The 72,089-nt window shown below is 39.7% G+C and overlaps 1 protein-coding gene across 1 annotated transcript; it reads right to left on the bottom strand.

Annotated features, from left to right (window-relative positions):
* Positions 1-26,670: 26,670 nt before the first annotated feature.
* ICOS (inducible T cell costimulator) lies at positions 26,671-51,507 on the bottom strand. Its single transcript, XM_020890974.2, has 5 exons — positions 51,373-51,507; positions 31,097-31,435; positions 30,409-30,515; positions 29,087-29,171; positions 26,671-28,660 (listed from the first exon to the last, which is right to left on the bottom strand). The coding sequence occupies exons 1-5, from the start codon at positions 51,428-51,430 to the stop codon at positions 28,620-28,622; spliced, it is 630 nt and encodes a 209-aa protein (XP_020746633.1). The 5' UTR covers positions 51,431-51,507; the 3' UTR covers positions 26,671-28,619.
* Between the last annotated feature and the right edge of the window lie 20,582 nt (positions 51,508-72,089).

The raw sequence follows: 72,089 nt of genomic DNA, 5'->3' as shown, positions 1-72,089 counted from the left end.
AAGACATGTCCATGGGAAGATGCTTTCTTCATGGATGGTCTCTTGTCTTGCCACCTTTATGATCAAAGAGGCACAATAGCTGGTCAGATTTGATATTGAAATGGAATACAGTATAATAACAAAACACATGAACTGAGCACCTACCGTGTGGCAGGTCCTGTGACGCACCCTGAGGGTCTAAAGGACTGAGAGTCACAGCCCTGACCACCAGGGGCTCTGTCACTGCGGGGGGAAGACCCCCAAGCCAAAATGTGTGACATGAGTGTGTTAATCGACCACTTTGCACTCTGCTTACTCTGAGCCAGGCATTGGGCTGGACACCAGGAATCACAGGCCTACAGCAACCGATTCATTTCTTCAAGTCCTGATATATGTGGTACGTGGGGGAGGAAGCTGATCAAAATCATTACAGAAGCAATTCTAGGACTGCCTCTGTTACGGGGCAATGAAAGTGAGGCCTGGAAGCTCTAAGAACCTGCCAGGGCACATTTGATTGAGTCAGAAGTCAGGGAAGGCTCTCCCCAGCTGAGCTCTAAAAGAATACTAGGGATTGACTAGGCAAAGAGGTGAAAAGAGCCTTCTAAGAAGAAAAAACAGCCCCATCTAGGTCAGGGAGCCATGGGAGGCAGTGGGGTGCAAGATTGGTGAGGGGGATGGGACCTATACAAGAACTTGAAAGCCATACAGAGAAGTTTTATCCTTATTCTAAGCTAAATGGGAAATCATAAATCCTTTGCTGGTGGCGGTTTAGTCAAGTTGTGTCCGACTCTTGCAACCCCATGGACTGTAGTCTGGGAGTTTCCTCTGTCCTCTGTTCATGGGATTTCCCAGGCAAGACTACTGGAGTGGGTTGCCATTTCCTTCTCCGGGGATATTCTTGACCCAGAGATTAAACCTGGGTCTCTTGCATTGCAGGCAAATTCTTTGCCAACTGAGTCACCAGAAAACCTGAAAGCCATACAGAGGAGTTTTGTCCTTATCCTAAGTGTAAATGAGGAGTCATATGAATCCTTTATGAAAGTTCTATGTAAGAAGCACTGTGACTACAGAGAGGATGGAATTAATTCTTCCTGAGAGGTGGGGAGGTCTGGAAAAGCTACCAAGAAGATGTGACATTTGGGTTGGAACTTGTCAGATGAGCAGGTATTTTTCTAGGTGATATAACTGGATAAAGCCATCCCAGACAATGCCACTGAGAGAAGGAAAAGGGGAATAGGGAACTGGCGACATTTGAGAAACACGGGGCAAGACACATGATATTCTGGTTTGTTGGTGGTGGGGGCTGGGCTTGAAAGTTACTGAAGGGGGAGTTAGGAAGCAATAAACTGAACTTAGTTCAGGCATTTATCAGAAGTGGAAGCATTTGTCAGAAATATGGAGAAGACAGCGAAGAACAGGCCTGAAGCGATAAGCCAAGCCAGCTGGCTCAAAGAAATACTGAATTGGTCTTTTCTTATTCCTGCCAAGAATTATCTTCTCTCCCCTTTCTAGGTAGCCAGGTAGACAAAATTGCCTCCACCATCAGATTTGGTGCATGTGTTCTGAGAATCTGGCTCTGGGTGGGGTTGTCCTCAGAAGGTCAAGTTCCCAGCAAGCTATGTTCTCATTTGTGCACCCCATAGTTGGTCTCTCAGACTCTTCACCTTGATCCCAGTGTCTGACTGCCCAGGTCTTTAATCTAGGGTTCTCTTGATCTTATATCATATGGATTCTACCTTCTTACTTTCAAGCTTCTTGTTCCTGGTTTTTGATCCTTCCCCTTGACTTCTCACATTCCTGGCCTGTCGTTTTCTCACGGCCACATCTGACCTCTTTAGACTCTTGAGAGCAGTCAGGCCCCCATGGAACTTTTCAACGCCCTCTCCCCTACTTCCCCTGTCAATTGCCCAATTCAGTTCTTCCTAGTCAATTTCCCCTTTTGCCACCAAGGAACCAGCCACATGGTGTGATGCTTGAACCCAACTAAAATAAGAGCTATCATGAATTCTTACTACTTCCCAGGGATCCTACTGCTACACCATCCTGTCCTGTTTTAACCCATTCACTTCCACTCTTTGAACAGTCCAAGGGCATTTAGCACTTGAAACATTTCAAATGTGAATTGCCACCATGCACCAGTGTCCCCAGCATTCATTTAATGACTAAATCGAAGAAACAGAAAGCTAATGCTGACATACTTGGCTCTGCATCAGCTTCCTGATTCTGAGAAACTGAATTAAGTTGAACACTCTTTTTAAAACAAAATGGGGCTCTGTTTAGGTCTCATGAAACAACGTAAGTAATATGCTCATTTCACTAGCTATCACACAGGACACATTCATTTAAGGATTGCTACTATTAAATATTTTGGCAGTGAAAATATATATCACATTATTTTATTTCATATTTTCCCATGATTAGATTGTAAGGCCACTGGCTTATAAGTCAAACAAGAAGTAAATGACTTAGATCAGAAGTCAGCAAACTTCCTATACAGAGCCAGAAAGTATTTTAGGTTTTGTGGGCAATGTGCTCTCTGTCACAACTACTTCTTGCTGCCTCTGTAGAGTAAAATCAGCCTGTGTGCGTGCGAAGTTGATTCAGTCATGTCTGCCTCTTTGTGACCTCATGGACTGTAGCCCACAAGACTCTTCTCTCCGTGGGATTTTCCAGGCAAGAATACTGGCGAGGGCTGTCATGGACTCCTCCAGGGGATTTTCCCAACGTATGGATCCAACCCACGTCTCTTATGTCCTTCCGAATTGGCAGATGGATTCTTTACCACTAGCACCACCCAAATAGTAAATAAATGGGTGTGTGTTCCAGTAGGTGTATTCTGATAAAACATCATTTACAAAAAACAGATTACAGGACAGTAGCAAGAGTTTGCTGATCTCTGAAGTACGTGGTGGCCAGTATTACAATATTGACTAATGAATTCATGAATTTATTTATTTAATGATAGTTATTGAGGACCTACTATGTTGGGTGCTGGGCACACGATGGTAAGACAAACATATTTCCTGCTCCATAGAGATAACAACTAAGTGGAGGAGACGGATGTTAATCAAATAAGCACACACATAAATATAAAGGGGGCTTAACTGCTTACAATAGCTAGGACATGGAAGCAACATAGATGTCCATTGGCAGATGAATGGGTAAGGAAGTTGTGGTACATATACACAATGGGATATTACTCAGCTATATAAAATGCATTCGAGTCTAAAAAAATTCAGTTCTAATGAGGTGGATGAAACTGCCTGTCATACAAAGTGAAGTAAGCCAGAAAGAGAAACACAGATACAGTATATTAACACATATATATGGAATTTAGAAAGATGGGAACGATGACCCTATATGCAAGATAGCAAAAGAGACACAGATGTAAAGAACAGACTTTTGGACTCTGTGGGAGAAGGCGAGGGTGGGACGATATGAGAGAATAGCATTGAAACCTGTATATTACCATATGTAAAATAGATGACCGGGGCAAGTTTGATGCATGAAGCAGGGCATTCAAAGCTGGTGCTCTGGGGCAACCCAGAGGGATGCGGTGGGGAGGTGGGAGTTGGGATTCAGGATGGTGCGACACATGTACACCCACGGCTGATTTATGTCCATGTATCACAAAAACCACCACAATATCGTAAAGTAATTAGCCTCCAATTAAAATAAATAAATTAATTAATAAACAATAAAAAAAATAAAGTGGGCTTAATCTGCCTGCCAATAAAGAAGATGCAGGTGACCTGGGTTCGATCCCTGGGTCAGGAAGATCCCCTAGAGAAGGAAATGGCAACACACTCAAGAATTCTTGCCTGGGAAATCCCATGGACAGAGGAGCCTGGAGGGCTATTGTCCATAGGGTTGCAAAGAGTCAGATGCGACTAAACAACTGAGCACACATAAAGCGACAAATGTAATTCAAGGTATAAAGAGAAGATATATGAAGCTGTTAGACTATCAAAGAGACATTTATTTACTTGTGTGTTTGGTGGGGGTTGGTTAAAGAAATTACTCTAAGGAAGTGTTGCTTGAGCTGCTCTCTGAAGGGTGAGAATAAGTTAGCTGGATTGAAGATGTTGTGGAAGGGTTTCCCAGGCAAAGGGCCAAATGTGTGCAAAGCCCTGTGCTGGGGGGAACCATGGAATATCTAAAGAATTGGGACAAGAGTGGTATGGCCAAAGCACACATAACATAGAGATACGAGGGTTAAGACATGACTGGGGAGCCTTGCTGAAGACTGTGATCTTTAATCCAAAAGCAATGGCAAGCGAATAACCAGCTTTAATGCACAATTGGATCAGCATATTAGAAAAAAATATTCCTTCAGTTGAGACACTAAAAAATGGAGTGGAGGGGGACATATAACACTGCAATGAGAGAAATTTCCAGTTATGGCCAAATATTCTCTTTAAAGAGGGAGGATGGGTGGTTTGATAATTTGCAAGTAAAATTGCTTCTCTGCATCATGGAAAAATCTTTTAAACTCTTTCTGGTCTGTGGAAAATGAAGAAAAAAATGAAAAATTTTATTTCATCAGTGCCAACCTTTTTATCTTCTCAGTGTTTCTCTTTCAGCAGCAAAGAACCAATGAATTTGCATAAAAGTTTACTCACACACAGCTCTGGGGACCTACTGACTCAACTTGTTTTTCAACTTGACTTATTTTCCACACGTGAAACATTTTGGCTCAGACAGCAGACAGGTTGCAATAAAGTGCTCCTCTTGATTGAACTAAAATATCATTAGCCAAAACAATTGAGAAGTAAATCAAGTATTTTCAAAGATTAAAAACTAATGCTCATAAAATGAGGTTAAAAACAAAAGAAATCATGTTTTTAGGCTTCTTAAATTATTCATATTCCTTCTAATGGCATCAAAAACCTACAAGGTCTAGTAGAGTAGTTCTCAGCTGGTGGTGGTTCTTTCCCCCTGGGGCATATTTGACTATGTTTGGAGGTATTTTTGGATGTCACAGCTTGGAAGGGAGGGAGGCTGCTACTAACTTACAGTGTGGAGAGTCCAGAGATGCTGTTAAACATCCTACAACACACAGGGCAGATCTCCCCACTGCAAAGAGTTATTAGAACCAAAGTGTTAACAGTGAGAATAGGGTGGAGAAACCCTAGTTTAGAAGAATATGAATCCACCAACTTCCTTCAATTCTGTTTGTTCCAGGTAATGCTATGAAACTTTCTTTCTGTTTTAGTCTTTTTTCTTCCTTTTCTCCTTTTGTTTTCTTTTTCTTTCCTTCCTCCCCCTTCCTTTTCTTCCTCTCCTTCTCTCCCTCTCCTCTTTCCCCTCATCTCCCACCTTTTCTCTCTCCCCCTCCTCCTCCTCCTCCTCCTTCTTCTCTTTCTTCATCATCATTGTCACCATCTTTGCTAACTCACCTGGTGTCTATAATCTGAAGTGAGAATCCTCAGCTTTTGCAGAAGTCATAAACAACCTTATGGATGCATATCACCTCCACCCCAGGGGGTAGCTTGAAATCCACACATGATTGACCCAGTTTGACCCAGTTTCTTTTCATACTGATTTTTGTCTTCAATTTGTCAATCCTTATCTCGCTAGGACTCATTCATCCCCTTGCATCCATTCCTAGCCCCTCTCCTCCACCATACAGCCTTTTGAACATGCAATTTAATATTGCCAATCTCCTATTTATTGAAAAAAAAGAAAAACTTCACTGACTTCCCAAGGGGAAGATCAAAAGCTTAATTGGCCTCTGAGACCCTGAATAATCTCTCTCTGCCCCACCATGTCCCACATTTTCAGATTCATCTCCTACCACTCACTCCAGTGTGTTTGACTCTCTTGGCTTTGTATATGCTATGCTCAGGTCTACCTCACAGGCTTTTCCCTGTATGGAATGCTGTTCCCTTTATTTAGTTAAATAACCCCTCCTTAATCTTCAAGTTCCAATTTAATCATAATTTTTCAAGGAAACCTCTGATTCCCAGACTAGGTACATAGCACCAGAACACTCGAGGATATTTATTTATGTGTTATCTTTTGTTAGTGTTGATCTTCTCCATCAGACTGTAAAGAAAACCATGAGTGGGTGTTCAAAAAGAATATTGCATTTTTTACTGTTTCAAAGACTTCTGATCTTTTATCTGTAACCACATGTCATGGACCTAATGTTTCCTCTAAGAAAATAGTGGACTTGAGTAAAATAATCCTGTTGTCTCACTGTAGCACAGAAAGTCAAAATTATCCATCTTAACACAGAGCCATTTACTGGATATCTTTTATGCCCCATCTTATGTTCTTCTGGGCCACCCTTAACTTTAGGCATTATGACAGCCAACCAGTTGGCGTAACTTCGCCTTAGTTGCTCACATATCTCTAACTTTCAGCCCTGGGACTGATGCATCACAGGACTGATGCATCATTGGGGAACTTGCCTGGACTCATGCATGTGCAGCTTTGAAGTACAAGGGATTTAGCACCCTGTGGGGAAACTCTTGGTCATTAGTTGACAGAACTTGTGTTCTCCCATCAGTCCTACTGCCTGGGGCAGACCATTCTGGAATATATTCTAAATCTTCTTCGGAAGATCTTGGCTGGATAATGTCCTAGCAGCCTACAGAAGTGGTCAAGCCAATAATGCATCCTTATATTGGATTTCCCATCTTCATTCTTTCCTCAATCCATCACTCATGCTCTTTGGGACCACTTCCTAAACAAACTATCTACAAACACATCTCTTGGACTCTCATTTTTGTGGGGAATCCAGTACAAGACAATGACATTGGATGTTGTGGGAGTCATGTAGTAACAGCTATTTAATTGCACAGTGAGTGAATTCCACTTAGCTCCAGAAATCTAGGATCCATCTGTGGTAAAGTAAATAATGGTATCCCAAATCTATCCATGTCCTAATCTCCAGAACCCATGAGTGTTTTACCTTGACATGATAAAAAGGTCTTTGCAGATATGATTGAGTTTAAGATCTTGAAGTAGGGAGTTTATCTGGGATTATTCAGGTGGTGCCTAAAGGTAATCATGAATCTTTCTAAGAGAGAGTCTGGGGGGTCAGAGTCAAAGAGAAGACCATGTGGTATGGGAAGCAGAGAGTGGAATGATGACTTTGAAATGGAGGAAGTTGCCACAAACCAAGAAATGCTGGCAGCCACCAGAAGGTGGAAAAGGCAAGAAGACGAACTTTCCCCTGAGACCTAAAGAAGGAAATTTTATTTTAACCCAGTAAAACTGGCTTTGGGCTTCTAATCTCCATACTCTAGGAAAATAAACTTGTTTTAAGCAACTATGTTTGTGGTAATTTGTTATTGTAGTCATAGAAAACTAACAGTCTACCTTTCTTGAAAGTAATACAATTCAAAGGCACTTTTAATAAAAATAACAGTAGCTGCTAATATTTATTAAGTCAACTACATATTCTGAGTCAGATTCTGTGTCAACAACTTATTCTCTATTCTTCCCTAAAACAGTCTTGTAAGGTTGTTGCCTCTACTATCCATCATGATGAATATCATCCTATGATGCTCCAGATGCCCCTCCTTGTCTCTCCATCCTGGAAGGTGGTCCATAGAGACTGACTCAACTGGCTCCCTTGATCTCTGGCTTCTACTTGGGTTTGTCCGGTCAGAGGCAACAGCAGGAAATGTGGAGGGTGGGTTGACAATAAGGTCTCCAACCTTCTCTCATTCCCAGGTTATTACAGGTTGACTGCATCCCTTTCCTAAGGTCACAGGTCATGACAAGCAACTTCTACAGAGAAGTTTATTTTTCGGGTCTTTGCTCCTGCTACTGTGGGAATTATCCCATCACTTCTTGCTTTTCCTGAATCTTATTCACATTTCTGTAAATATCTTTTCATTAAACACTCCTTAAATTACCCAGATTGTATGTGCCATCTGATTTCTGCCAGGACCTTGTCTGATAGTTTCCTTAGCTGTAAAATGAAGATTAATGCTCAGAATTGTTAAATAGCTCACATATTTCATCCAAGTATAAAATAACCAAAGACTGAGAGGGCTCATCTACTTTTGCTGCATTAGGGAGCACTGCTGATGTTCTCCCAAATTTGAAGAAAAGAAATAAATACATTGTTGTTAATTTTGGGTCTATTGATCATAAGCATATTTAATCTGCCTGCATTATTATCATGCTATCTCCTTTAAATGTGGTGTTCTCATTTTCTACATTTACTATTGGCTATTTTTTAATAATGTATGCAAATTTTGTGAAAATATATCATTTTCTATCTTGTTTTGATCATCTTGACACCACATTTTCCTGTTACACAAACATTTTAGAGTGTGGTTTGTCCTCAAAGACCATGCCAATCTAAAGGAAATGTTTCTGTGAGTTGTCTGAGTTCTCTGTGGCCATTTTTGATGAAGTCTGCAATTCTAGCAGCTGTGTCCTAAATTAAAATGAAGATGGGCATTTCTCCAGAGATGGACCAATTCATCAAGAACCCATCTTGCTCATAATATAAAACTTTAATAATTCAGCTCTACTAGGGGGCTGGCCAGGCTGAAACATGTTGTTTAAAGAAATGTGGTTCAGTGGCTTTGAATACAAACAAGAACTTGAACTAGGTAAATAGAATGTAGCCAAGCATAGTTCTTAGGAAATCTGCTTGAATGAATAGCTAAGAAAGATTTATAATTGGTGCATCAATTATTTCTATGGGACTGGATGTTTTTATGATGCTTGAGGGTACTTGAAAAGTTTGTTCTCATAAGTAATTTAAACATTCCTCTTGAAATACTGTTTGCACTATTAATTTATTTAGCAAATTAATCACAGAATCATAACATTTTAGAGCTGAAAGAGGCCTCAGAGAAAATCCAGTGCACTTCTCCTTCTGCAAACAGTGGCTTGCATCATTCTTAGTCTTGTGCTCACAGTACAGGGCCAGCCCTCTGCATACCCCTCAGTCCAGCTGGGACTCCCAAGGCACTTGCTCTCAGAGGGGGATCCAGCATAACTGAGTGCTTGACCACAAATGGAGTTCAGGACATGTCATAAGTGAGGATGTACAATGCTCCTCTCACTGAACCCCAGAAGAAATTTCTGATCTTCCAGACAGAAACCTTGCTCTGCTCTACTCTTCCCTAGCTTTTTTGCCAGGAACTCAGAGTCCCCAAGTCACATACCTCCCCAGCCACTTTCCACTATGGAAGGCTCAGAGGAGGGCCAACCGCTCAGTGTCTTGCCTTGCTAGTCTTCCTCCAATCTGCACACTCTCTCCAGCCCTCTGAAACCCCCTGCTCCAAAATGGCTTTTGCCAAGGCCATTCGTAACAAAATTCAAGACTTACAGAACTTGACCATTTCTTGGTCAAGTTGGAATGATTGGCATTTTTTTTCCTTGAAGCTCTTTCCTCCCTTGGCTTTAATGCAGTGGGTCTCCCCTGGTTCACCCCTCCGCTCTGATCATCCCTTCCCAGTACCTGCTGTTGAAGTTCCAGGTTGCTGTCATCTTCTCATCTCATACAACAGTTCTGAGAAATCAAAGTCAAGCCACCACTTTGTCAACTACTCACAGGCTATTAACACTCATGCTTAAGTCCTTGGTGGAGATCTTTCTCCTGAGCTCCTAATTACCTGTCAAACACCTTCTGAAGTTTCACAGCTCTTCAAACTCCACAGACCCCAAACAGAGCTATTCTTCCACTTAACTGACCTCCCCACTCACGTTTTTCCCTCTGTGAATAACATTATCATTGGGAGTTTCTGAATCAGTCCATCACTGCTTCCCCTCTGCTCCTGAGATTAAATCCAAGCTTCTTAGAACAACATATAAGGAAAGTCTGTGAATCACTGAGTCATTGCCTAACAATTTCATCTCTAATAACTCCCTGTTAGCCCTCACATCCACTCCAGCTAGGCTGTCCTTCTCTTAACCCTCAAACAAACACTGACTCATATTCAGAGTCAGTTCAAGAACTGTCTCCTCTATAAAGCTCTTTGTCACCAATTTCTGCCTCTCTGGAAGATTCATTCACTCCCTGTGTGCCTTATCTATGACACTTAGCTATTCACTGTCCTAAGATAAGATTCTGAACAGTGTTATTGTCATTAGAAATAGGGAGAAAGAATGGGAAGTTCAAAGTCATGAAGAAGAAACAACAGTGTGGGGAGGATTAAAGTCATCTCAGCAAGGATGAACTAAGTAACCAGCTTCAAAAACTGGAGATGTTTAGAGATTTTCCCTCCTGACTTCTTTGTGCAAGATGCTTTCCTGGAAATGAAATGGCTAAATGGGTCTGTTGGAGCAAAACAACTTAACCGTGGGTTTTCTCCCCCCTCCCCTCTTTGGCTGCTGAATTCTAGAAACTGACTTTGAGTGCTGCCAGTCACAACCCTGATAGTAAGGAGTAGGAAGGGGAAGGATGTCGATAGGGGAGAATAAAGATGCATGTTTCCTTATCTGATGTCTTCAATCTTCTAAGGCTAGACATGGGGGAGGAAGCAAGCTGAATGACACAAGATGCCAAGAAATCACGGGTGAAAAGGAGCATTTCACAGAACCAGCAGCCTACTGATAGATGTAGGCAGGTGTGGTAAGATGGGGAAAAGGGTTTGTTTCTGTTCATTTTGTCTACTTAGAGTTAGGATGCAGTTCTCCATGACCCTTGTACCCAGCTATTTAGCCAAATATCTAGAAATCAATAAAATCTCCAATCGCACAAGTCTTTGTTTTGCTTGCTTTCAAATTAACTCCAAGACCTCAAACAGCCACAGCTACTGAAATCAGAGTTCTGGCAGCAATAAAAAATAAGTGTTGATATGGCAGTCAGTCCCCATATCCTATTGTGTACAAATGTTTATTTTATATTTCATCCCTGGGTATTTAAATATGTCACATGTTTTTGTCTAACTTGTCTGAACTTCTATACAAAAACATATGAAAGCAGGTCTCTCCCATCTAAAAGTACTTAATACATGATTTCCAGGTTAGAAATACAAGAAAATTCTGAAATCTAAACTGGGAAAGTGAAAGTATTCATAATTGTGATTCTCACATGAAGTCGTTTGTAGATTTCTTCCATTAAGTGGCAAGATGAATTATCTACAGTGAAATCAACAAAAGCTGGTGGCTTTTTTGGTATTTTACTGAGGAAAGGGGAGGAGGCTTCATACATGATTAACTTTGGTTGAATTGAGAGTTTTCTGAATGATTAAGAAACTAGAACTTGACTAAGTCAGAAACCATGTGGTCCATAACAGAACGCCTTCTAAAGAAAAACAACATAAATTTCCAGATGAAGCAACAATATGACTCGTGTAACTTTATAACCAAGACAAGAACTTCACTTGTTTTCAGTTCTGGATAAAGTCCCTGAACTGAGGCCACTCCAGGACAAAGGGGTAAAATGTGTTCCTGGAGACTTCATAGAAAGAGAAAAATTCTCTCTTGAAACTGAGCCCTTTGGTTTATTTTAATAATGTCTCCATTTTCAAGTTGGGTGAATAGAAGAGAGGGAGATGAGCTTTGAATTCCTTGCTTTGCTAGTATAAATGGTTTTTACTTGTTATATTTTTCCAACGAAAAGGAAAAAAACACAATTCTCACGAGTGGGAAGGGGACTAAAATTTTTTATTGAGTCTTCCACGGGCTAGACGCTGTGAGAAAGATTCTTTCATATTCATTTCTCACTTTTAGAAACAGAAATAATAATTTCAGAATTCTGCTGGCATAGCCACCACTGACTGAGAACTTGTGTGTGTCAGTGAGTGCTAAGCCTTTTATACAGGTCACCTCATTTTCAAGGTTTCCAAGATTCATCCATCTTGTAACATCTATCAGCACTTCATTCTTTGTTGTGTTATCTTAAAATAAAACTAATTCAAACTTGCGGAAGGATAACTTCTGTGTCCATTGAATAGTCTTTCCTTGAAAATGATTTCCACACAATCGAAGCAATCCTCATGTGAAGACAACCAATATTATATGTTGTAGGAGACACATAGCATTATGTGTTCTCCATAACTTTCTTTTTGATCTCTCAGTCCAGTTGACTTGGGAATATATCACTCATTTGTAGAACAAAAGTTAAAGGACCCGAAGATGCCAGGCTTGTTCTAGCTCCTGTGGGAAGACAGGCCAGATTAGGAGAAATTAGATTGTTTAAAGTCTGTTGGCCCTTGTGTGTTTATCACCATGCTAATTATCTGCTCCAAGTTTGGGGCTTCCTATGAATTCCACTTCTGATTCTTTTGTATCATTATCTAATCTTAATGGTACACAAATTTAGGTGAGGTGACCACAATGGATTGAACACACCATTTCTACCTATTTTTCCTCATTCCTTTATTAGATAGTCTAAGAGATTCATAGCATCGGAAGCAACCTCGGCATCCTCTATTAAGAGGCCTCTCAAGGCCATACAACCAGTTAAGCAACAGATCTGATGTTAGAGCCCAGAGAGCAGGTACTTTTCTTGGTGAACAAAAGATAATATGGATGAACATCAGAATCAAAAGATCAGCTGTAAATCTCTATCCTGCCACACCTTGGCTATGGGAACTTGTGTAATTTAACCTACCCAAGCCACCTCCTCATGCCGCTATGACTGGTAAATGAGATGACAGGTACAAAGTACCGAACCCGGCACTTGTGTAGTTGAAAGTATTGATCAATGTCAATTGCCATCCTTTTCAGGTTAGAGGTTTTTGGCTTCTTTTTGATTCAGAGCTTTTTGAGAGATCTTTCCCAGGGAATTGACCAAAGCACATCATTTTCCATGGCCTCCTCCACTCCCACAGCAAGGTCACTTGGCTGCCTAGGGTTCCAACTCCCTTCCATGCGTTGTTATCACAATGCCAGACTGTGCCTTGCTGGGCTTTAGTCCTGAAGCCAGCAGTCATGTCAATCTCTGTTGTGGTTGTCCCACCCTAAGAAGCTCTGGGAGACCCCAGGAAAGTATTTTGGATGGAAAGCAAAAGTTTATTGTTCCTGCTTTATAGTTCCCAAGGGTGAGAATGAACCCAGAATGTAGTCTGAACTCCCTTTTTGGCCCTAAACACTTAACATTCTCAAATGCAAACTGCTACGTGTAATTGAGTTGTATTGTAGTCACAGTTTTCCCACTACAAAACACTGTCTTAATTTTAACTAGCATGCTTACTCCTCAAAATCTAACTGAAAACTTCCCATGATACCCAAATGTCCTAGTTAAACAAACATGTAAGCTTGCAGTAATAGTTGTTTCAAACCTCTTCCTTTTCCATAGGTTATCAACCAGGGTATTTTCACATTTTGTTACTTTCCCAGATACTGGTCTAACTGGTTTCTGAAACATGTTTTCCTCATCTTACAATCTTTTACCTGACACTGGCAGGCCTACTGTTCTATTACAAACTCCCACTAAATTTCCTCAAGGCTGTTTCAGAGCCCACTCCAAAACTCTGCCTTTTCATCACTTCTGCTTCAGCCACTTGGAGGAAAGACAGAAAACAAGGGTTGAATTAATTAATTTTTGGAGGAGCCTACTATATGTAAAAGCTGAGCAAAGTTCTGTCACTTTAGGGCTGACGTAATGTGAACTACTTAACATTTCTAAGCTTCAGTTTCCCCTTCTGATGAATAGCATCCATCATATAAGGTGGTTTTGAGTAATAAGACAGAAAATTATTATAAAGCATTTGGTGAAGTATCTAGCACACATAAGCAATCAACTAATAAAGAAAGCCATGTGCTGAAGAATTGATGCTTTTGAACTGTGGTGTTGGAGAAGACCCTTGAGAGTCCCTTGGACTGCAAGGAGATCCAACCAGTCCATCCTAAAGGAGATCAGTCCTGGGTGTTCATTGGAAGGACTGATGTTGAAGCTGAAACTCCAATACTTTGGCCACCTGATGCGAAGAGTTAACTCATTTGAAAAGACCCTGATACTGAGAAAGCTTGAGGGCAGGAGGAAAAGGGGATGACAGAGGATGAGATGGTTGGATGGCATCACCGACTCAATGGACATGGGTTTGGGTGGACTCCGGGAGTTAGTGATGGACAGGGAGGCCTGGCATGCTGTGGTTCATGGGGTCGCAAAGAGTCAGACACAACTGAACGACTGAGCTGAACTGAACTGAATATTGGCTCTTAATATTGTTGTTCAGGTCATCAAACAACAGAGAATATGATGATATATGAAACCTATCCTCTACCCTTAAAGAGCTCACAGGATACTTGAGATGACAAGACATGATCATGTGACAAGACTTGATCACATGATAAGACAACAGCATTAGCAAAATCCTAATAACGAATGTGATGCTATTATTTGTCAGGTGAGTGAGGGACAGAGCAATACTGTGAACTAGAATATAACCTGGGAAGACTTCAGGTTGATGGAGGAGTAACAAGCTAGGTCTTGATGGATGAGGTACACTTAGATAGTGAGGGGGGAGAGTATTAGAGTAGGACAAACAGTAATAAGCAACCTCCTGAGATAGGAAATGTTTAGAAGATCATGAATAACAGGTTAGTAGGTTGGAATCAGATTCAAGCAAGCATGTTAAATGTCCATTGTAGACATTTGAAGTTTTAAGCCACAAAACCATAGAAGCTTAATGTGGCGGTGGTAGGTGTGGTGGGCTTGGGAGGGAGAGATGAGAAGAGAATGAGAACAATGTTAACGTCATCTAAATTTAAGGTGAAGTGAAGAGATTCGGGTGGCTCTCTAGCACCCAGTGGAAAGGGAAGCCAGATCTGAAAGACATCCAAAGAGAAGAATTGTGTCCGAATTGGACAGGCAAGGGCAACGTGGAGTGGGAGTGTCATGCAAGGAGAAGGGAATCGCAGAATACTTGGAGGTTTTCATTCCAGGAGGCAGGCAGGAGAATGGGGCATAGTGTCATTAGTGCAGGATGAAAGATGCACATTGTCATTTTTTTCAATAATATTAATCCTGTGCTCTCTGTGTCCGACCCTGTGCCAGGTCCCTGGGATTCAGAGATGAACAGGGCAGTCGTTGCCTTCCAGGAAATAACAGTCTAGTCAGAAAGGGAAACTAACTAACTTGGGGAAGAAAGATGAATGTTTACTCATAAGGTCATAGAGCTGAGGAAATGTGTATGTCATCTAGAGTACTCATTACCTGAAGCAAAATGTAGAGAAGAAAACTGAACTCCAAACAGGGTAAAATGCACAATTCTAGATACAGTCAGAGCCACCACAGAATGTGAGCCCAGATTTCTTTTTTTTTTTTTTTTGAAGGGGAAGTGGTTGATGAACAAAAGTGGGAAAGTGGGGTTATAATCCAACAATTAACTTTCACGCTTATTTGATTCCCAAGGACAGTTGGACCTTGATTTGGTCTTGAGCTTGACTTGTGGAAATGTTAGACCTTGAATGAGGATATTTCAAAAAGATATGTTGGGAGGAAGGAGAGGAGCACGTGGGATCCTCTTTTCTAGCTCCACACTCCCAGCATCTTCAGTTAGGCTCCAGAGAAGGCAAATGTTTGCAGGTATGAGGTGATAGCTCATTGTGATTTTGATTTGCAGTTCCATGGTGATTATTGACGTTTTTGTACCTGTTGACTGTTCATATATCTTCTTTGGTAAAATGTTTATTCAGGTTCCTTGCCCATTTTTTTAGTCATGTTTCTTTGTTTTTCTATAGTGTTGTATGACTTCTTTATATATTTTGAATATCAGCCCCTTACCAGATACATGATTTGCACATATTTTCCCCCATTCTGTTTGCTGCCTGTTCATTTTGCTGACAGTTTCCTTTGCCAGACAGATGATTTTCAGCGTGATGTGGTTCCTTTTATTTGCTTTTGCTTTTATTGCCTTTGCTTTTGGTATCAAATCCAAAAAAATCATCACAAAGGTCTATGTTAAGGAGTCTGTTTTTTTCTAGGAGTTTTATAGCTGTGGGTTTTCTGTTCAGGCCTTTCAGCCATTTTGAATTAGTTTTTGTGTGTGGTATAGGATGGCGGTCCTTTCTTTTGCATGTGGCTGTCCAGTTCTCTCAGCACCATTTGCTGACGAGACTCCACTGTACATTCTTGGCTCTTCAGTCATAAATTAATTGCCCATATGTGCATGGGTTTATTTTGGGGCTCTGCCTTCTCTCCCTTTGATCTATGTGTCTGTTTTTATGTCAATGCCACATGTTTTGGTTACCATAGCTTTTTAATGTAGTTTTGAATCAGAAAGTGTGATGTTGCCCACTTTATTCTTCTCAAGACTGCTTTGACTATTCAGAGACTTTTGTAATTCATACAAATTCAGGATTGTTTGTTCTACTTCTGGAAAACTGCCTTTGGAATTTGGTCTTTGCCTGGGACAGTATAGACACTTTAACAATATTGACTCCTCTAACCCATAAGCATGGGATATCTTTCAATTTACTTTGTCATCAATTGTTTTCACCATTATCTCATAGTTATCAGTGTGCAGGTCTTTCACCTCCTTGGTTAAATTTATTCCTAGGTATTTTAATTTTTTGCTATTTTTTGATACAACTGTAAATGGGATTGTTTTCTTAATTTCTTTCTGATAGGTCAATATTCATGTGTATAAATGTAATTGATTATTGTATATTGATTTTGTATCCTGCCAGTTTACTGAACTTGTTCATTAGTTCTCATAGGTTTTTTTGATGGAGTCTCTAGGATTTTCTAAATATAGCATCATGTCACCTGAAAATAAAGACAGTTTTACTTCTCTATTTCTGATTTGGATGCTTTTTATCTCTTTTTCTTGCCTACTTGCTGTAGCTAGAATTTTCATTACTATGTTGAGTGAAAGTGGCAAATGTAGGTATCCTTGTCTTGTTCCTGGTCTTAGGGCAAAAGCTTTCAGGTTTCCAGCATTGATTATAATGTGTGCTGTGGGCTTGTCATATGTGTCTTTTAATACATTGAGTCATGTTCCTTCTATGCCCACTTTTTTGAGAGGTTTTATCATGATGGATGTTGAACTTTGTCAAATGCTTTTCCTGTCTCTATTGAGATGACCATATGATTTGTATCTTTTATTTTGCTAATGTAGTATCTCATATTGATTTTGTGAATGTTGAATCATCTTTCCATTCATGGAATAAATTCCATTTTATCATGTTGTATGACCCTTTTAATGTATTGTTGAATTCGGTTTGCTAATATTTTGTTCAAGGTTTTTACACCAATATTCATTAGGGACATGGTCCTGTAATTTTCTTTTCTTGTAATGTCCTTATTCAATTTTGGTATCAGGATAATGCTGGCCTCATACAATGAGTTTAAAAGTGTCCCCTCCTCTACTATGCTTGGCAGATTCACCAGTGAGGCCATCTGGTCCAGGGCTTTTGTTTATTGTGAAGTTTTTGATAACCAATTCAATCTCCTTACCAGTAATCAGTTGGCTCAAATTTTTACATTTTCATAATTTATTCTTGGTAGGTTATATATTTCTATGAATTTATCTATTTCTTCTAAATTAATCAAATTTGTTGGTATATGATTGTTCATAGCAGTCTCTTAAGATTCTTGGTATTTCAGTGGTATCAATTTAATGCCTCCTCTTTCATTTCCAACTTTACATTTTTGAGTCCTCTCTTTTTTGGAAAGTCTAGCTGAAAGTTTGTCTATTTTTTAATCTTTTTAAAAGAAAAACAAGTCTTGGTTTTGTTGATCTTTTCTATTATCTTTTAGCCTCTGTTTTTATTCATTTCCACTCTTATCTTTGTTACTTCCTTCCTTCTACTACCTTTGGCCTTTGTATGTTCTTCTTCTAATTCCTTGAGGTAAAAAAATTAAGTGTTTATTTTACATCTTTCTTATTTCTTAATGCACATATTTATCACTGAAGTTCCTTCTTAGAACTATTTTTGCTGTATCCCACACATTTTGTTGTATTTCCATTTTCATTTGTCTTGAGATTTTTTAAATTTTTCTTCTGATTTTTCTTTGACCCATTAATCTTTCATTGGTAGCATGCTGTTTAATCTCCACATATTTGTGAATTTTGAGTTTTCTTCTGGTAATTGATTTCTATTTTTACACCATTCTGAAAGGAAAAGATGCTTGGTATGATTTTTAATCTTCAGTGTATTATGATTTGCTTTGTGGTCTAACATATCTGTCTGGAGAATATTCCATGTACACTTGAGAATAGTGTATTCTGTTGCTTTTGGATGGAATGTCCTATAAATGTCTAAGTCCACCTGGTCTAATGTGTCACTTAAGTCCAACGTTTCCTTATAGATTTTCTGTCTGAATTATCTATCCATTAGTATCTGTCCATTATCTGTCCTACTTTTATCATGTGGCTGTTTATTTCTCCCTTAGGTCTGCTAATATTCGCTTTATATATTTAGGTTTTGCTGTGTTAGATACGTAAATATCTACTGATGTTATATCTTCTTGTTGCTAGCCCAGAACTCTTTGTCATACTGTTCCACCACAAAGTCCTCACTATCAAGACCACATCCTTGATGTTCAGTCATGCATTGCCTTGTGACATCATTCACACGGTTTCAAACAAGGGAATGTAATCCATGGCAATCTGTGAACTGTGACTAAGTCTTGTCCAACTCTTTGCATCTCCAAGGACTGTAGCCCACCAGGCTCCTCTGTCCATAGGATTTCCCTGGCAAGAATACTGGAGTGGGTTGCCATTTGCTTCTCCAGGGGATCCTCCTGACCCAGGGATTGAACCTGTGTCTCCTGCATTGGCAGGTGGATTCTTTATTGCTGAATCACCAGCCCATATTCTGCTGCTTTTTCTCCTTCTCAGTGTTAAGAAAATTGAACTCCATGTTTCAATTCCTAACTCAAAAGTCACCTCCCTTAAATACACACTTCTTTTAATTTTTTTAAATTTATAACACACACCATAACAAACAAAATAAAAGGATGTAACATCTGATCTTAGCTTCCCTGGTGGCTCAGTGGTAAAGAGTCTGCCTTCCTATGCAGAAAACACAGGTTTAATCCCTGGGTCAGACTGATCCCCTGGAGAAGGGAAAAGCAACCCACTCTAGCATTCTTGCCTGGGAAATCCCTTGGACAAAGGGGCCTGGTGTCCATGGTGTCACAAGGAGTCAGACATGACTTGACTAAACAACAATAAATGTCACGTACAGAGATAAACACTATATAGCAAAGTGAAATATAGTCTAAAATTTAGCAAATGATCTGGAAGTAATACAAAGATAGGAGTCATGTTAGGCCACAAGATGTTCTCAAACAATCCTGCACGTCTGATAGCCCCTCAGTCATTCACTTTAGTCTCTGGGAGGTCTTTGAAAGTCTTTATGTGCCTTCCTTCTCTCCTAGACTGTGAGTCCTTGAGGAAAAGAAATTCATCTTATTTCCCTATGTTCAGTTTCTCAATGTCTAGCACTTGTTAAGTACTCAATAAATGGTTATTGGATAAATGAGTAAATGAACGTTTCAGTGGCTATCATATTCATCTTTATATTCCCTCCCAGGACTGAATAATTTGTACATAATGCATAAAATAGAGAGAATTCAAAAAGAAATTTCCAAGCACATGGAATATGGCCACCCTCTTCAGGGAAAATAGGTTAATTTGGGGAAATGTATTGAATATCAAGAAAGAAAACTTGGAAAAAGAGCCACTGAAGGAGAAAAACAGAGTCAAAAAGGAAAGAGCAGTAAGGAGGCAGGAAAAACAGGGCCAGTGATGGGTCAATAGCTATGAACTTTTAGGTTCAGCAAGCTCTTATTGAGCCTGATACATTTTGCATTCACTTTGCCCACTATACGTGCTAAGCCACTTCAGTCCACCAGTCTCCTCTGTCCATGGCATTCTCCAGGCAACAATACTGGAGTGGGTTGCCATTTCCTACTCCATGGGCCCACTATAAATTTGGTACTAAATAAACATAGTCATGTCAGAAGTTGGACAGTGGGAAACTTTCAAGTCCCAAGTCAGAAGCCCAGCAGGGTAAATGACTTCCTTGTCCTCAGATTTAGTTTGTGCCCCCATGTGAACACGCCTTCATACTATTTACTGTATTTATGTTTATAACAATTGTAACCACTTCTGGCTACCTTTTCCTCAGACTCTAGAGCTGTTGGACACACAGCTTTTTATCTACATTTACCCACCCTGGTTGTTAACTCTGGGGAATAGGCATTCCTTCCAGATGCTGGTTGATTTCACATCGGTTTAGGTGTTCTAGACTTCCTCATGCCCTGGGATGTATGTAACCCATGGGGCTTCCTATGCAGTCCTAGATAATCTCACCTAACTCTTCAAATGTGTATATGCCAACCTGGGCAGTTACCCCGCTCAGAAATTCTCATCTTCTTCCCCATTCCCACCCTTGACCTCTGTTGGCCCTGACAGACTTCAGAGATTAAAATGCTCTTTGTCTCTTGGAGTAAGTTTTTGAAGGTACTAGAAAAGAAGACTATGTAGCTTTTCTATTTTCCAATATAGCTTTACTTAAAATCACTATAAATTCTTAAAAGACTGACAGCTGGTAACAAAAGACAGTGATTACAATGAAATACTCTTTATAAATATCTGTGCCATGTTTTGTGGAAAATTTCAACACAATTTTTCTGATTTTGAAATTGCTTATTTATAATTGCTATTTAAGTCCAGGAAGCTTTGAAACTGCCATCTAGGACATTTTTAAAGGTTGTTTGTTTGTTTTACTTTGAAATCACTTAAAAGAAGTTTGTACCACATATATCCATATTCTGCAGACCTAAGAATTAAGTGGCTGCTAATTCAAACATATTACCCACATAGAACTGCCATAAGTAAAACTGCTTGTTTTAGTTTGCAAAGTCATTCCTTTCAACTCATTCTAAATGGCGCAATCCTGTTCTCTCCATCTAACTTTCAAGATGGAGAAAAGTTACAATATAAAATACTAAAAAATGGGGAAATTGGCACTTTATGATTGAAGAAAGCAGACTACCTCCTCCCTTAGAAAGTTGTCAAAGTGTAGAAGATGGAAGTAGAGAAGCTGTTGTGACCTGGGTGATTTTTGAAAGCTTGGGAGCTTTCAGAGTTTCCCAGAAACCAGAGAAGTAAACAGCAAAGTGCCTGACGATGCAGCTTTAAGAAGTTCAGAACTTACCAAAAAATAGAAATTGTATTGCTGATGAAATTGATGACGTTTTACATACAAGGATGGTCATCTCACCCACCTGGGGAAAATGAAGAGCTGAAGTACACGTTTTCAACAGTGAGCTGACAGGCTCTGATAACCTCCAAAAGGATCACCACGTAAGGTCTTTAAAAAAACACTGAAATTCAAGTGCTGGGAATGGAACTAAAGATTCTAAAATGCTCGAAGGGTAAAAATTATAGTAATAGAAGCAACTTTAGAAACTATTTTGTAAATGAGGAAAATGAGACCTTGAGTGTATTTGACTGGCAGAGAAATGACTACTCAGTCACTGTGAAGATAAATGCACAGACAAAAGGCAACATGCTTTGAGAAATAAGAAAAATTATATGTGGAGGTTAAATGTGATTGGGCATAATTGAGATGGGATGCAGCAGTTCATCTGCAAAAACCCCCAAGCTTCAATCCAAGTTCACCTACAGCACACTCCCAGCTTCCTCCCCCATGAGTACAAAGAAGTTGGCAACAATGAAAGTGGTAATATAAAGAAACTTAAAAATTCAAAGCTAGTGATAACTGTGAGAAAATGAAGAGGTGTGAGGTGTGAAAGCCAAAAAGCTCACAATAATTATGAGAATAGAAAATTGACTAATTTTAGACAAATTATTGGTGAAAATTCTATAATCACATTATAAACGTTCTTTCAAGCATGTAATTAAAAAGTATGTCCCAATGTATTTTTAAGTGTCATTTTTTGAATTCAAGTTTGTCTTTTTTAAAGATTCTTATGTTAATTCGTTCTACAGCAACACTAAGTACCACTTCTTTAGAAAAGCAAATTATACCATGGAAAAAGTGCTTAGCAAGAGCTTATATTTTGTTCTCTGTTGGGGTGGCAAAGTTTCTTGGTTATAGACACCAGAACTCAGTCTCAATTTCTCTCTAAGCTTGGTGTCCTATGTTTGTTATGCCTCTAAGTAAATATGGCTCCCAGATGTCATCCACAGCCAGCCATGGCTCAAGGTGCTTTTCAAGTGAGTTGGGTGTGGTACTTGAAATTGTAATATTCAGTGCCTCCGGGCACCAGAGATTGCTGTTGATAATAAAGATAATGAAAGGAGGGGAAAACCCAAATGACTTCAAATAAGCCTAAACTTCAAAAGTTTCAAGACTTAGAAGCTGGTAATTTGCGGTAAAGATCTTTTGTGGGTTGAACTTGACATAATTAATTCCCTGCCCCTACCTTCACCAATAATGCATTCAAGAAAGGAAATTGAAATGTCTCTTGGAAATTGGATAAAGGAAAAAATTTGGTCCACTTGGCCTAAAGAAGAGAAGGTGGAGACAACGTTTACTAACCTTCTTCAAGGATATAATCCTCATGAGAGGATTAGTGGACTTGTCCTAGAGGTGTTCAGTAATAGTTACTGAATGAGCCATTTTCCTTAATGGAAGGAAGAAGTTAGTCTAAATTTCAACAAATAAGAAAGACAGTCTAGTGAGAACTAATGAAAAATAACTATGTAGGAAACATCCACCTTTGAATATTTTAGGAATAGAGAAGACAGGAGAATAGATTACCCTTCTTCTCAAGATCATATCGTATTTGAGTTCATCAAAGTTCATCTTAACATAATAAATGGCCTTGTAATATCTCTAGGATTATTTCAAGGGAAATTAATGTATTTGTCTATATGCTCCCAAATTCCTACAATAAGTTTTACACAAGGAAGAAAGAAAAGCTTTCTGTGGCTACAAACTTTCCTTCCTGAGTCTACAAACAGAAGAGAAGTTGAGAAGAGAAGCCTGGGAGGAAAGGAGAGATGAGAATGCTCAGAATCAAAGAGGGCCATCTCAAACCCAAGGAAGCACTTGACTGCCAAGTCAAAGAAGATATCAGTGACTCCACTTCCACCAGAGCCCAAACTGCTCCATAGGACTCCTGGGAATACCAATTACAAGATGAATATATCAGCTGCCAACTCTGGCTGTCCTACACCATATTATCTGATCCCAAGTTTCTGGAACCACTGTCACCCCTTAGGAGATCATCCTTCCTTGCAAAATCCCAAGTCAAGATATAAAACAAACTTCTCAGAGTTGATTTCTTATTAAATTGGCCAAGATACATTTTCTAAGCTTTTCCTCTTCCTCTGAAGCTACCAGACTTTCTAAATCTAGGGAAGAATAATGATACCTGATGAAAATTCTCAGCTATCAGTTCTCTAGAAGATCACCAGGAAAACCTATTAATCAAGCAAAGCTCAGTCTACTAACTATATTGAAGTAAGGCAGGACACCACTTTGTGAGTCTCAAAATAGAAAACTGAGACAGGTTATCCACAGTGTTTTAGGGCCCAGACTAGATGACTTTAAGGTAGGTCTTCCAAGGCAAGAAACTGGTTGGGACTGGGCAAAGTTTATGACAAAATAAGTTGATTCAGTAGGCAGAGTAGGCAAGGTTGTTAAAATAGTCTTGATGACAAGCTGTTAGAAGTAAGTTATAGAGCTGACATTAGAGGTTGGGTTCTCCATAAGGCAGATCCCGGGGCAGTTTAGTATTTCAGATGGTCATTAGGGTGTGTCCTTGGGATCAACCTGTGCAATAGAGGTGGGGGTGGGGGCAAGCCAGAATGGCCAGGAGGGAAGTCAACCTGTGATACAGTCTCCATAATCTCAGAAAATCCTCCATAGTGAGTTCTACATATGTAAAATGACTCATCAGAAATGTCCTTTACTGGGCCATGTCACTGGATATAGACTACCCCTGGAAGGAAGTTATGGTCAAGGCAGCTTTGACCAAGGAATTAGTGCTCAACTGCGGCTGAGGTGATCTTGGACAGGAATGACAGAAAAGACATTCAGCCAATAGCATACCTAGCAGCTAGGGTAGAAGTCTTAAAGAGGGATCTAGTCAGAGTGGTCCACAGTTTCATCATATTCCCTAATCACACTCCCTAAATAAGTAACTATTATTACTGCTTGGTCTGAATACTGTCTAGCATAGGAGTAGGAAAATATGTCTGATCTCATTATTGTGTAACATAGGAACAAGGAATTAGGAAAGTTTCAGTTTTCAAACCAAGTTCAACTTCTGTCCTCCCCACATGAAATTTGTCTGGATCTCAGAGAAAAAGGTGCTTTTCCTCTATATATCAGTTGGATTCTCTATCTGTCTATCCTCACCCCCTTTTACCAGTCATGTAATCCACTCACATATTACATGTGTTATCCTTTTACCCTATGCGTGTCCCATTGCCCCTCACCTCTGATAACTTTTCTGCCAAAAGTTAACTTAATTACTTAATTTTTATTTATTTGGGCTTGTAGATCTGTATATAATCATCTATCTTCCTTTCATCATCAAATGGCTTCACTTAAAAAAGAAATAAGATAGTTCATGCTGGCTTCATTTCTCTTACCAACACTTCCAATTCTACCTTTACTACTCTATGAAAACGACCCATTGGGAAGTCATCAGCTCCCTTGATATTTACAAGATTTGCTCAGATTGACCACCTTCCTAAAACTCACTCTTGGCTTCTCACATTCTGCAACTTTTCCTTCTGCCTCTGACATAATCATTTCTGACTTGTTTTTTTTTTTTTCTTTCTCTTCATTATCTGTCTCAAAAACAAAGATGGTTCCCATTTCTCTCTCTTTTCTACTCTAGCCATACTTACCTAGTTGTTGATCTCTACTCATATGAACAGCACCTTCATGTGAATAATATATTCTTTCTTCAATATCCAGTTGCCAACTAGAAATCTGGAAGTGATTCATTTGTCAACACCCCAAACTCACCATTTCTATGAGTAGACTTAGTGTATGCTCCTTCAAGAGTACAATGCTCATATTTCCTATCTATATCCTCCCATATACCCCTATTCTGTACAAAATACTGGAGAAGAAACCAGCAACCCACTCCAGTATTCTTGCCTAGGAAATCCCATGGACAGAGTCTGAGACTGGTGGGCTACAGTCCATGGGTTGCAAAGAGTAGGACATGACTTAGCAAATGAGCACATACAGAATATAGTTCTGCGTGGATCAGCATTCAGCGAGGGAAACAGAAAACCACACCAATTATTCCAACAGAGAAAATTTAATACAGGAAATAATTTAAATAGACTTTGGAGGATTGAAAAGGCAGAGTAAAAGGGGATTCTGAGGTAACTCAAGATAGTAAGTCCAGAAAGCAGCTACCATTTGTAGGGCTTTTGGAACAGAGGGGGAAAGTTAGGGTTATTAGAACCTAGAATCTTGGATCTGAGAAGAGGTCTCTGCCTGTCTGGCACTGATGGTTCAGGAGCTCAGGGGAAGATCCTCAGGATGACAAGACTCAAATCCCAGTGGAGGGGGTGCTAGGTGGCTGGTGCTCACATCCCTAAGGCAGCTCTATTAGAGGCTGGTTCTGGAAGCATGGGAAGAAACTGGAAATCAGAACCCACTGCAGTTTCCAGGGTAAAGAGCCATTGTAATGACCCTGATGGGAACAGCAATCAAAACACAAAGGGGCATGTGCCTTCCCTGCTCCAGATCTCACAGGGAGCAGAGAGAAAGCAGAACTGTGATTTGCAGAGTCCCAGGCCCAGCATCCCAAGAGGACAAGTTTATAGCTCAGAGGTGACAGCTTAATTAATATCAGCACTGGTGCCACAGTCTTCTAAGCCAGGGATCAGCAAACCGCAGCCCACAGGCTGAATGTCTTAGTGAATAAAGCTTTACTGGAATACAGCCTTGATTGTTCATTTATTAATATGTATTGTGTGTAGATGCTTTCATGATAACTATGGAGGGTTGAAAATGGCCATGAAGTCTGTATGGCCCAAGCAGCCAAAAATATGAATTTTGTCCTTTATAGAAAAAGTTTGCCAACCTCTGCTCTAAACTTCCAAAGCTAAACAACTGCATTTTTTTAATTAACTGCGCTTCTTTCACCCTCAATAGATCTATCAAGCTACATATCAATGACATTATTTCTCCTTCTTGACTGTTTCCTCAGCCATTATCTCTCTTCTTGGTTATCATTTTTCATCTGCCTTCAGTCTATTTACATACAGCTATAAGATTATTTATTTCCTTGGGCTCCAAAATCACTGCAGATGGTGACTACAGTCATGAAATTAAAAGATGCTTACTCCTTGGAAGGAAAGTTATGACCAACCTATATAGCATATTAAAAAGCAGAGACATTACTTTGCCAACAAAGGTCCGTCTAGTCAAGGCTATGGTTTTTCCAGGGGTCATGTATGGATGTGAGAGTTGTACTGTGAAGAAAGCTGAGCACTGAAAAATTGATGCTTTTGAACTGTGGTGTTGGAGAAGACTCGTGAGAGTCCCTTGGACTGCATGGAGATCCAACCAGTCCATCCTAAAGGAGATCAGTCCTGGGTGTTCATTGGAAGGACTGATGCTGAAACTGAAACTCCAACACTTTGGCCACCTGATGTGAAGAGTTGACTCATTGGAAAAGACCCTGATGCTAGGAGGGACTGGGGGCAGGAGGAGAAGGGGATGACAGAGGATGAGATGACTGGATGGCATCACGGACTCGATGGACATGGGTTTGAGTCAACTCCGGGAGTTGGTGATGGACAGGGAGGCCTGGCGTGCTGCGATTCACGGGGTCACAAAGAGTAGGACATGACTGAGCTGAACTGAACTGAAAATCAGCTTTTATTTCACAGAAATTGTATCCTTTAATAATTCCCTTTGAAACATACAGGGCTAAGGACGCAGGTGTTTCAAAGCACAACTCGGACCACCAGGAGAAGGGGACCACCTGAGGGCTGTCCTCCCCACTCGACACCCCGCGCAGAAAGCCACGAACAATTCTGGGGACACCTCTGCAAAGCCAGCCAGGTTGTCCAACTCAGTAGAACACTGTACTTGATTCAAATTACACATCCAGTACTGTACTGTACATATCCAGCATCACACATGCTTAAAATAACATAAGTATGCATAATGACATATCAGATCTTACTTTTAAAGTAACGATAAGCAGGCAACTACACATTCTAAAACTACTAAGTAATCCCTTTTTACCTAAATTTAAAATGTCACCTACACATTGGCTGCTTCAGAAGCCTTGGGCATGCAGACAGAAGTGCAGAAAATATTTCAGCTAAGACTAATCACATGTTACATGTACTTAAGAATCTCTACAGCCAAACTGAATGCAAAGGAAGACTATCTTGAAGAGCCAGGGCCAGTTTCCAGGCTAAGTGGTTACTAGGAGAGGGGATCATACAGATGTTTTCCTGACACATCTGTGTCTCATCACAGATCCTGGAAGAAAAGGCAGGCAGACCGACTCTGGTTCCCAGGGCTGCCTCAGCCCCCGGGGGCAAAAGCACCTGGTTGTCCAGGCTCAGTAGAGTCTCTCAATTCTGGGAATTCCATCCAGGTCTGGATAGCTGCTCCAGGCTGATGGGGGTCACTGCAACCTGTAAAGAACAGCGGCATCATGGCTGAAGCTTGGCAGTGACCTCTGAAAACTGCAACCTTTTGCCGAATGGATCATGGGCTTTACCTTCCAGGACAATGCTTGACAAGGAAAGATGGTTTTCTTCGTTTGTTCAAAATTTTAGCATGATCTCCAAAAATAGGCTGGTTTGTAATTAAGAGCACCGTGAAAACATAAAATTAGTGGGGAAAAGTGTCAAAAATTGAAGTCAGTTTTGATTCTGAGCAATGCTTCCTTCCACATGTCAGCAAAGTAAACCATTTGGAAAGTAAAATGAAGGCAAAGTAAATCTTTTTCATAGAATACCTTATAAGAACATCTGGAAATTTGGGGGAAATTTGGGAAAATAAGATGTCTCTCTGGAGTGGAAAAATTATGCTTATTTAGGGAAAATACAGGCAAGTTATATTCACTAGACTGCAACTATATATATGTAACTGAGCAGCAGAAGGAAAAAAATGTAGACAGTAGCTCCCAACTTCATGAGCCTGTCAAGTAGTTAGGTAGAAGCATTTTTAAAAGGAAAATTGAGGGCAGAAGAAAGAATCTAAATTGTTGGGGCAGTGGTCAACTGGGGTTTTGAAGTTGGAAAAAGAGTGCTGTGAACAAACGTATTAGTATGCTATAGTTACGCATCCATACCTCAGAAATAAAATAACTACAGTTTTCAAGCATCTTTTCTCTACTGCCTGATTATGAAGGGAATGGTCATCCCTACAGGAAGAAGAGGTAGTCTGTAGTGAAATGCAGATAGACTCTGGCTCTTGGCTGACCATTTGCTTTGCAGATTCGGTACCCCTGGCATGTTTAAAACAATTTTGTAGATGTGTTTGTTCTCCTGGCTGGTGCTTTGCTAGAAGCAGATGTGAAAACAGGGATTCCATCCCAGTGAGGTCTGTTTGTTGAGCACACTTGAGCTGGGCTTTCTATAAAGCTAGTTGCAAGAGGGTATTTGTTTTGAGAGAACTCAACAGAACTAAGGCAGTCTGTTAAAATCCCTATTGACTGACATAGTCACTGGTCCAGACTGAACAAAACTCTTGCAGAAGATGTATGTAGTCAAATCGAGTCAGACTCTCTGTGGTCCAGGAAACAGAGAATCTTGCCCTTCAAGTTGTAGAGAACTGGCCAAGGTGGTTCATGCCTGGGTGCCAGTGAGTTCCAAATTACGGGTCACATCTGTAACAGAAATATAGCATAAATTCTTTAAAAATTCTTTATGTGCCAAGCCCATTCAACAAAACTTCTCCTTTCCTCTGCCTCTTATAAACACACACATATACATGCCCACAGGGAAACACATACCCCTTCCAAACTCTTCTTTATGTTTCAAGATTGAGCACCAATTCTACATTTTCCATGGAGTTTTACCCAACCTCTATTGCAAATTGGCTCCTATTGCAAACTTTGAGCTCTACCATATTGTGCATTTTCAATAAACGAGACAAAGCATCAATTCAGTGGAAATGAAACTTTGGCTTTTTACAGAAAATACTAAAATTCTGTCTTATAGACATCTTCTCTTCTTTTAAAATAAAAAATTAAAATTATAGGCTTCATGTAAAGAACACTCTTCCCTTCCCAAATCCCCATGTGTCACTGTACCTGTGGGTGCTGGCTTTTTAGCAGTGTTCACTGCTGCCATGAACATGTATTCACTGTTAGGGTCATGCACGCTGGTGGGATATTTCTGCAAGAAAAGTCAGAAACATGGTTTGTCTCCTCCTCTTCCCCATCTCCATTCCTCTGTGTGTGTGTGTGTGTGTTACTGATTTCTATTCTTTGTTGAAGCAGTATGTGACAAAGTATTAAACGTGACTTAGGCTCTTGACTTTGGGTTTCCCTGATAGCTCAGTTGGTAAAAAATATGCCTGCAATGCAGGAGACCCCAGCTTGATTTCTGGGTCAGGAAGATTCCCTGGAGAAGGGAAAGGCTACCCACTCCAGTATTCTGGCCTGGAGAATTCCATGGACTGTGTAGTCCATGGGGTCACAAAGAGTCGGACATAACTGAGTGACTTTCACTTTCAAGGAGAACCATATATAAATGACTTTAAATAAAAGTCTTTCTGCTTAATATCTTTTCTCATTTATGCCTTTACTTTTCCTTCCACAGTAGACTTAAGACCACAGAACTTATCTTACCCTCTTCCTTCTTTGTCTCTCTTTTCAAATTCCCTTCTGGAAACAAACATACATACTGTATGGCCAATGATCACACTGTGGATGTACTTGAAGGTGCTAACATCCTTGCATAATACTCAGAACGGTATAATTTCTTTGAGAACCCATTTTGTGATAGATTAAAAAGAATATTCTCCCGCACAGAGAGATTTTTGTTGTTATCATTCTTTTATCTTTCTGCATAGCTTTTCAGTGATTTTCTTTAAAAGCAAGGAGTCCTAATAACTCACCAGGTAAAAAAGTTGGCAGTTTCTTTCTCAACTACTGATGGCATCTTCCAAGGCTTTCTCACTGGTTGTTTCTTAATTGACAAGTTGAGGAAAGCTTACAACTGTTTCATCTGGCCTGACTTTGGAAACTTCTAATCAAATTTGCAGTCCACATGGAATAATATTTTTTAAAGTTGGAAGCATCTTTTAAAAAAATCTTTTAACCTTCCTTTTTCCTTTTTCCTTGTCCCTTTTGGTCTTTCCATGGCCCTTAGCATTCCCTTAGCATTTTGGAATAATAATAATGACATATCTCTCTGGAAGCCACTGAATTCTTCTTGGAATGAAGTGGCTATAAAGTAAATAAGCTTCTGTTCCAAGTTAGTAGTTTAATTAATAGGCACATCTTAAAGAAAAGAAATTATCTATCTGTTAATCAAATTATTCTGGCAAAAGCAATACATACTCTGATGAGTAAAAAACTACTGATATTCCCCAGTAAAGCTGGTGCGAGAAAAGATCGATGTTGCTCACCTTTTTTGTAAGCCAACATATAAGGACACATCCAAAAACGCAGACTATGACAAAAGCTGCACATCCTATGGGTAACCAAAGCTTCAGCTGGCAACAAAGCTGTGATTCTGGGTTGAAAAAAAAAGATTAGATAAGGAAAATCTCTCAGAATCAAATCTCCTCTTTCATTGCTGAATTATAAGTTCATTTACCAAATTTAAAAGAGCTATTTAATCAAATAAAGTTTTTCTTCAGTACAATCATGAAATGCAGTAAGTAGTAAATAAATAACATCATCTCAGTATGATAGCAAGGACCCAAAAATAAAAACAAAAAGGCCCTATGCACATATATGTCTACAAATGTGGTTAATGGAAAAGACTTTGCTGTCTATGTTCTTGCAAAACAGTAAGAAAAGTAATGTAGAAAACTATAGTTTTCAATCATCTCACTTAATTCCACATATCCCAACAAAAAACCCAAACCTTAAACTTCAGGTGAATAGAGGTAATAGTTCTTAAGCCATGGGTTTTGACATTTGTTCTAATTTTTTCCCTGATTTTCAACAGCATGTCTGTTTCAAAGACAATATAACCTATTTCCAACTCAGCAGTTTATATGATACTTGTTTGTTTAACTGTTTTCATTAGTGAGAGAAATGTTAAAATGCATATATACTCAAGTCTAGAAGATGAAAACAATATCTTACCATAAATATTCAAATATTCTCTGCTTAGAATATCTACTTGAAAAGGAGGAGGATCAAAAATCGACAATTTGCAGATGTAATAGTTGGCATAAGAACTGTCCAAATTATATAGAAAAAAAGAGACACTATTATTGGATAACTGAAATTTACAGGCATTCAGATTCCTGATGGATTCTGTGTCTTCACTTCCCTTAATCTTAGTGAGATCACAGAGTACGTTATTCCCTTTCAGCAACTGCATTTTAAATTGTCGAACAGTATCAGGGTATTTGCATAAAATTTGTACACCTCCGTTGTGAAATATGAACATCTCAGATGCAGCAGAATCATTGAATTCTCCTGGGCAAAAAAAAAGAAAGCAAAATTTTATGATTTTGTTGCTCTAATCATTATATTTGAACACAAAAGTCATCTTTTCTCTTCATAAAGTCACCATCATTGCAACAAAATGAAAGAAATTCACAACCAAAATATAGAATATGAAGGTAGAACTGTGAATTAGGAAAAAACCTAACCAGAGATTTGTTTATCATACATGAGTACATAATATTTAATATGTTAAATAATACATTTACATAGCATAAATTAAGCAGAAGTGGTTCCTGCCTCTTGGCAGATTTCATATTGGAGACAGATGACAAATAAATATGTAGTCATGCACCATAGTTTATGCTAGAAATGGAGTACTATTCAAATATAAGTACATGGGTCCTAATTTTGGCTGAAGAATTCAGATAATGCCACTCCAAGACAGTGACTTTGAAAATTAAAATTGAAGGAGGATTAGAACTTTAGTCAAACAATGAAAAATTCGGGGAAAGACATAGTTTAGGGGAAAAAGCTTTTTAAAGCACGAATCAGCTTGAACTAAAAACGAACGGTTATGTATAAATATATATTTACCCTATACACTCTAAGAGAGTGAAAGAACAAATGAAAATTATTTTCAAATGATAGAAACATGTCTTCTCTGAACCTCATCCATTGAGAACTGAATCAAAGTCTGATGATAAAGATAATGATCCAGATTTTCTATTTACTTTCTCATTTTTAAAAACAAATTTGAAGCTTATAGGAAGCCAAAGTTGTTTTTGTGAGCTACACAGGGGATCACAGAAGAAAGAAGCTGAAATGGTTTTGGACCAGTTGCAGATTCTGAGTTATAAGTCAAACAACTCTCTGCTTTCTTTTTTCCTTTTTTCTTCTTTCTTTTTAATATGACGAAATTTCATACTGAAATTGTTTGGAAAAAATTATTAACATGACAGTTGCTAGTTTAAATTTTGAAATTCCTGGTTTTATTCTTGAGAAAACTATGTAACAAGAACAAAGAATTTTTAAGGAAAAAAATTACCTTCTGCTCATATTACAGTGAAATAGATATACTATTTGTGCATTTTTTGCTCTTTACCTTCCAGATATAAACTTATTTTATATAGCAAACATATTACTTAATGTTCTCCTATTGGCATTTAATATTATATTATAAATGTTCTATTTTTTACATAGTCATAATAATTATCCTTTTTAATGCCTATACAAAAGTCTTAATGTCAATCTAGAATAACTTGTTAAAGCATTCCACTCATGTTGACTGGTTGGGGTTATTTCCAGTGTTTTGATTTCATGTAAATATTTCAACATGTGGTAAAAAATCTTTAAAGACTCTAATGACACTCTACATGGCCATGTTGCTTTTGGAAAGAACTGTTCCACTTTTTAACAGGACTAGCATTATGCAGAATTCACTTGCCACAACTCTGCTTACACTAGTGTGTCAATTTTATTTAAGATTTACCACTGTTACTTATTTTTTTTTAATATCTCTAGGCTTTCTATCTCTCATATTGTTAAGGAATAGATTTTCGACTTGAGGATTTGATTGTGAAAATATACACAAGTGTTCTAGTTTTCAGCTATGGCAGTCCAGATTGTTCAAACTAACTCCCACACCAAAATAATCAAAAATGCTGAATGAAATGCCTAAAATTATTAGTTCAAAAGATTAAATGGTGAAAGTAAAGAAGAAATTACTAGATTAAACTTAAAGAACAGAATCCAAAGACAGAAGCAAAGGTTAGAACTTGCTTTTACTTTGAGAGTTTATGCTGTTCTCTCAGATTTATATTTTTGCTTTCATGTCTCAACTCCTGGAGTCTGAAAGTGAGAAATCTGGTAAAAGACATTTTACCAGATTTCTCCTTGGTAAGGTGAAATCCTCAATGTTTGCATTCTTGGAATACAGGTAAAGCAGAAGTAAGCCAGCTTTTACCCAGATTATGCCCCACCTTCAAATCACTCCAAAGGTCCAGAAAAATCTCAATAATTGAACTTTGTTAAAGGTGACTGGGATTACTATTATACCTAAGCTTTTGAAAGTAAAAACACAAACTATTACAGAAAGCAAAGATTTACATCCCAGGACTCAAATCATATCTACAAATAATACTTAGTTATAATGACAAACATACCATAAAAAATAAACAGACATACCAGGAAACAAAACAACAGAAACAACAGACTACAAAAAAAAAAATACACAATTATATATTTAAATTAAAAGATTCCCCAAAATAAAACAATTGAGCATTCTATGTCTAAGGAAATAAAAGACAAACTTGTAGGAGTATCTATAGAGCACAGGAAACTTCAAAGAAAAAAGTCAGCTAATTTGAAAGATAACTAACTAGAATTGGAAAAAAAAAAATCTCAGCAGGTAGGTTAAAAGTATATTAAATGGTTAAAGAGAATTGAGGAATTGGAAAATCAGGCTAGAAAAACTATTCAGAATGCAGTCATAGTTCACAGATTCAAGAAACCCAACAAATCACAAGCAGATATTTTGAAGATCAGCACATCTGGTGGCCCAGACAGTAAAGAATCCGCCTGCAATGCAGAAGACAAAGGCTGAGTCCTGGGTTGGGAAGATCCCCTGGAAAAGAATACCCACTCCAGTATCCTTGCCTGGAAAATTCCATGGACAAAGGAGCCCCGTGGGCTACAGTCCATGAGGTTGCAAAGAGTGGGGACACAACTTGGCAACTTTCACTTTCACTCAGTTCAGTTCAGTCGCTCAGTCATGTCTGACTCTTTGTGGCCCCATGGGCTGCAGCATATCAGGCCTCCTTGTCCATCATGAATTCCCAAAGTTTACTCAGACTCATGTCCATTGAGTCGGTGATGCCATCCAACCATCTCATTCTCTGTCATCCCCTTTTCCTCCTGCCTTCAATCTTTCCCAGCATCAGGGTCTTTTCCAATGAGTCAACTCTTCACATCAGGTGGCCAAAGTATTGGAGTTTCAGCTTCAGCATCGGTCCTCCCAGTGAATATTCAGGACTGATTTCCTTTAGGATGGACTGGTTGGATCTTCTGCTATCCAAGGGGCTCTTAAGAGTCTTCTCCAACACCACGATTCAAAAGTATCAATTCTTCATCTCTCAGCTTTCTCTACAGTCCAACTCTCACATCTGTACATGACTACTGGAAAAACCATAGCTTTGACTAGATAGACCTTTGTTGGCAAAGTAATGTCTCTTTTTTAAATATGCTGTCTAGGTTGGTCATAACTTCTCTTCCAAGGAGCAAGTGTCCTTTAATTTCATGGCTGCAGTCACCATCTGCAGTGATTTTGGAGCCCCCAAAAATAAAGTCTGTCACTGTTTCCACTGTTTCCCCATCTATTTGCCATGAAGTGATGGGACCAGATGCCATGATCTTAGTTTTGTCAATGTTGAGTTTTAGGCCAACTTTTTCACTCTCCTCCTTCACTTTCAACAAGAGGTTCTTTGGTTGACATATTATAATAAAAATCTTGAAAACAACTAGGGAAAAGAGACTGACTTCTTTCTAAAAAGCAACTGTTAGACTGACAGGTGGTATCTCAACATCAACAATAAAAGTTATGATACAGTGGAATTATATCTTATGTCTTTAGAGTGCTGAATGAAACTGTCAACCCAAAATAGTCTAGGGGGACAGAAAAAGTATATGTAACTTGAGACTTTGATAAATGAAGTATGCATGTTGTGATTTCTTGATAATGACTAAAATAATAGAAACAGACTATAAAACCCAAATGAATGTCACAAAATTTAGTATGATGCTTCTGTATAAAGGGGAAGAAGAGTTGGAATCAGGAAAGAAATACAGAGCGGAAAGGTGTCTGTGTGCTGACAATGTTTAACTTCTGGACCTGTGATAATTATGGGAGTAAGGTAGTATGCTTAGTAGTTATTCATTAAATTGCACATTATATTTTTTCAATTTTCTGAATAGATGCTTTGTTCTAGAAAAAAAAATGGTTTTAAAGTACAAAAAGAAAACTAATGCTTGCTTCATTTAAAAAATAGAGGGTAAGTATAAGCAAAAGGCGAAGGGGAAAAGTTGATCACATGAGAATAGGTACCATCTACATTAGATTAAAATAAAAGATGATTTGCATGGGGACTTATTTGTCTGAAAGTAAATTATGTTGCACTACTCTTGCTTTGATGCAGAAGATAAAAATCAGTGAGCTGGTTCACAGTTTCTTTAGAAATGTTCATAGCAAATTTCCCAAGGACTTTAGAATGGCAGTGTGTAAACCACAAAGAAATCTTGGAACAAAAGTGTCTGCAGCCACCCTTGTGCTCACCCAGACACAGATGTACTTCATTTCTGAAGATGATTCTGTCAGCACCTTTCTCTCCTTTTATACCCACACTATGACCTATAACTCAACACAACATGAAATATAATGGTTGGTGGTGCAGAGTGAGAGAAGTACAATTCAGTGGTTCCCAAGGAAACCAGAGGAAAATTCTGGCTTTGCCATTAGCAAGTCTCTGTAACAAGGATCCCTCTCTACACTGTAGCGTCTTCTGTGAGATAAGGAAGTGGGACCAAGATATCTTTAAGTCCTTTCCAACACTTACTGTCTATGGATTCATGATGAGAACATAACCAGGTGAGACCATGAACAACCAAGAGAGATTACTTTGCTGTTGGATTCTGCAGAGGAGGAACCATGTTTCCACAATCCTCTTTCTGTCCCAGCATCTTATTGGGCTATTCCAGGAAGTCAGGAGAGATGAAAATTAATGAGACTATCGTCCTGACCTATAAAAGCATTTAGGTATGGCTAGGAAGACCTTTGACTGTGTGGATCACAATAAACTGTGGAAAATTCTGAAACAGATGGGCATACCAGACTACCTGACCTACCTCTTGAGAAACCTACATGCAGGTCAGGAAGCAACAGTTAGAACTGGACATGGAACAACAGACTGGTTCCAAATAGGAAAAGGAGTACGTCAAGGCTGTATATTGTCACCCTGCTTATTTAACTTATATGCAGAGTACATCATGAGAAATGCTGGGCTGGAAGAAGCACAAGCTGGAATCAAGATTGCTGGGAGAAATATCAATAAACTCAGCTATGCAGATGACACCACCCTTATGGCAGAAAGTGAAGAGGAACTAAAAAGCCTTTGATGAAAGTGAAAGAGGAGAGTGAAAAAGTTGGCTTAAAGCTCGACATTCAGAAAACTAAGATCATGGCATCTGGTCCCATCACTTCATAGCAAATAGATGGGGAAACAGTGGAAACAGTGTCAGACTTTATTTTGGGGGGCTCCAAAATCACTGCAGAAGGTGATTGCAGCCATGAAATTAAAAGATTCTTACTCCTTGGAAGGAAAGTTATGGCCAACCTAGACAGCATATTATAAAGCAGAGACATTACTTTGCCAACAAAGGTCCATCTAGTCAAGGCTATGGTTTTTCCAATAGTCATGTATGGATGTGAGAGTCGTACTGTGAAGAAAGCTGAGCATGAAGAATTGATGCTTTTGAACTGTGGTGCTGGAGAAGACTCTTGAGAGTCCCTTGGACTGCAAGGAGATCCAACCAGTCCATCCTAAAGGAGATCAGTCCTGGGTGTTCATCGGAAGGATTGACGCTGAAGCTGAAACTCCAATACTTTGGCCACCTGATGTGAAGAGTTGACTCATTGGAAAAGACCCTGAGGCTGGGAGGGACTGGGGGCAGGAGGAGAAGGGGACAACAGAGGATGAAATGGCTGGATGGCATCACCGACTCGATGGGCATGAGTTTGAGTCAACTCTGGGAGTTGGTGATGGACAGGGAGGCCTGGCGTGCTGCGGTTCATGGGGTCACAAAGAGTTGGACATGACTGAGCAACTGAACTGAACTAAACTGAGGAAGACTACTCAAGTTTTTCTTGAGTGACAGTGCTGAGGGTGTGTGCTATTGACATCAGGGGAGTAACTGGAGATCCCAAGTTATCTTATCTACTAGACACTTTTTTAATTGGAATATAACTGCTTTACAATGTTCTGTTAGTTTCTGCCATGCAACAAAGTGAATCAGCTCTATGTATGTCTATATGTATATGTATCTATATATCCCTTCCTTCCTGAACCTCTTGCCCACCCACCTGTCCCCCACCCACCGTCTCACCCATCTAGGGTATCACAGAGGGGAAAAAACCATCATCGAAAAAATCTACAAACAATAAATGGAGACAGTGTAAAGACAAGGGAACCCTCTGCTGGACACTCTTAATTATTCATTTTATCAATTTTAATCTATAAATTGCCTAGTTCACCTTTTTATTATTAACCATGGTGGTAAGAAGCCTGACTTAAGTGTCCACATACCCAATGCTTGGAGGAGGAAATTGCAACCTACTCCAGTATTCTCGCCTGGGAAATTCCATAGGTGAGGGAGCCTGGTGGGCTACAGTCCATGGGGTCTCAAAGAGTTGGACATGATTGAGTGACTAAGCATGCAGACACACCCAATGCTTAAACTTTCCATCTGGAAAACCATTTAGTAACTCTTAATCTGCTATTTGAACATTTTCAACTACAGGAATCAGATAGGGCATGTAATCAATTCCTTCACAATTACTATGGATCCTATAGAACCTCAAATCTCTAATCACAAAATCTCCTCAGTCTTTGATGGCATTTGAAAAACCAGTATCAAAAGGAGGTCATCCCTATAATCATGTCTAAAGCATTTAATGGATACACAGACAATTTAAGGAAAATCTGAATATATTAGTTCCTTATAACTATAGAAGCAGCTAGAATCTTTTCTCCACCTTTCCCAGATATTAACTTCAAGTCTGATATTCAACCAGGATAAAAAAAGGCACCAACTTTTATAGCCAGTGTCTGCTTTGATTGGGCATCACATCTCTTTGGTCAGTTTTCCTGCCATGCCAGTGGTGGAAAATTGTGCCTGTCTTCCTCATCAATGTTTTTCTTCTCACATACCACACTTTAATATAAAATCATTCTCTAAAATAGTCTCTTATACTATCTTTGATATGTTCCTCACTCTCACTAAATCACCATCTCCATCCCCAGTACCCATAAGTTCTCATATTCACTGTCCGCACATGTTTCAGGCATCCTGTAAACACCTCCACCTTCACACTTGTGTTTCCTGTAACATGATTCAACGTCTGCCCAGCATCAGACACAGTCAAACTTAGCAAATGTACAAATCATACAGCAAGTCCAGTTTTTCCGTTTACAGACAACTGATGACCCAGACAGATTAGATTGTCTGTCTAAGGTCATACAACCTCTTGGGCACATGAAAGATTTGGGGTACAATCTGAGGTTGAAGTGCCACTAGCAACAACCAGAGGAAGTATAATGGAAGCAGGCAACCACATGAAGCTTCACAGTGATCACTTCAGATTGAGTCTTAGAGGATCACTTGAAATCTGTCTACAGGAGGAAAGTCTGATTTCCTGCACCTCTGTTTTAAATCCAGTAGAATCTACCCATTTCTCCATCTAAACTGCTATTGGTCCAAATCAGCAACATCTCTCTCTCTCCGGCATGATGAGAGCTTCCAAACTTTCTGTTCTCACTCATGCACATTCACCATCCATGCTCCTCAGGGAAACTAGAATAATCTTCTTACATACATAATCCAATAGTGCACTTGCCCTGCTAATAAAACATCCAGGGCCTCCCCATCTCAGTTAGAAGAAACTCTAACTCCTTACACTGGTTTCCATGACTTGCATGATCTACCCTGTCTTGCTGACACTATTTAAATATCAGTCACTCACTACACTGCCATCACACTGCTCTTTCTATTCCTCAAACATGAGAAGCTGGACTCCAGGGCTTTGAATTTCTTGTCTCTCTGTCTAGAATGTTCTCTCTTATTTTCATATGGCTGCTTCTTACTTCTCCAGCAACCTCTGACCACTCAGTCCAAGTGAAAGTGAAAGTGTTAGTCACTCACTCATATCTGACTCTCTGTGACCCCATGAACTGTAGTCCTCCAGGTTCCACTGTCCATGGAATTTTCCAGGCAAGAATACTTAAGTAGATTGTCATTCCCTTCTCCAGGGGATCTCCCCAACCCAGGGATTGAACCCAGGTCTCCCACATTGCAGGCAAATTCTTTACCATCTGAGCTACCAGGGAAGCCCCATTCTAAGTCATGTTCTAGCATATTACCTGAGATAAAGTATCATTTTATGATTTGTTTGTTTACTTGTTTATTGCATGATAATGTAAGCTCTAAAATCAGGGACCTTGTTGATTTTATTCAGTGATCCATCGCAAGTATCTACAATAGCACCTGGTATGTAGTAATTCACAATATTTTGGATAGATGGATGGAAAAATATGTAGAGCTCAATGATGTTATAAATCTAGGGAGATAAAGCATATAATATAAAATATAAGAACCAAAAAGTCTCTTATAAATGATCCAGTTAAGCCTTTCATTTTAAATTTTACATTTAAATTTATCAAGCCAAACTGGGGTCAGAAAAGTGAGTATATTACCCAGGATTACACAGCTCATAGTGGGACATGATCCTAGGGTTGGCTTTCCTCTGCAGACAAGTACATGCAAATACGCAATCAAGTACAGAAGATACCTCCTCAAATGGGATGTCAGTTTCTAATGAATATTACCTGAGTATTAAAGAAGCATGTTTTTTAACTATTTTAAATATCTACCAGGTTCATAAAGACTTGTTTGTAGATGTGCATGCTAAGTCGCTTCAGTCGTGTCCAACTCTGTGCAACCCTATGGACTGAGCCTGCAAGGCTTCTCTGTCTATGGGATTCTCCAGGCAAGAATACTGGAGTGGGTAGCAATGCCCTCCTCTAAGGGATCTTCCCAACCCAGGGATCAAACCCAAGTCTCTTAAGTCTCCTGCATTGGCAGGTGGATTCTTTACCACTAGTGCCTCTTGGGAAGCCCAAAGACTTGTTCAAATTGTTGACTATTCTCTTGGTTCTTTCGTATCTACAGAGAGGAAGACAGATTTAAACCTGGTTATTTTTTGTATCCTCCAGAGGGCAGAATCATTAAATTTGCCCAATGGATGTCCATGATATGTGCCTCTGAACCAAAAACTGTTCTAACACACCCAGATGTTTCATAACCAGAGCCTGTTAGTGATTTGTAATAGAAAGTGAAGTCGCTCAGCCGTGTCCAACTCTTTGCGACCCCATAGACTGTAGCCCACCAGGCTCCTCCGTCCATGAGATTTTCCAGGCAAGAGTACTGGAGTGGGTTGTCATTTCCTTCTCCAGAAGATCTTCCCACCCCAGGGATCAAACCCGGGTCTCCCACATTGTAGGCAGATGCTTTACCATTTGAGCCACCAGGGAAGATATTTGTAATAGAAACATCACTATCACGTTTAGCACTTAATGCATTGTTAAAAACACAAATAAGATAGTGTTCTCTTGAACTCTGGTGATGAGTTTTAAAATCTGGATAATAAGACTTCATTTTTGTTTTGCTACCATATCTGTTCACTTCTTGTTGCTACTCCTAGACTATCCGTACTCTAGAATATAGGTACTATACTTACTCACGTTGACTACCAGTCTAAAGGGTTCAATCTTTCCAACAGAGGTTCAAACCTGTTCACTGCTGCTAACTATGATTTTTATAACATTATCATTGATATTAGTAGACTAGGGTTTTAAGAGTAAAATCAAAATCTTTATATTAGATGATTTCTCTAGACCTTCAAACATTTCAAAAGATAAAAGCATTTGCATCTTCTTTTAGGGGCAGCTATTAAGAAAAATCTCTGAAGAAAAAGTTCCCCTGAGAATTGCACTATGGTTCAGAAGTTTATTTGCAAATTGATTCTTTTAATATCTGAACTATTTCATGTCTTCAGTGTCAGACTGTCTTGCTAGAACCCGTTCTGCCAGGACTCTTTATAAGCAGTCATATTATGCCTGTTTGAAAGTCTTTTGGCAAAAACACTTTAAAAACCCACACAGTGCAGCGGGTGTGAGACAGATCAGCAATTTACTCTCCTTAACTCAGACTTCTAACCACAAACCTCCACAAAGATCTGAGTGATAGAAAGATAAGAGCTCCTGAGTTTGCAATTATTGATAGGCTTATTAAAAATATTTTCTATAATCCAATAATGATAATCTTTAGCTTAACATAACACACAAATGTGACATAAAATGCAAAGTTCTAAAAATGGCAATGTTTATGTTAGGGTTTTGTTACATTTGGGCTTTTGCTAAGAAATTCTGGCATTTAAAAAATATGCTTTCTACCACTTTTTTAAAACCACTCATAAAAGCACTGTCATTTCTTAGGCACCTACCAGCTAAAACTTTTAGAATCCTGATTAGCAGATTTTTATATATGCATTATTTCTATATTCACATTATTATTCAAAGGCATCCATAATCTAAAGTAGAGATTAAAATCAGCAGCAAGGGTAGGAAAAATAAGCCCAATCCGAAGTCTTCACATTTGCAGAAAAGGAAGTAAAAAAAAAAAAAATTAAGAAAAAACATGAGAAAGTTAAACAGCCAAAAGACTCTGTGTGTGTGTGTGTGTGTGTGCGCGTGCGTGTGCTCACACTGACACAAGCATACATTGTGTGAATTGCTTTTTTTCCCCAAGGAACTCTGTAGAGGAGGAAAAACAACCTTTGGTGCTCCAAAATGTGTAATGCTTTTAAATGAAAGATTGGTTTTCTTCTAGTAAAAACTGATGGAAAAATCCCAGAGATGTTATAAACTTTCTCGTGATATTTACAAAGTAATTAAAATAAACTCTACTCTCTACCCCAGTCACCTTTATCTCCAGCCCACCGTTCGCCTTCGCTTAGTTCCTTCTTTCCAGCTTCCTTTCAACATCTTTCTCAGGATGTGCCTGACACATGAGGAGTAACATTTCCAAACTGAACTCAGCATCACTCACCAAACCCAGACAAGTCCTGTCATTTAAGGAGTTAGGACCTCGGTCTTCCTCAGGTCTCCCTCTCTCTGATCTGTCTCTCTGACTGTCCTGATCCAAGCAGTCACCGAGTCCAGTTGACTCTAGCTCATGGATGGCTCTCAAATTCAGTTGCTCTTCTCTATTCTTATCACCAATCCAGGACTATTTCACAACTTCCCTCATCTGTGGAAGCATCTTCTTGATGGGCATTCTCAACAGCCATCACTCCGCTAACCTCCACGCCTGCTTCCAAAATTGTGTTCCTAAAAAGCATGCCACTCGACCAGGTTAAAATATCCATTACCTTGTTGCTTATGAGGTTAAAAAAACAATTTTCTTGGCATGACACAAAACCCGTTCATGATATCAGGGACTATATAGCTTCAAGCTGCACCATACATTTTGGCCATTCCTATAACATGGTTTCCTCTGTCCGCATAGACTAGAATAGCCTATTACCACTTTATTTGCTTAGAAATCCTTGTTCATCCTTTAAGAGCAATTTTAAACTGGTCTCTGAGACCCCCCAGACAAAGATTCCCATCTCTATGCTCTCAATAAATCTTTGTTTACACCAATCTGTTTATAACAGGTATAAGCTTAGATCATAATAATTTTTGTCTATCTTCCTCATTTAACCAATAGCTTTATAAGTATAAAGATTGTATCATGGTCACTTAAATAATCCCAGGACCTGGAGTATATTCAGTTCAGTTCATTTCAGTCACTCAGTCATGTCCGACTCTTTGCAACCCCATGAATTGCAGCACGCCAGGCCTCCCTGTCCATCACCAACTCCCAGAGTTGACTCAAACTCACGTCCATCGAGTCAGTGATGCCATCCAGCCATCTCATCCTCTGTCGTCCCCTTCTCCTCCTGCCCCCAATCCCTCCCAGCATCAGGGTCTTTTCCAATGAGTCAACTCGTCCCATGAGGTGGCCAAAATGTTGGAGTTTCAGCTTCAGCATCAGTCCTTCCAATGAACACCCAGGACTGATCTCCTTTAGGATGGACTGGTTGGATCTCCTTGCAGTTCAAGGGACTCTCAAGAGTCTTCTCCAACACCACAGGAGTATATTAGATACTCAACAATAATGAATGAATGAGCAGATGAATATGAAAAGTGAGCATGGTTGGTAAATGTCCTTCATTGGGGTGAGGAGGTAAACAAGGAAAACAGCAAGAGATCCTGTTTACTAGATCATGGAGAATGCTAATTTCCAAGTCCAAGGGCAAAGGCTCAGACTGAATGATACCCAACCAATTCTCTGAAGTCCAATAGTTCTGGAGTTATACAAATATCTAAGCCTTCCAAAGCTTCCAAATAATAATAATTGCCACTTATAAGCATTGCATGTTTCACATGTATTAAGATTTCAGTCAAGGCTGTATATTGTCACCCTGCTTATTTAACTTATATGCAGAGTACATCATGAGAAAGGCTGGGCTGGAGGAAGCACAGGCTGAAATCAAGATTGCCAGGAGAAATATCAATAACCTCAGATATACAGATGACACCACCCTCATGGCAGAAAGTGAAGAAGAACTAAAAAGCTTCTTGATGAAAGTGAAGGAGGAAAGTGAAAGAGTTGGCTTAAAGCTCAACATTCAGAAAACTAAGATCATGGCATCTGGTCCCATACTTCATGGCAAATAGATGAGGAAACAGTGGAAATGGTGTCAGACTTTATTTTGGGGAGCTCTAAAATCACTGCAGATGGTGATTTCAGCCTTGAAATTGAAAGATGCTTACTCCTTGGAAGGAAAGTTATGACCAACCTAGATAGCATATTTAAAAGCAAAGACATTACTTTGCCAACAAAGGTCCATCTAGTCAAGACTTCGGTTTTTCCAATAGTCAAGTATGGATGTGAGAGTTGGACGGTGAAGAAAGCCGAGCACTGAAGAACTGATGCTTTTGAACTGTGGTGTTGGAGAAGACTCTTGAGAGTCCCTTGGACTGCAAGGAGATCCAACCAGTCCATCCTAAAGGAGATCAGTCCTGGGTGTTCATTGGAAGGACTGATGCTGAAGTTGAAACTCCAATACTTTGGTCACGTGATGGTGAAGAGTTGACTCACTGGAAAACACCTAATGCTGGGAGGGATTGGGGGCAGGAGGAGAAGGGGACGACAGAGGATGAGATGGCTGGATGACATCACCGACTCGATGGATATGAGTTTGAATCAACTCCAGGAGCTGGTGATGGACAAGGAGGCGTGGCGTGCTGTGATTCATGGGGTCGCAAAGAGTCGGACACGGCTGAGCGACTGAACTGAACCTTCATGCAATACATCATCTGATGTTTATAGCAGTATTTGATATCAGATTTTCTATATTTATCCCTATTTTACAGATGAGGAAACTGAGGCTTGAATAATGGGCCCAAAATAAGGTAGAGCCATGATTTGAACCTAGATAATCTGAAACCAGAGTCACCCTTCCTAAAAAGCCCCTTAGTCCAATAATCTAGCCCAATTTCCTAATTTTATAGAAACTGAAACACAGAAGCTAAAGAGACTTGCTGAGAAAAAGGAAGAAAAAGAAGTTTTTAACATTAACCTAGATTTAGAAGTTATTTTCAAGTATTTCTTTTCCTTCAAGATGTGTTAGGTATATAATTGTCCCAAATACTTAAAGCAGTGTTTATGCTGGTGCCACATTTGTTTTATATGATTGAAAAGGTTATTGTACACCACAAAAATACGTAAAATTATTTATTTTATATGAAATTCCATTGTGTTTAATACACTCATTTCCCTAGACAGCCTCGAACCATTGTGTGTTGAGCTGCCTTGCGTACTTGAACCTGCCACAAAGTCTGGGTCCTTGCTCTGATGGGGTCTAAATTCTTGATGAGTATTGTAACTTATTTGCCTGTAGAAAAGTAAACATATATTCACATCTATAAGAAACTCTCATAGTTAAATAAGTGCAAACAGGAACTCCAAGAAGATATTGCTTCAGTCCTAAATAGTACAAAATGAACAAAACTTGAATTGAGAATGCAGTAGAGGTTTGTTTTCTGTTTCTTGTTGTTTTTTATTAATGAATTTTTTCAGCTCTAAGCCCTAGGAGACTATAATTGCTGGCTATAAAAAGTTTGATGTCTTATACTTGAAGAAGTTCCTTCTAAGTGTTCCTCTGTTGCTTGTTGAAAGTGCCATATCTATGGCAATACACTCAGGCAAGCAAAAGGCTCTATCAGAACTAGTGGTTGACTGACTAAAAATTCTTGAGTCCATCACCTTCCTTAAAGACAACCTGATTCTTCTTAGCTTTTCTTCATGTAAAGTAGATCCAGACCTCAGTATGTCTGCAAGGGTCAGAGGAGCTTCATATCCTGATTTCTGCCTCTCTCTAAACTTGCCTGTCTGTTTCAATCAACTATACAGGCCAAACTAATGGGAAAAAATCACTTGTTAACTAACAGCTCTCATTTGTGCTACATATTTTCTGCATTCTTAAGTTCTAAACTCCAAAATGTAATTTTGAATTTTCCTTAAAAGGTGTTGAATGCCATATTCTTGTTTTACTTAGAATGACCAAAATGTGTCATTTAATAGACTCAATTTATTAGGATAGAAGTAGTACAGAGATGCCATTTATGGAGTAAATGTGGCTTTTTCTTCAGGCATTGAAGACAGCAAATGATGTGTAAGTGTATGTATATACACATGTGTGTATGTGTATATGTATGTGTATACATATGTTTATATATATACTGGGCTTTGAATTTTTATCTTTTGCATCTTTTATGTATAGAAGTCACCCTGTTAGGATAGGGAGTCAGCATAAGCTATGGGTTTTGCTCAGTTTACAACTGTGAATACTGAGGCCAATTTTTTTTTGTCAAGCAAGTTTATGGATACTACAGTGAGCAAAGCTTAGATGAGAACTGAAATCCTCCCTACACACTTGCATTTTGTTTCTACTAAAAAATTGGAATATGCTGCTAGCAATTTAAAAACCAAAATATTCCATTTCATCTGAGGAAGTTGTTAATACCAACTGCAAGTTATGAAAATCATTTTGTTCAGTAATTATAAAACAACAAGGATCTCAAGACCTTCATGAAAATAATAGGCATTTCTGGAAAGAAGGAAAAAAAGACAAAGATATGACTAAACAACCACTGTGAGAAAAAAATGTCCCGAAAGTTTAAAATAAGGAACTGAAATCTTCAGTTTGAAAAGACTCACTCAGTCCCAAACAATGTTAATGAAAACACTCACAGAATTAGGCACATCCTAGTGGAATTCCTGAATTCCAATATTAAAATGAATAACAAGATTCTAGAGAAATTTTTTTAAGCTACTTGCAAAGTAATGAGAGTCAGACTAGCATGGAACTATTTAACCACAACCCTAGAAGCCAGCAGACAGTGAATGAATACGCACAGACAATTTAAAGAGGACATATCAGGAATCTTCTTCCCAGGAGAGATATTAGTTATTCATCAGAGTAAAAGAAAAACATCTTTACCCATGCTGGAATTCAGAGACTTCAAGGTATCTGAAGAAAATAATAGAAGTCTTCCAATCATTGGATAAGAACAGGGGTGACAAGACAGGAGCAGATGGCAAGAATGATGCTGCCATTGAAAAGAGGTGATGTGAGTATAGGAGAGAATCCTTCAGTCAGAAGAGAAATACTCTTAGAGGAAACTTAGCAATTGATCTGCAACTACAAGTTTTCATTTATTTCAACAAAACCCACATATGGGGTGTGCATGCTAAATCACTTCAGTCATGTCTGACTCTTTGCGACCCTGTGGACTGTAGCCCTCCTGGCTCCTCTGTCCATGAGATTCTCCAGGCAAGAATACTGGAGTGGGTTGCCATGTCCTCCTCCAGGGAAATCTTCCTGGCCCAGGGATCGAACTTAAGTCTCCTGTGTCTCCTACACTTTCAGGCGGATTCTTTACCACGAAGGCCACCTGGAAAGCCCCACCAGAAAGCAGAAGAGTGAAAAGAGAACATCGTGAAGTTCTCATGTCACTGCAGGGGGTGGGGGATAAAAACATCAAGCAAGCCTATTGTCATTATTGATTTTATTATGATTTCATCATTTTATTATTAAATTATGATTTACTATTTACAATAATAAATAGATATTCAGTTAAGATGCTCTGGATACGACAATGACTTAGTCAATCAAGAAGTGTAGCAGACCTTTCAAATTACAGAGGGAAGACTTCCTCTGTAGTCTGTAAAAGAAATTTCCTCATTTCAACAAAAAGAAAAGAAAAGACCACAACCAAGGAAAGTCAACATAAACATAATGTTGAAGGAGTAAAATCAATATAGAGCTTCCTTGGTGGCTCAGCAGTAAAGAATCTGCCTGCAATGCAGGGGACACAGTAGACTCAGGTTTGATCCCTGGGTTGGGACGATCCCCTGGAGAAGGAAATGGCAACCCGCTCCAGTATCTTGCCTGGAAAATCCCATGGACTGAGGAGCCTGGTGGGCTACAGTCCATGGGGTCGGGGAGAGTTGGACACAACTGAACAACTGAGCAGACACACACTAAATCAACATAGAGTTATGGTACTAAGTGAGAAATGGCCTGAATTCAAGTACTGAAAGAAAAATGGACAATTTGGATTTTCTAAATGTAGCACAAACGCTGGAAGGAGGAGGCTCAAATGTTGGCTCAGCTCCTCCCCAGAGGAGTCCTCCCCCTGAACACGGGGGAGGAGCAGATGCTGGAGACGCCAAAGAGGTGTTTTTTTTTTCCTCAGGTGATGGAGTTCAGGAACCACTGCTTTAATGCCTGGGTGACAAAATCAAGGCTCAAAATGGGCATGATGGTTCCCCTTCCAGCTTCCACCCTGAACACACCATGAGACATGCACATTTATTAAACACCACCTGATCTCAGCCATTCACACTTCACTGCTTTCAAAGCCGTCTGTCCAAAACTAGAATTCATCATATCACTACGTCGTATCTCCATTGCCCATAAGTTCTGGAAAGAATGCCTTCTAAATGTAGACAGAAGGTCCCACTTTTCCCAAATCCTTCTACAACAAAGAACTTCCTATTGTTCCATAATCATTCAAAGAAGATTATTTTGTTAAATTTTACATTGAGATCAATAGAAGACTAAGAATCACCAAGATTTCTTTTCCTCTTAACTCACCAACCAAATAATAAAACTGGTAATTTCTCTCGTTTGAGATTCATGTTATTTCTCTGCTACTTCAACATGGTACAGAAAGATAGTGGATATTGGAATCAGATGTATTGGAATTCTAATCTTGGTTCGGCACTAAAGACTAGGTAACCAAACACTTAGCCTTTCCTGGTCTGAGATTCTTCAAATGTTAACTAAGAATGCCTACCTCTCCATGGGATGAGGAAGCCTACGTAGTTGGGAGGATTACAAATATACCAAAGGAAAGGAGCTGCAAGAACTTAGCTGACTTCAGTTTTGGTCTTTACTTTGCATTTAGAGTCTTTAAAACAGTAGTTGCTGAATAAATGGATTGTGATGATACTTTGAATATGATGACCTAAATGGGAAGGAAATCCAGAAAAGAGAGAGGATACATGCACACATGTAGCTGATTCTCTTTGCTGTACCGCAGAGACTCACACAACATTGTAAAGCAACTGTACTCCAATAAGAATTAACTGTAAGAAAGGCATAGCAATTTTGCCTTAAATTAGGAGCATAGATGCTCAAGTTCATTTAATAAGGAATGCCTTACCAATGATGAATCCCTGAACCACCTGAATCAATTATATAAATTAAAGGAGCAAAATACGGCTAGAAAAAAATTTTTAAGCAGTTTACTAATCTCCATCTAGCCATTCATGCTCCAATTTTGCCACCAAATAGGAAAACAGCTTGTCACGTGGCATGGTTTTCTGTGTGATGAGGGGGAATGTTGATTTTATCCCATCAGAATCTTAAGATATATATCATTTCAGAAGTACAATGTATTAATCAGCTTAGTCTGACAACTGGAAATAATTCCACCTAGGCTGGATTAATCCTTCCACAGTGGTAACACCGTTGTTAATTTGAATCTCCTGAGGACAATATCACCACCACACATGCCCAGTTGGGTTTGGCATATTGGGACACTTTCTAACACTACAAACAACCCCTTCAATGACTTGAACCGATGTTCTTGGGAGAAAATCCACAATCCTTCATGTGGCACCTAAGTTCTGAATAGTCTAGCCTCTGCTTTCCCTTCCAGCCTCATCTTGCACCATCGCCAACTCTTTCCCTCTCTGTCCTCAGGCACATCCACCTTCCATTCCAGCTTCCTGACTCACTTCATTCCTTCCTGACACAGGGCCTTTGCACTTAACTCTTCTCATGATATGAAATGTCCTTACCCATTGTCTCACCATTCTCCTTATTCACCCTTATTTGTCCTGCAAATCTCAGCTCAAGGACCACTTAAAAGACTTGGATGAACCCCACCCCACACCCGCACCTCCATATCCACCCAGTCTACACAAGTATTTTTGTTACACCCCCTGATAGAACTGACTTCTGTCTGTAATTGTCATTTCATTCACAAAATTATCTGATTAATGCCTCTCTCCAGACTTTCAGTTAGCTTCATGAGAGCAGGAACTAACCTGGTTTTGCTCTTCATTATACACACAGAGGCCAGCACAGTACCGCCTACATGGCAAGTTCTTGGTGCTGAATGAGTGAATGAATGGATGAGTGAATGAATGAATGAATATCGATCTCAGTGCTATTCCCTTGTTGCTTGTGCAGCTAAAGGCTTTCACGGGGTGTAGAAAAGGCATAGTGGCCCCAAACTACCCTTGAAAGTGAAAGTGAAAGCGAAGTTGCTCAGTTGTGTCCAACTCTTTGCAATCCCGTGGACTGTAGCCTACCAGGCTCCTCTGTCCATGGGATTCTCCAGGCAAGAATACTAGAGTGGGTTGCCATTTCCTTCTCCAGGGGATCTTCCCAACCCAGGGATCGAACCTGAGTCTGCTGCATTGCGGGCAGATGCTTTAACCTCTGAGCCACCAGGGAAGCCCCAAACTACCCTTGGGACCTATAAATAACTCCTCATTCCTCATTCCTCTTACGAGCTTTGGAGCCACCTTGAGCCACCACAAGCTCAAATATTTGATCAATACACTTTTTTTTCCTTTGAAGATAAAAATCAAGCCTGCTATTGGTACCACAGCAAAACTTATCTCTAAATAAGAGTATACCATCCAAAGTTCTGCCTACACATTTAGTGTTAGCAAAACTTCCCAAAATAATGTGATTTCACTTTGTTTTCTCCCAACCTCGGGAACATGGCCCAGACTTAAAGATAAAACAAAAATAATTGAAAACATACCCAGTAAGAAGTAGAAGAAACACATATTAATTTCATTGTCGATAGCATTATTTAAAATATTCAAATAGAGTCTGATATATACCATGTAAGAGAAAGAATTGAGGGCTTCAGAATGATTTTTTTTAGTGTCTTCAGAGGCTTAGGACTGTTTTACATTGTCCACTGATCCTTGGCCTTTCACAAGGACCTTGACATTAGTGCTATAAAAAACCTTGTGGCAGTCAGGGCACTTCTGACAAAAGACCACCCAGATAAGATTAAAATAAAACTCCTTCTTTCCAAAGCCCTTCCGTTCTATCTTCTCCCAACCCAAATGCCAGGCCTACTTAATTTTCATTCTGTTGACACAAGTCATTTTGCCTTTCATCTTTCTCTGAGAACAGTAAGCCACTCTTCTATTTTATCCACTAAAAGTTAACTTCAAGCAGGTAATTTAAAATTTTAATGATCTGATGAGACATTTTTCATCTTAAAACAGTGACATAAATGCCGTTAGCCATGGACTTGGGCTCTTTTGTAGTTGTTCTTACTTTCTAAAAAACAAACAAAAACTTTCTATTTGGTTCTTACTTTCTAAAAAACAAACAAAAACTTTCTATTTGGTGCCTAACTTTTCCACCTTTTATTTTTCTTAATGTTCACTTGAATTATAACTTAATAATGCATATTCAATAAATCACTTACCTGTTAGCATTTCAACTTGGATGCAGAAGAGAAAGAAATACCAGAGGTCTGACTTCATGTTTGCCAGAAGCAAATGCAATTTTCTCCTTCAGTGTTTAAGGCTGACAGTGAATTCACGTCCTTAACTGTTTTCTATTTGTTGGAAAGGAAGTGGGTTTGGTGGGGGTTGATGTTGTGTCACACTTACCATCAAGGCAAGGAGGTGTCTCTGAAGTGATGTCAATGTCAGTGGCATTATTGCTCATGGAGGTTAAGTTTAATTCATGGATTACTATAATTTGTTATATTTATTTATTTGGCTGCACAGGATCTTAGTTGCAGCACATGGGATCTAGTTTCCTGACCAGGGATTGAACGTGGGCACCTCCTATATTGGCAGCATAGCCTCTTAGCCACTGGACCACCAGAGAAGCCCCTTACTCCATGGATTATTGATGATTTTGAAAACAAAGGAAAACTTTGCCCTTATTTCAATTCCAAGAAAACAAATGAAAGAGACAATGCCTGCTCTTTTCAGAACCACCCTATTCCCTCTGAATCAATATTTGTTGGGTATAGCATGATCTAAAATTAACCATATGATACATAGCATGTATTCTGATGCATTTCTATCTTATGCTATTTGCTCCAGAGATAGAAAGCCTTTGAAGTAGGACAAGAAATACATAAAATTACTACAGAATTTTGGGCTTCCTTGGTGGCTCAATGGTAAAGAATCCTCCTGCAATGCAGGAGACACAGGTTCAAGCTCTGGGTCAAGAAGATTCCCTGGAGGAGGGCATGGCAACCCACTCCAGTATTTTTGCCTGGAGAATTCCATGGACAGAGGAGCCTGGTGGGCTACAATCCACGGAGTCACAAGGAGTCAGACATGACTGAGCATACACCACGCACTAGAGAACTTTAGATAATGATGTCTGAAGGAGGAGCAGCACCGAAACCTAAGAAAGAATAGTTTTATGGCATTCATTGTAGATGGTAATTTTCCAAGTGATGAAGTCAGTTTTAATCTAACTTAAATCTTGTTCTGCATAATTTTAGCAGAGTCTGTGCACGCACGCTAAGTTGCTTCAGTTGTGTCCAACTCTTTATGACCCTATGGACTGTAGCCTGCCAGGATCCCCAGTCCATGCAATTCTCCAGGCAAGATTACTGGAGTGGGTTACTCTTCTCCAGGGGATCTTCCCAACCCAGGGATCAAACTCGCAGCTGTTATGTCTCCTGCTTTGGCAGGTGGGTCTTTCTCACTTGTGCCACCTGGGAAGCCCCAGCAGAGCTGTAAAGACAAGGGATTCTGAATCTATGGCCTCAGATGAAAGCAAGAAAGCTGAAGAGCCTACCCATAGTGTCTCTCTATCCATGCAAGGAGACAGAGTAGACAACAACAACAACAGTAATAATAATATAAAGAACTATGTTTATATGCATATAACTGTTTATATGAAATGTGCCACGTGCTCTGTTATGTCCAGTTCTTTGCGACCCAAGAACTGTAGCCTGCCAGGCTCCTCTGTCCATGGGGTTTCCCAGGCAAGAATTCTGTACTGGATTGCCTTTACCTCCTCCAGGCGCCTGCCCAACCCAGGGATCAAACCTGCATCTCTCCCGTCTCCTGCATTGTAGGTAGGCTCTTTACCTGCTGAGTCATCCAGGAAGCCTCTTTGTATGAAACAATGCATGTTAATGCAAAACATATAAAATTAAATGTAAAATGATATATATTTAATATGCATAAAATATGTAAATAAAGCTAATATATTTTTTTTCACATTTACTTATGTGGATTATTTGCTATATATTTATATAATGTTTTCAGTTCAGTTCATATTAATTCACTTAATCCTCTTAACCATCCTATTAGATGGGGGCTACTAATCCTCGCATTGCACAGATGAAGAAAACTGAGGCACAGAGTGGTAAAATACATGGTCATTTAGTTAGTCACTTAGTCATTTAGTTAGTAAGTGGCAGTGCTAGGATTTGGAGCCTGTGACTCCAGAATTCTCACGCCTAACCAAGCAGGTGAAGCCAGTCATGCCAAGGCCTGCCAAGCTTAACACTCAGAGGTCTGAACCAGCTTCCAGAATGCTGGATTCAGGCTGGGTTTCTGGGGAGTAACAGGGCAGGATCAACGATCAGTCTCCAGAGGTGACACCCAAGGGAGATGCTGGAATCAACTGGGTGGGGCAACAAAAGGGTCAGTCCAAATGTCCAGGCTCTGAAGCAGAATCCAGGATAGACTATAAAAAAGCAACTAAGGATACTGGACCAGAGTCAAGGGGTTCTAAAGGTAAGGTTGGAGGCTGTTCCTGTAGTGATTTCCAAGCTGCTGAGGCTTCCCAGATACCTTTTTCAGGGCCCCTGAGCCTCCTTAGTGGGTATGAAAGATGCTATTTGAACCTGATTAGCACCAACTGGTGGAGAAGGCAATGGCAACCCACTCCAGAACTCTTGCCTGGGAAATCCCATGGATGGAGGAGTCTGGTAGGCTGCAGTCCATGGGGTCGCTAAGAGTCGGACACGACTGAGCGACTTCACTTTCACTTTTCACTTTCATGCATTGGAGAAGGAAATGGCCACACACTCCAGTGCTCTTGCCTGGAGAATCCCAGGGACGGGGGAGCCTGGTGGGCCGCTGTCTCTGGGGTCGCACAGAGTCAGACACGACTGAAGTGACTTAGCAGCAGCACCACCACCACCACCAAGTGGGCCACAGGTGTCTTGGGAATCTGCTACCCATATTTCCTTCCTTTCCCTTCTCTCCATCCCTGACAGCACTGCGGGCATTCTTTACTGTCTGAGCCACAGAGCAGGACCACAACGAAGTTAGAAAAAATCAGTTATTCTTCCCTGCCATCTCTGTGGGCAAGGACTCCAGGACAAAGTCAGTGGGACTCTTGATACTGTCAGGGACAGACAGAAAAGAAAGGAAGGAAATACGGCTTACTGGGGCTTCACAGGTAGCACAGTGGTTAATAATCCTCCTGTCAATGCAGGGGACACAAAAGACACAGGTTTGATTCCTGGGTTGGGAAGATCCCCTGGAAAAGGAAATGGCAACCCGCTCCAGTAATCCTCCCTGGAGAATTCCATGGACAGAGAAGCCTGACAGGCTACAATCCATGGGGTCACACAGAGTTGGATAGAAATGAGCGACTAACACTTTCACTTTCTTTTCCAACCTAGTTGTGGCCTTGCTCTGAAACTAAGATTGGAGAGACTTTAGTTCATTTGATAAAAGCTGCTACAAATTCTAGAGGTCAGCTGCAGTTGCGCAGAGGAAAATGGGGGTGGGGGGATCTATAAGGAACATTTACTGAGTAGCCGGGGATTCCCAGGTGGCTCAGTGGTAAAGAATCCGTCTGCCAATACAGGAGATGCAGGAGACATGAGTTCAGTCCCTAGACTGAGAAGATCCCCTGGAGAAGCAAGTAGTAACCCACTCCAGTATTCTTGCCTGGAGAATCTCCTGGACAGAGGAGGCTGGCAGACTATAATCCGTGGAGTCACAGAGAGTCGGACATGACTGAACATGTGCACAAATAGTGAGTAGGTATTCAGTTGGCCAAAAGGTTCATTGGGTTTTTGCATAAAGTCTTATGGAAAATCACCAAATGAATCTTTTAGCCAATCCAATGCTATGTGCTAGACACTGTGTGCCACATGAATTCTCTCACAATTATTCTCTAAAGTATATCTCATTATTATTCCCATTTTCCAGATGAGGAAACTGAGATTTAGAAAGATTAAATAAGTAGTCCAGGATCACACAGCTGATAAGTGATAGAGTCAGGTCAAACACAGACAACCAAATTCTGAATTCTATATTCTTAATTACCGCAATACGCTCACATGCTGGTCTTCATTTATCTGGCCAGAGATTACTGGTAACATGAATGTTTAGCCTCAGATTTTGGTGGAAGAAAGACACTTAGGTCCTTGATGTAGTTCCCAAATATCTGAATGCAAAAGAGTTTTCCTATAAAATTGAGATGCAATGTTTCTATCTCAAAGGGAGAAAAGTTACCCAAACTATGGTTGGATTCTGCTTGAGTTCAACTGAATATACATGTTTTTGTTTGATAGGAATCTGTTTGTTTTTTCCCAACCAAAAGACCTGTTTTAAGACTCTTGGTTGAAACTGAGCTTGAAGCAAAGTAGGCACTGCATCAACGATGTAGACATTACTCATATCAAAGACCCCTCCAAGGGATCCTTCCCTCACCTCCTCATCTCAAAAATCTCAGTTCAGAAAATAATTACTTGTGGTTTTAATTATTCAGAACTACTTTTCAAGTGCCTGGAAAACAAACTGGGCAGAAATTTCCATTCACCCCACAGGAAGCACTTTTGTTTGCTTTTACTTTTTTCACTTTTTCATTCCATGACTTAAGAGGGTTTTGATTTGTGTGTACAGATGCCTAGCATGCGGGTGGGAATGGAAAGTCTGTTACATTAAAGGTGCCGTGTTTATTATTACTTGCCTTGCAGGCACTGGGGTTGGGGAGACTATGTGCTTGCTTGTTTGAAGTTCTGCAGGTGAATACCTTTCTTCTCCTTTGCTTGAAACTTATTGAAAGCAACAATCACAGGTGTAAGAGAGCCCACACACCAAGGCCAGTGAATCCAAACAGTGGGGCTGAAAAGGACCCCCAAAGTGTCTCTGCTTCCTTTGAACTTGGCTTGCTCATCTGAAATAGAAAAGCATTGGAAGAGAAGAGTTCTTCCTAGTCAAAATGATTTCTCCTGGGTCCCAGTTGTTGGGCGACACCGTCATGCAGTCAGCCGGGAACCTGCATGTCAGCCCTCTCTGCTCCACTATTTCACCAACGAGTCCTGTTATTCTACTTTCTTGCTTTCTTCCACGTTGTTTTTCTTCATCTCTTGTCTCCAGCATCTCTCTCTGGATTGTTCTGTCCCACTCTTGCCCAGTTTCAATCAGTCTCCACACTATACCCAGAATAAGCCATCCTTGTAGAATGTAAATCTGATACAGCTGCTTTCCTGACTCGCTCTCCCCTAGCCTCCTGCCAGCCTCAGATAAGGCCCAGCCTCCTTACAAGACTCTTCACAGCAGGGTTCCAGCGCAGTGCCATCTCTTGCCACATGTCTTCTTTCTTCTTCCTGCACTCAGGGCTTCAGCCACACTGAATGACATATCATTCTCCAAGTTCCCCAGCAAACTCTTCCTCCAACCACCAGGAGCCTCTTCTTGCCCCCTCTTCCTTCGTCCCCACCCCAGCCTCCCTTCTGCCAAAATCCTACCATACTTCAAGTCTGCACTTACATGTCCATCAGTTTATCAAAGAAGCCTTTCCTGACCCACTTACTCCGTGGTTAGAGTCCATTGGGTGGTTTTTCTGCATCTTCCTAAATTCCCTCTGTATCCCTCATCCCAAGACTCATTACACCAGTGCAGTGGCTTCCCTGCTGGGCTGTGAGCAGCATCAGAGCAAGGACTGAAGATGCACTGTCTTCAGCCATGTCCTCATGGTCTCACACAGTGCCTGGAGCTGACTAGATGCTCCATAACTATTTGTTGAATGAGTGAGTGTTTGAAGAATCCTCGACTTTTGAAGAAACTATATTACCTCAGGAACCATCAGCAATATTGCTCTTAGAATGATTATCTGAGGGCAGAAAGTTATCAAGATGGGTTTGTATTTCACATTGAAATTAACTCAGTAATATAATAATTACTCATCTTGATTTATCTCTTTTAACTGGTCATTTGTCCATCCCTAATCATCAAATAAATAAACACTCCATTTTAACAGCAAAAGAATAGTTACTCATTTAAAAGTTACTAATTCATCCCTAAAGCCCTGAAAACTATTTTCAGTTAATGGTGAGAAAAATCAGTGTAAGATGTGACTATGAAAGTGAAAGTGAAAGTCACTCAGTCGTGTCCGACTCTTTGTGACCCCATAGACTATACAGTCCATGGAGTTCTCCAGGCTGGAATACTGGATTGGGTAGCCTTTCCCTTCTCCAGGGGATTTTTCCCAACCCAGGGATTGAACCCAGGTCTCCCCCATTGCAGGCGGATTCTTTACCAGCTGAGCCACAAGGGAAGCCTAAGATGTGACTATAATGTGATATAATCGATATTTTTAACCCACTTAGTCACTTTGGCCTCCATTCTGACAATGGTGCCATTGCCCCAAACATCACAAAGCACTTCTCTGGATCCCATTTCCTTCAGAATCTCCAGCATTCTATTTCTCTCAGTCCCACCTTTCACTCTTGAGTGGCCTTCTATAGCTCCTTCCCTTCTGTTTATAAGTGTACTAGAATTGCTTCAACCATTAACACATATGAGCACATCTCTTCTGACCCTACAGCCCCAGCCATTGACTTCTCGCTCTTCTTTCTTAGTAAAACGACCTCACTCAGTCTCTGTCCTTCACTCATTCCTAGATGTTCCTCAATCCACGATTTGTTGGTTTCTGTCTCTATCATGTCATTGGAACTGCTCTCCCTAAGCCTACCCATGACCTCCACATTGCCAGCTCCAAACAGCACTCTCTCTCCTTCCTTTCCCTGACCTCTCTGAATCATCTGAGGCTATGCTTACTTTGTGTTGATGTTACACTTACTCTATGTTGAAAACAGTACCACCTGGTCCTGATGGAATTATCAGAACTAAAAATATTCTGATATATTCTGTGTTGAATAAGGTCTAACTCTCAGAAGGAAACTTTTACCTTCCTAATTTCAAACAGGTCATCACAGCCTATCTGTGGTCTGCCTCAAAGTGACTGGTCAGATCATTGCTCCTTGCTTTTTAACGTCCATCTCTCAGACCCTTTTCTTCTGTGCCAGGGCTTCTAATTCCTCTCTCCTCCTCACTGTTGAAGTTAACAGTCCCCAGAATTTGAGCTTCATCCACTGCTGTCTTCATTCTAAATACTCCACCCAAGTGACCAAGCAGATAATGCCACTGTTAATTGAAAAATTAAGTGGGCTAACATACCAGCACCATTTTTCTTGTGTGACTTTTTTTCTTTGAGTGGCTTGACACAATAGAAATTTATTGGCTCCCAGTTCCAGAGGCTGAGAGTCTAAAATCACTGTGCCAGCAAGGCCACGCTCCCTCTGAGGCTCTGAGTAGAACCTTTCTTTGCCTCTTCCTAGCTTCTGGAAGTTGCCTGCATCCTTGGGTGTTCTTGACTCACCCCTGTCTCTGCCCCTTGTCCTCACATGGCTAGCATTGTTGAAAGGAGTATGTAGTCTTTCCTGAAAGACTGAAATTCAAAAGATTTGCAAGCTCATATGCTGTCAAGGAGGCAGGCAGATAAAAGAAATGAATGAAGTGGACCTGGTAGAAGGCAATAGGGAGTGCACACAGGAGGGGACGTGGGAGAAGCAGCCAATCAGATCCATGCTACACGGAAATACAACTCCAGTAGCCGTATCTGCTGCTCTTTTCCAAATATATGTACGAAACTCTAGTCTTTGTAGGAAACGTCCCAATTTTAAATTTTTGCAACTTATTCAAAAAATGTAAAATCCATTATGAGTGAGCACTCTGGGGGCGGGGTGAGGGGACAAACAATATATATCTGAAGATCCAGTTTGGTTTAACTTCTCCTCTAAAGGATAACACTCAGTTCGCACTACAAACCCAGGCATAACAAGTCAGAAGACTTGTTCTAGACCTGAATGCATCATTTAATAACCATGTGGCCCTGAGCAACAGGCCTAATCTCTGTGAACACAAGTTTACTAATTTATAACCTCAGAGGATTCTTGTGAGAAAAGGATAATGGATATAAAAGCTCTTAAGAACTGTTACATGATACCAAAAAAATCTAGTTATTATCATTTTTAAATTGCATAACTTTTTCATAAGTGTTTGGTATTCTTAAACTATATCATATTTCGACTCATCTTGAGTTCTTATACATAGGATCTGGATTGTTGACCCTCTTTCAAAAAAATAAATAGCATAATTGACCTTCTTTGAATGGCTAACTCAGAGTAAGATTTTAATAACTTCTTCCCAGTAATTGATATATTTTTAGAATATTAAAGTATAAGCTTATGAAATTCATTCCATTTCAAAACTGTTCTTTTTTCTTCTTCCTTTGTAAGCACCAGGGCTCCCCTGGAGGCTCAGCTGGTAAAGAATCCGCCTGCAATGTGGGAGACCTGGCTTCAGTCCCTGGGTTGGGAAGATAACCTGGAGAAGGGAAAGGCTACTGAATCCAGTATTCTGGTCTGGAGAATTCCACGGACTGTATAGTCCATGGGGTAGCAAAGAGTCGGACACGACTGAGCGACTTTCACTTTCACTTAAGGGCAAAGGTCACCTCTTCTCCAGTTTCTATTTAAAACCTAAATATCCTTCACCCAAGGGGCTCAGCTAAGCCAGAATGCAACATTGGAGCTTGATATTAATAGACATTACAAAGAAGTCGAATTATGTTAGTTTTCCTTGGTTGGGCTTCGTGTGAATGGATGACACCTACTGGTATAACTGAAAATTTGCTTTTTCTTTTTAAGAACTAAAATAAATGTTCACCATTTAAGCCAAAATGAAGAAAAGAAATGAAAAGAAAACTATATCCATTAGAGTTCAACACTTTCAAAATGTAATTACCAGAAGTACAAGTCAAGGATTCCATAGAATCATGAGAAAATGTTTGATAGATTAAGTGAACAAAGCAAGATATATGTATTACAGGAGTACAAGGTTTATGTTTAAACTTTTATATAAAAATTTATAAAGAAAAAAATAGAAAGTATACATTAAAAGTTGAAAGGATAGGCACTAGAATGTTAATTTGCTTGTATTACAAATTATTAGTTTTCCTTTGTGTTTTTCTGCACTTTTGCAAATTTCTCCTATGACCATATATCATTCACATAACAGGAATAAACAAGCACAGTGTGTGTGTGTGTGTGTGTGTGTGTGTGTAATTGTTTCCTTCCTAAAAGTTTTATGAAATTACTTCATGCATGAGAAAACAGAATACCTAAGACAAAAAGGATGAAAGTGATTTAAAAGTTTATTAAAGAGCTTTAAATTTTGGCTAGGCAAGGCCTCCGATTTGTTTCTTTTTTAAAAATCCCAAGTGATTTTCCAAATGAAGCTGAGGGTCATTGTCAAATTTTTACAAGTTCTCCCTGTCTAACCTCCCTACCTCTCAAATTCCTTTAGAATTTCGACTTCATACATTATTGGGTATCCAGACTTCTACGTTCCTACTTCTGAGCTTGGGAGAATCCTATAGCATAGCAACTCAAATCTTTCATAAACAATTTTATTTTAAAAGTCAAAATAAAGTTTGACAGATATAAAACTAATCTCAAATTTTTATCGATATTCATCTTTATTTCTTAATTAACTATCTCATGTTTTGAGTAGACCTCGGTGACTATAAGAAATTAACTTGGAACAAGAGTTTTCCCCATTCTTAAGAGTTGAACTACTTGAGAAGAGGGGTAAAGATCTTGCAAAGGCTAGTTGGGTCAACAGAAAATTAAAAGAGCAACAATAATGAAGATAGGCAAATGGGTAGCTGTTTTGGACTCAGGATAAGTCAAGAAAAATCAGAGATGGCAAAAAATGTTTGATGGATAAGATAAAGTGAATACCTTGATGATTAAAGTAGGTAAAGGAGATGATAAGAGACAGAAAATATATTAATTCACATTTGTATGGTACAGTTTGCATGCAAGGTAAGTCACTTCACTTGTGTCTGACTCTCTGCCACCCCATGGACTGCAGCCCGCCAGGCTCCTCTGTCCATGGGATTCTCCAGGCAAGAATACGAGAGTGGGTTGCCCTGCCCTCCTCCAGGGGATCTTCCCGACCCAGGGATCGAACCTGTGTCTCTTATCGCTACTGCATTGGCAGCCAAGTTCTTTACCACTAGTGCCACCTGGGAAGCCCAATATTGATACCTACACAAGCTTTGTATGTTAAAAAGCAATGACTTGCTGAGAATAGTTATTATCATTCCCATGTTGTAGGAATGGAAACATGAGTCTCAGAGAAGTTAAATGCTTTGTCCAAATTCGCTAAGCCAGAGTCAAAACCCAACTCATATAAACTCGCTTCTAGCTTAGTGTTCTTGTAAGTGTTTAGAAAGAAAGAGAGAAACAAAAGTATAGGCCTTACAGAAGATTACTCTGGGATCTTCATTCTATTTCAGTCTCTCAGACTTTGTGTTTTCTGATGCCTAAAGAATGCAGTTATAAATAATCTTGGTCTCAGCCTCATCTCACGAGAGTTAGTTGCTCAGTCGTGTCCGACTCTTTGTGACCCTAGGGGCTTTAGCCTGCCAGACTCCTCTGTCCATGGAATTCTCCAGGCCAGAATACTGGAGTGAGGAGTCATTCCCTTCTCAGAGGATCTTCCTGACCCAGGAATCAAATCCAGATCTCCTGCATTGCAGGCAGATTCTTTACTGTCTGAGCCACCAGCCCCCTACAAACCCATTGGTTATTTGCCAGATTATAGATTCACTGGCATGTCCAGACCTACTTGATGTTAGCTTCTCATAAGCAATTTGATATAAAAATAAAAGCAAAGTTTTGATGGGTAGTTATAAAGCCATAAAAATTAATTTTACATTTTATTATCAAAACTCCCAACTTAAATTACTAGAATTATGTCATGACAGTTACACTAGGTTTATTATCCAGACACTGTGAACCTAGCCTGAACCCTCCCCCAGCCAGAAGATGAGCAGTTTCCTCAAAAGGAACACTGAATCAAAATCTCCAGGAAACAGGGGTGAGGACTAGGAGGAAGTTGTCAGAGTGATACTGAAGTTCATCCAAAAAAGAAGAAATGTTTTCAGACTAGACCTGCCATAGATTTAAACATACTATTAAGCTATAACAATTAGATCATTTTATACTGGCACAGGTACAAAGGTGGACAATTCAGTGGAAAAGAGTACATATCCAGAACTAGGCACTTGTGAATATAAAAATTTAATACATATTTTAAAGCAGAAAAAAAGTGTTGAATGAAGAGACAAATTATAAATAATTCATAAAAGTTCTATTTTTATTCTTTTAAAAAACATTAACTTGAGCAAGACTATCTTAGCATGAGGAAAAGAAAACATATGTACAAAGTGTTAGAAGAAAAGACAGATACAGATGAGATTTTTTTTTTTATTTTAAAGAAAATTCATCTAAGACATGTACCTTTTTAAAATATGGTTCAAATGGCCAATTTTATGGGATTCGGGAAACTGGAACAAATAGAAAACTGAATAGACTTATAATCTTGGAAGAAAATGAAAATGAAACCAGGGGACTAGCCAGTACAAAAAGCTGAACCCCATCTGTTGTACAAGCAAGTTGTTCAATGACTTTTAAAAAGTAGATAATGCTCAAGCTCTGGACCACTAGAGGTAAAGACTGAAGATTTTCAGTTTATTTTGTGAAACTGAGATAATGCTGGTAACAAAATCAACTCAAAAAAGGTCCACAGACCAAAATTTATGAGTATAGATACACATGCTCCAAGCTAAATACTAAAAAATCTAACCCAGTGGTTTATTAAAGGAATAACTCACCAATTGGGATTTACTCCCTAAATGCAAGAATTTCTTAATATTAAGAAATCTAAATCTCATTAACTAAAAGGGGGGACATATACAATCATCCCAATAGATGCTGAAAAGAACTTCAATGGATTCATGTTTTTAAAAAGAAAAATATGTTAATATAGCAAAACTAGAAGGATGCTTCTTAGCCAGATGAAAAGTTTCTACCTCATATCATTAGACATTATCATCTTAATTACAAAAAAGCTGAAGGAATCCCCTAAAGTTTGGAGGAAAGCAATATGCCCATGGGTTTTTAATATTCAGTAAGACATTTGAAAGAAACAACTACTACATATTTTTTAGAAGAAGAGAAACAATCATCAGATATTTGTTCTGATATAATTGATTACTAAGAAAATCCAAGAGAACAAACTGTAAAGGTATTATGATTAATAAGAAAGTTTAGTAAGGCAGCCAAGAACAAAATGAACATAAGAAAAACATATAGCTTTCTATATGTTATGAGAAAAAAATGAATGCTTGAAAACTTAAAGGGAAAAATAACAGTAAGTACACACAGTCTATATCAAGAAAGCTATGAAACTTACTAAAACATAACAAACCATTTGAATAAATGGAACGGCACACAATCCTTCTGAATGGGAAGACTCAATGTGATAAAAATAGGAATTCCCTCCAAATTAATTTATTGTTGTTGTTCAGTCACTAAGTTGTGTCCAATTCTTTGTGACCCCATGGACTACAGCACACCAGGCTTCCCTGTCCCTTGCTATCCCCCAGAGTTTGCTCAAACTCATGTCCATTGAGTCGGTGATGCCATCCAACCATCTCATCCTCTGTCATCCCCTTCTCCTCCTGCCTTCAATCTTTCCCAGCATCAGGGTCTTTTCCAATTTGTCAGCTCTTTTACTAGTAAGCAAAGAGAAACGAGATACATGAAACCATGACATACTCTTTTGTCCTACCAAGTTTCAAAAAGTATTCAAATAATTTTTAAAAGATATTAATAATATGTTGAAGGTATTAAATAAAATCTAATGTTCAGTTTGGGTAAGAAAATGGGCACTTTTTCCACAGCTGGTGGAAGTGAGCATTGACACAACCTTCTGAAGGGCAATTTGATAATAAATATCAGATCTTAAAGTGCATCACACAGTCCCATGCTCAACCAGCATCTTTCCAGGAAGCCTCCTCTTCTGTTTTATGAGACCTTTCCCAACAGGTCAGGACCCTCAGTGAAGCTCCAGTACACTCCAGATCCATATGCAGATGTGCATCTACATTACAAATTAGTCTTCATAGCCATGTATCAATATAGTCAGCCAAATGATTGAATGAATTTTATTCTTTAATTATTTAGTGTTGGGTGGAAAAATCCTGCAGTAATGTGGCAGAATATATACCTACTTCATCTTTGAAAATCTGCTCTGGAAATAGCCTTGGAAACACATTTATGGCCTGAAAGAAAATAATAGCAAAACAAATAGAAAATGTAATAGAAACTATTCTTATGTATCCTTCCCAGACTGAGTGAATGAGGCTCTGGAATACAGTTAATGTAGCTTAAAGATTTATAGGAAACAAGAGCAATTTCTAAGCTCCAGTAGCCTTGTTGCTATTGTATTAAAAAAGAAAAACTAAAAATTATTTATTACATATTTCTCTGGATGGCCCATAACTGAATTTTGCATTATTTTACCAAATAAGTGATATTCTTTATAACTGATAGGTGGCATCTATTCTCAAGAAAAATGGGCCAGCTCGCAGCCTGTAAAGTATCTTATTTTTCTGCTAATAAACGTATTTTCAACGATGCTAATCTACCTGTGCCTGCAGTGCAACATGGAATTGAATCCATGCCACTTGATGATAAACAAGATGTGTAGAACTCAACATAAACAAATATGTTTGCCAGGAATTTCCATTATAAGTGACAGAAACCCAAACTGACTTAAGAAAATTGTGGCTTATACGAAAATTATAAGCCATAATGAAATTAAAACTAAGTTCAAGGGAACTTTAGGTACAGCTAGATCCAAGAATCTATCTTTGTTTGTATCCCCTTTCTGCTGTTTTCTGTGTTGGCTTCACTATGAAGCAGTTATTCGAAGGAACACTGAGCTTACAAACCTGTGTTTGTAAGCCTTGCAAACCTGATGGCTTATAAAGGGTGTATTATACTAGCAGAAGCCCTACATCTTATGCATGAGGCTGTTATGGAACAAAGAATGTTTTTGACATAATCCCTTCAGCAAATGAGATGCAGAGTTCTGTTTGGCTAAGCTTAAGCCACGTGCCTATTCATGGAGCCCAGGGGCAAGGTCAGCCCCACCCCCACCACATAAACTGAGAGCTGGGGAAAAGTGGCCCCTAAAGGCACATCACAGGGGCTTCCCTTGAGGCTCAGCTGGATAAGCATCCACCTGCAATGTGGGAGACCTGGGTTCGATCCCTGGGTTGGGAAGATGCCCCGGAGAAGGGAAAGGCTTCCCACTCCAGTATTCTGGCCTGGAGAATTCCATGGATAGTCCATGGGGTTGCAGAGTTGGACAGGACTGAGTGACTTTCACTTTCACTTTCAAAGGCAAATCAAGGTACTGTTAGCAGGAAAGAGGAAAAGGAATGTAGGTCAGACAAAAACAGCTGAAGTCTGCACAGACACAAACAGGAAAATTCTTCCTTCTCATCTTGATGCTGGGAATAAAGTAAATGCCCAAGACACTGTATGAAAACTCACTGTGGTAGGATATATGACAAAACTTTTAGACTAAATAATTGGCAGTGATTAAGAGAAGCTTTTTCTTAAGTCATTTCATCAGTCAAAATAGAGGAGAAAAATGGGGGTGTAGGATTAGCACTCATCCTTCGACTGTTCCAAGGCCTTGAATAGTTTGCCTCGTGTGTGTGCGTGCTTTAGTCGTGTCCAACTCTTTGCAGCTCTAGGGACTGTAGCCCACCAGGCTCTTTGTCCGTGGGATTCTCCAGGCAAGAACACTGGAGTGGGTTGCCGTGCCCTCCTCCAGGGGATCTTCCCAACCTAGGGATTGAACCCATGTCTCCTGCATTGCAGGCGGATTCTTTACCACTGAACCACCGGGGAAGTCCCAGTTACCTCATATGCAATAAGAAATAAAACATGTGGAGTGAGAAGGACCTTTTTCACCCTGCTCTGAGCTTTGGGAGGCTGACCCTACAGACCACATCAACTCCCTCAACCTCTGGCTTCCATTTGCTTGCAGCTGGGGGAAACAGGAGGGTGGGAGGAAAGTGAAGCTTAGTACTTATTCCCTAGACTACCTCCCTTCAAACCCATAGCTTCTGTTTGGGAGCCCTCCCACAGCTAGCCCTGGCTATCCTAGCTGGCTGGGTTCTGGAGAGCACTCCTTCCCCTTGACCTTCAGATCTGAAGGTGGCAATGGCTTCCTGCTGTTGCTTGCCCTGGGATATTTCTCCATCTCTAATGGTTTTCTTTATCCCTGCTTACACCTTCACAAATGGTCTCTTTATTAAACTTTCCTCAATTACTCTTGCTTGAGTTCATTGCCTATTTCCTTTGTGTGTCTATTGGGGGATTTGCAGGGGTGGGGTGGTGCCCCCATTGATCTGAAAACCAATTTTGTAAAGAGATGAATTTAGTAGGTGTCTCACTACCTATTGTTATTTCAGGGGTGAGACAAGGAAAAAAAAGTCTCACACACTCACCACACACACACGTGTTGATGTAATCATTGATGGGTGAATTTCCTTTAAGTGGAAACAAAGCCTTTCATTACACTATTCTGGAGATGACATACCAAGCAAATTGCTTTGAGTTAAAATTGCTTCATTATATCAGATTCTTTCTCCAGAGATAGCATAGCATTAAACGAAGGGAGATAGAACAGTGAGGCAGAAAGTCTGATTAGTGTAAACAAGAGGATGACAACATATTGGAGAAAGGACTCAGAAATAAAAAGGCTGTGGGTATACCAAAGATAGACTTTCTCAACTTGTAATTTAGAAAGCTAGCTCTAAAGCTAAGCATCTCTTCTCTATCAGCTAGAATAAATGAGGTTATCCACAGTTAGGAGCTGAATTGTGTCTCCCTTATAAATCATATGTTGAATTACTACCTCCCAACACCTTGGAACATGACTGTAATTGGAGACAGGGCTTTTAAAGAGGTAGTTAAGGAGAACTGAGGTCATACGGGTGGGCCTTAATCTGGTATAACCACCATCCTTATAAGAAGAGGAGATTAGAGCACAGAGTAAAGAACCTGTGAAGACACAGAGAAAAAAAAAAACCAGCCATGTATAAGCCAAGGAAAGACACCTGGAGCAGATTTCTCCTTCATAGCCTTCAGATCAATCCAATGCTGCCAACACCTTAATCTTACACTTCTAGCCTCCAGAACTGTGAGAAATTTCTATTGCTTAAGCCACTCAATCTATGGCACTTTGTTATGGCAGCCCGAGCAAACTAACACACTCACCTCCAAGACTCCTAAAGTAAAGACTTCTGGGGAAAAAAGTCTCCTCCATCAGACCAGAAAACCAAATCAATCCATTATGTTAGTATCATGAAGCTGCAACTTATATATATAAATCCTCAGGTGACTTAGCCATTTTCTTGTCTATCTGACCATCAATATATGCCATCAGATCCATCATTTGGGGCAACAGAATTGTCAGTGCATTTATTTGTCAGCTGTTTTGGGGAATTAGACTATGCCCATCCTACCAAATGTTGGGATAAACGTCCACTTCTAAGTGAGGACTTGGCATGCCAGGACTTTATGTGTTATCTCTTCTCCCACAATGATATTAGACAAAAATATTCTGGATAAATATGTGTGGAAATTCGACTGATGTGAAGAGTAAGAAATAAATGATTAAAATAAGGTAAGATCACCGTATTGCAGAGATCAGTTCCCTACCCAACCACTAGGTGTTGCTCCTCCAACAAAGGAATTTATAATGCCTTTTGTAAGACTGGGTCTCCTTGAGGCCATACTCTGACCTATCCCTACCCCATTACTTTCAGGATATGCTTGCTAAGAATTAGTAATCTATTTATCAGGTGGCTCAGCTGGTAAAGAATCCACCTGCAATGTGGGAGACCTGGGTTCAACCCCTGGGTTGGGAAGATCCCCTGGAGAAGGGAAAGGCTACCCACTTCAGTATTCTGGACTAGAGAATTCCATGGACTGTATAGTCCATGGGGTCGCAAAGAGTTGGACACGACTGAGTGACTTTCACTTACTTACTTAGCTGGGTTTGGGCCACTGCCCTACATGAACAACAAAAGTCTGAACAGTAATGGAGAGCAAAGCCGAGAAAGAGCCCCAGGCAATCACATTTTTTTTTTCTCTCCATAGGAATAAATACTGCCAGGATGCCCCCTGCTTCTATTGCAATTATTAAGAAGTAATAGAATTCTCTTTTGAAATGTGTGCTCAGAAACCCATCGCATTAGAAATGAATGTTAAAACATCAAATAGGTTTGGACTGAGGAAAAAACATACTCAAAGAAAATCAAAACCAAATTGCTGAAATTTTAGAGATCTCAGCATCAAAAATGGAATGTCATTTGTGACAGAAACCCTAATAATGGAGTCATTTGTCCTATACCGTCTATTTTAGTTTCAAGCTCCAGAGCTGTTCATTTTTATTTAGTAAGGTTTCCTCTTCTTAACAATAGTTTACATGAGTGAGTTTTTTTTTCCTTCCTTCCAAATATATAAAATTAGAATTTCTGTTGAATTCTTAAATGTGATGTTTATTATACCCTAGTGCCCAGGAATTTTTCCAGTGGAATAAAACTTGATTTCAAAACAGAAAAACTGGATTTCCTCCACAGACTCTTACTGGCTCCAAATTCTGGAGAAACAGTGCTTCATCCAGAGGGCCCAGGGCCTGGTACAAGGATGAAGAGCTGAGCTTCTGAATCTAGGCCTTCTGCCTTCAAACTCAAGCTTCCCACCTGAGGTGGGCTTCCCTGGAGGCTCAGACGGTAAAGAATCTTCTTGCAATACAGGAGACCTCAGTTCAATCCCTGGGTCAGGAAGATGCCCTGGAGAAGAGAATGGCTACCCATTTCAGTATTCTTGCCTGGAGAAGGAATCCCAGGGACAGAGGATCCTGGCAGGCTGCCGTCCATGGGGTCACAAAGAATCAGACACAACTGAGTGACTGACACGCATGTTCCCACCTTAGTAGCTGCAGGTTCACCAAGGCAAGTGCCTGAACTTCTGAATTCAACTTTCTCATCTGTAAAATGAAAATAATAATGATAATATCTGCCTTGTTAGTTTGTTCTGGTAATTAAATAAATTAACCCAAATAACCTATTTCCACCTAAAATGTTTTATTTGCTCAATTTTAGCTGCCGCTGGGGTTAAAGTCACAGAAACAGCTGGTGACTTCTCACCTATTCTCCACACTGCTTGCTTCAGCCTCCTATTTCAGTCAAATGGCCAACGGAAGGACCAAGGGTATCTGAATGACACGTACGGTGACCCCGTGGTTAGCTGGTAAACATATCAAGCTGTCTGTGGTCACAGCGGTGAGGTTTTGTGACACCAGCTTTCCTGGTGGGTTTTGTTTTGAAGATGCAGAGGTTGCTTAATTACCTCTAAAAAGAGCCACTTGAAACTTTCTCTTGCTTGACCTGTAAAATTTAGCCAAAACTAAAGCAATTCCCTTATTATGTGTGCTCCAAGCTGAATATAGAAAGACAACTAAGGTGAAATGTGAGAAAGGAGGAGAGGTGTGAAGAAAGCTAAGTGCAGAATTTGATGTTATTTTCAGGTCCAAGGTGGAAAGTTTTCTTATATTATCTCCTAGTGGGAAAAAGTCTCTTGAAGCTTCCCTCCCAATCAACCTCCATCCATAATGATAGAGGAGAAGGAAACAAAAATCACTTTTCCCCCAAATAGTTTCCAAGGTGGCTGTTCAGTTTGATATATTTAACTTCACGTTGGCAATGTTTTCCCTAAATATCCCCAGAATTTAATGAAAAAAAACCAATTCTTTAAGAACATCAATTATCCAAGCCAGATTCATTTTGATGTCCCATTTGTGCCTAAAATAGATAAAACAGTGTGCACCACGTCCTGGAAAACCCACCTGTCTTCCCCGGAATGTTTAAGAGCATCAGAAGCAATGTTTCCCTCTATGAAGCATAGTCCCTTCCATTTGGCCATAACTGGAACCCAGAAATGGTTAAAGTAACCTTAAAGGGATTGAAAACATCCAGGGAAGTTCTTGCGTGTATGTGCTTGGTCACTCTGTCCTATCCAGCTCTGTGCGACCCCATGGACTGTAGTCCACCAAGCTCCTCTGTCCATGGGGATTCTCCAGGCAAGAACACCAGAGTGGGTTGCCATTTCCTTCACCAGGAGATCTTCCCAGCCCAGGGATCGACCCCAGATCTCCCGTATTGCGGGTGGACTCTTTACCGTCTGAGCCACAAGGAAGCCACAGGTGAAGGTCCTCTTTTGGAGATATCAGACGAAGCTGAAAGCACAAGATGCCTGATGTAGCGCCCTGACTGGTCAGCTGGCAATACACGCCCGATCATAGGTGGGCAGTGATTGGAGGATGAGGACAGACAGAAGTTTGGAAGGAGATAAGAGAGGAAAATATGACAGGGAGCAGAGAAAGGGCTTGAGGGATAAGAAATAAAAAGGATGGGGAAGGGAGACACAACAGTCAGGGGAAGAGAGAACTGTGAGAAGGAAAGCAATGTTTCTAGGCCAAGACTTTAACAAGGAAACATTTATTGAGAACAATCCATTCCACCTCTGCAGGCTTAACTAGTTTCTTAAAGGCTTCAATAGAGGGCACCTCTGAAACGAAGCACTGGTCCCCAAATTTCAAACCTTCTTGTAGTCATCATTTGATTTTTGGTTTTGTTTTTGCTTTGGAGTTTTGTTTCTGCTTTCATTATTTCCCAGTGCCACTTGGACTGTAGTTACCTTGAAATTTATATTTTTACAATATTTGCCCTTTTGTTTGTATTTTTATTTAAAAGTTAAAGAAGTTTCGTATCAGTAATTAAATGGAAAGCTAGTATTATTTTCCGTAAATAAAAGGTGATGAGATAAATAAACTAGAAACAATGCATTAAATTCTAGCTAGAGAGTGGGACAGTTTGAGATTAGCAAATGTTAGGGAAGTGGTGAAGATATAAGGCTACTGAATGAGACTTGTCCTTTGATGTAATCAAAAAGAATGAAAGAGAATTGAAATGGGGAAAAAAATTATATTCTCACTTTGTGAGTCAATGTGATTTTATGTTATGTTCAAGTTCTAGCTGAACTCATTTTTTCTCATACTGTCCACAACTAGTGGTATCCATCACACACTTTGAAAAGCTTACAAAATGCTGTATTTTGTTTTCTAGAAGGGACCTTGCTCTTTATAAATTGATACATTTGCTCCTTGAAGAGCCATCAGTATCACCAGACCTAAGCCCCTCTTCTAGGAGTTAATCACCTCTGGAAGTTCTAAGAGTATATGATAGGAGGAAATCCAGGACCAGAACTGGGAGATGTAGCATCCCAGAGAACCACTGCCAAGTAGTCGCTGGGCACCAGATGACACCCCATCCCTGCATCCACTTTTGCATTGTCCAATAAGCAGCCTCCAGACCACGTGCCTACTGAGTACTTGAAAACTGCTAGTCCAAATGGACATGCACTATCAGTGTAAAATACACACCAAATTATTTTAGGACAGTAACCAAAAAAGTTAAAATCTCATTAAAATAATTCTAAAATGAATGCATGTTGAAATGATAACATTTTGGATGTATTAGGTTAAATAAAACATGTTGCAATACTAAACTCACTTGTTTCTTTTTAATTTTTATTATATTTTGAACCACTTTCAGACTTACAGAAAAGTTGCACAATTGTACAATATTCCCAAATATTCTTCACCTAGCTTCCTCTCAACTCAGTATCTTCTGTAACTACAGTACAATCATCAAAAGCAATAAATTAGTGTGACAAAATACCATAAACTGCACTGCAAACTGTATTCAAATCTCACTTTTTTCCACTGATACCCTTTTTTGTTGTTGTCCCAGAATCCAACCCAAGATACAGCATCAAGTTTAGTTCCCTTAGGTCCCTCCAGTCTAGGACAGTTCGCTGGTCCTTTCTTGTCCAGATCCAGAATTTGAACACAGGGA

Source organism: Odocoileus virginianus, chromosome 30 (genome assembly GCF_023699985.2).
Source record: "Odocoileus virginianus isolate 20LAN1187 ecotype Illinois chromosome 30, Ovbor_1.2, whole genome shotgun sequence".
Classification (NCBI taxonomy): Eukaryota; Metazoa; Chordata; class Mammalia; order Artiodactyla; family Cervidae; genus Odocoileus; species Odocoileus virginianus.
This window is presented reverse-complemented; position numbering and strand designations above follow the sequence as displayed.

Coding starts and splice junctions, on each gene's coding strand:
- ICOS (XM_020890974.2), bottom strand. CDS start 51,430: ATGAAGTCAGACCTCTGGTATTTCTTTCTCTTCTGCATCCAAGTTGAA. Junction 29,172..30,408: donor TATGTTGGCTTACAAAAAAG/GTGAGCAACATC, acceptor CTTTTCTTGCAG/AAATATCCCACCAGCGTGCA. Junction 28,661..29,086: donor TAAAAAGCCAGCACCCACAG/GTACAGTGACAC, acceptor TTTCTGTTACAG/ATGTGACCCGTAATTTGGAA.